At 53.9% G+C, this 63695-nt stretch overlaps 1 protein-coding gene across 2 annotated transcripts; it reads left to right on the top strand.

Annotated features, from left to right (window-relative positions):
- The first annotated feature begins 6614 nt into the window (after positions 1-6614).
- Positions 6615-32335, top strand: TRMT44 (tRNA methyltransferase 44 homolog). 2 transcript variants are annotated; one of them, XM_065914506.1, is made up of 11 exons: positions 6615-7284; positions 9370-9484; positions 11981-12200; positions 15151-15219; positions 16311-16418; positions 17424-17495; positions 21354-21460; positions 22559-22742; positions 24806-25223; positions 27366-27482; positions 31711-32335. In XM_065914506.1, exons 1-11 carry the CDS (start codon positions 6636-6638, stop codon positions 31941-31943), a joined length of 2292 nt encoding a protein of 763 aa, XP_065770578.1. In that variant the 5' UTR covers positions 6615-6635; the 3' UTR covers positions 31944-32335. The 2 variants fall into 2 exon arrangements, with proteins under 2 accessions (XP_065770578.1, XP_065770577.1); XM_065914505.1 differs by having other exon boundaries at positions 22559-22814.
- The last annotated feature ends 31360 nt before the right edge of the window (positions 32336-63695 follow it).

Below are 63695 nucleotides of genomic sequence, written 5' to 3'. Positions count from 1 at the left end.
GTAAGGCTTCGTTCTGCCCCCTTTTACATTTCACATATCAGATTTCATTCTAATTTGCCCGAACCATTGGCAAAGGGCAATGATTCCATCGACTCTTTGTTAATTGCTTTTCTTACTCCTTGTGAATTTCATCAACTCACACATATAAATACACGTGGCTTGATGAATAAATTTCAGCTGTTCAGACAAGAAGCCCGAGATACTGTTTCTGCCTTTCCTACATGTACCCTTACTCACCACATTCCTACTGCTACAGGGTTTAATCCCAGAGGTCTTTATCCCAACGGTATTTGACAGACTGATGTTACTCATGTCCCTTCTTTTGGACGTTTGGGAGCTATTCATGTTTCTGTGGATACTTATTCGGGCATGATTTATGCTTCTGCACATTCTGGAGAAACATCTGCTCATGTTATCTCACATTTTTTGCAAGCCTTTTCTTACACTGGCTTACCAAAACATGTTAAAACTGATAATGGCCCTGCATATGTGAGTCATGGTTTTGCAAAATTCTTATCTGATTGGAATATTTCTCATTCTACAGGTATTCCATATAATTCTCAAGGCCAGGCTATTATTGAACGCGCTCCTCATACTCTAAAAAATATGTTATTTAAACAGAAAAGGGGAGAAAAGTATGGCATATTGATGACACCAAAAGAGAAATGAGCCCAAACTTTAAATTTTTTGGATTTATGATTGGCTCATTCAAAGCCAGCAGCAACACTGTATTTTCAGAACACGGTTCTTAGTGAAAATTACACTCCTGGTCAAATGATTGTGGATAATACTCTGGTATGGTGGGAAAATGCTACGAACAATTGGTGTAAGGGCCTTAGACTTAAGAAAGGATGAGGTTATGCTCTTGTCATTTCAGATGATGGACACCACCACGGGGTACCAGAAAGGCCTGTCAAAGGAAGGAAAGGAGAGGACATGGTTTGACATCAACGCTCATGGAGAGCCGCCAGTGATGGGGAAACAAGACTGATGGTCATCAGCCACCCACTTGAGGTCAACTGAAGAAATTGACCATTGGAGGGAAAAACTGGTCAAAGGACAGGGACAGTCTTTGACCTCACTACCTTGTTTTTGGCTATATTATCTCTGGTAACTACCACGTCTGGCAGCGAATCACCAAGAAAGTCGATGGAAAACAACAGCAATTAGCGACTATTGCTTTAGCTTCTATGATCAACAATAATCACCAAAAACAAGCTTCAAAAAATAAAAAAGGGGGGATATGTAGGTAATATGCTATGCACAGGCCTGTACTATAATTAACAGGGCCTCTTGAAAAATAAGAATGACTTTCTCATCACCCCCAGGCAAAGGGCTGGGAGCAAGTAAAAAGTACATCGTGGAAAAACATCTTGCAAACAAGATGCTGAAGTACTGATGTGACGATGGAAAACCATTAGTGACTGTTGTCATAACCAAAGACTTGGGGGGAGTTGCTGAGAAAGGTCGTCACTAGCTGACGGCCTGAAGGTTTGACATTGTGGACTGTGCATTGTATATCTTTATCCCTGATCTGAGATTCTAAAAAACAGATATCTCTAGAGCATGTAGAAGGAAGGAGATGTTAGCAATAAAAGGCATGCAAGGATTAGGACCTGGGCTTTTGCCTGCGAATGGCATCAGCCGCCTGGTCCCCACCTTATTTCTGAGTCTTGTTTTTCCTTTTTCTTTGGCGGCACTGCTCCCCAGGTTGGTTCGTCCCTGGGCTGGCCCCGACCCTGGAGAATTCCACGGACTGTGCAGGCCACGGTGTTGCAAAGGGCAGCGCTGCATGACTGAGTGACTTTCACTTCACACTGTCTGCTCAGTGGGGTCCTGATTGTTTCAGGTACAGCTCCTCTTCAGTTCCAAGGTTGGTTTGTTCCCGTTTCCTTGAGCCCAGTTCTCAGAATTGTGGCAGCTTATGTTATGGCTACAGTCCGGTCATCGTGTAGCTTAACTTCTTCCACTTGATGGTGGTGGGGCGTTCACTCTCTGCAAAACAGCTCAGAGGATAAAGCTCAGAATATTATCTACAGCGTTTGAGGAGGCAGCAAAGGTCCTTGACTTTGTTTAATGACTAAACTATTATTATTTGGTATTTTAAAAGTTTTTTGTTTTATGTTTTTTTGGTCATGCCATCCATCTTGCACCATTTTAGTTCCTCATCCAGGGTTTGAACCCAGGCCATGGCAGTGAGAATTCTGAGTCCTATCCACTTGACCGCCAGGGAACTCCCTTATTATTTGGTCTTGCTTGGCTGCTTTCCTTTGCTTCTGTGTTTTCTTATTTCTCTGGTTAATTTATTCTTTGGCTAAAGTCTTTCTACAGACAAAAGGCAGGCAGAGGACACAGAGGGGAAAGACTTAAGGGTCCTGCCCTGTTTCACTCTTATCCGAAGGCCTTGACCTCCAGGTTTCTGCTCAGCGATCACTCTCTCGTCTGAGCGTGTGACATGCGCCAGGACTGCAGGGACCAAATCAGTCAGGACCAGCAAGGGGACAGCCTCAGGGCCCAGAAGCTTAAGAGCACAGAGGCTGAGAAACAGGCATTTTGTTTTGTTTTTGTTTCTGAAGAACTGAGCCCACATTTAAATCAAACAACATGCTTGTTATATGCGAGAAGCCAAGTAGACACCTTGCCTCAATGCTGTTTTGATTATGGACATTACATAACAAGTTGAGTGAGAAAACAAAGGCACTTTCCATCCTGAGCCTCACTAATATGATTCAGGCCAAGTTCCTAATGAAAACGTTGCTCTTGGCTTTGGTGAAACCAATGTTTGCAGATAGGCAGTGATCTTTGCAGAGCTGAGAAACATGGGAGAAGGCTGCCCTCCCTCCCCACCCCACAGTGAACAAAACTGTGCCCCTGTGAACTTTTCTGTTTTGTTCTGTTTTCTATATTTGGACAGCCAGTTCTTCTGAAGTCAGGACTCCCTTGAAGAATTTTTCCCCCCACCACAATTGGTTCTATTTAACTCAGCTATCACTGAGTCCTCCTTTCACAACACCTTTCCTTCAAGGTTAGAGGCGTTTTATAGTGTGAAACAAACAAACGAAACAAAAACTTCCTCCTTCTGCACCCTCTGCACCCTGTGTGTCTTGACTGTTGCACATTTCATATTCCATGATCATTGTCTTACCTCTCTGCCTCTCATCGGCCTGAAGATTCCTCAAGGGTGGGATCTTATTTAGCTCTGCATCCTCAGTGCTAAGTCCAGGTCCCTTCACATATGAGCAACTAGTAAGGTTTGCAATGATTCATCTTTTGGCTCCCCCACAGGCTAAACATATTTGGACAGCATTGGAGATTAAATTATTCCTCCCCCCAAAGACACACCAAAGTCCTAACCCACTGTACCTGTGACCTTACTTGGAAGTCGGGTCTTTGCCAGAGAAGAGACAAAAGGAAACACAAGAAGGCCAAGTGATCATGGAGGAAGAGATTAGAATTATATGGCCACAGGCCCAGGAACACTTACAGTTGCTGGCAATCACCAAAAGCTGAGAGGCAACAAATAGATTCTCCCGCTAAGCCTTCAGATCTGTGAGAGCAAATCTCTACAGTTTTAAACCACCCAGTTTGTGTTAATTTGTTATGACAACCCTAGGAAACCAAGACAGCATGAAAATCAAGTACATGGTCAAAGATTATGAGGTTTAGCAATCATTTATCTCTTACTTAATTCCATAGACATTGGTCTTTGCTCTTTTCTCTGATAAACTACATGGAACAACAGACTGGTTCCAAATAGGAAAAGGAGTACATCAAGGCTGTATATTGTCACCCTGTTTATTTAACTTATATGCAGAGTACATCATGAGAAACACTGGGTTGGAGGAAGCACAAGCTGGAATCAAGATTGCTAGGAGAAATATCAATAACCTCAGATATGCAGATGACACCACCCTTATGGCAGAGAGTGAAGAACTACTAAAGGACCTCTTGATGAAAGTGAAAGAGGAGAGTGAAAAAGTTGGCTTAAAGCTCAACATTTAGAAAACTAAGATCATGGCATCCGCTCCCATCACTTCATGGCAAATTGATGGGGAAACAGTGGAAACAGTGGCTGACTTTATTTTGGAGGACTCCAAAATCACTGCAGATGGTGACTGCAGCCATGAAATTAAAAGATGCTTACTCCTTGGAAGGAAAGTTATGATCAATCTAGACAGCATATTAAAAAGCAGAGACATTACTTTGCCAACAAAGGTCCATCTAGTTAAGGCTATGGTTTTTCCAGTGGTCATGTATGGATGTGAGAGTTGGACTGAAGAAAGCTGAGTGCCAAAGAATTGATGCTCTTGAACTGTGGTGTTGGAGAAGACTCTTGAGAGTCCCTTGGACTGCAAGGAGATCCAACCAGTTCATCCTAAAAGAGATCAGTCCTGGGTGTTCATTGCAAGGACTGATGTTGAAGCTAAAACTCCAATACTTTGGCCACCTGACGCAAAGAGCTGACTCATTGGAAAAGATCCTGATGCTGGGAAAGATTGAGGGCAGGAGGAGAAGGGGACAACAGAGGATGAGATGGTTGGATGGCATCACTGACTCGATGGACATGGGTTTGGGTGGACTCTGGGAGTTGGTGATGGACAGGGAGGCCTGGCATGCTGCAGTTCATGGGATCGCAAAGAGTCAGACACGAGTGAGCATCTGAACTCAACTGAACTGATAAACTACATGACTTGAGTTAGTTTTCAATCCTTGATTCTGATAGAGACCTTTTAGAAAAAAATACCAACTGAGGGATTAATGTTCAAAAAGATGGAAGAATCTTCGAGGGTTTTTTGGAGTATTGTAACAAGAGGGAAAGGGCCAAGGCACAACTTCTGAAAGAATGACATGGCCCAAGGATACAACACAAGCTGATTAAAATCTAATGGGGCCAAGATGGCAGACAAGACTAGACCTTGATCCTGAATCAGCAAGTGTAATGACTGTTAAAAGACCAAGGAGTGGGTGGTGGCCCAAATCCAGGAAATTTCTGCCCCCTTCCCCAAAATAGTTGGAATAGTCCTCCAACTCATTAGCATATAAAAATACCCAGCTTATAAAAACTGACCAGGCCACGTTTCACGGCCGCCTTTGCCCTCTGCGATGGCCCACACTCTGTCTGTGGAGTGTGCTTCTCTCTGTATCTGAGTAAATCCACTTCTTACCTATCACTTTGTCTCTCATTAAATTCATCCTGTGATGAGACATCAAGAACCTGAGCTTCATTAGGTCCTGAAACCATGTACTGTGGGTTTTGGCTGGGTTTGAGTCCCAGACATGTGGGTTCAAGGCCCAAGCAGGGGTTTGGCTGGGTTTGAGTCTCAGCCATGTGGGTTCAAGTCCCAGTCTGAGGTAAATGGTTTCAGTATCACTAGATTCTACAGACTGTGAAGGTGATGTTCACCTACACTGGCAGTAGCTGCCCTTTTCTCCTCCTCCTTGGACACAGGGTCTCCCCCGTGGCTCAGACAGTAAGAATCTGCTTGCAACATAGGAGACCAGAGTTCGATCTCTGGGTGGAGATCCTCTGCAGAAGGGAATCGCTACCCACTCCAGTATTCTTGCCTGGAGAATTCCAAGACAGAGAAGCCTAGAGGGCCACAGTCCATGGGGGTCTCAGTCAGATGCAACTGAATGACTAACACTTTCACTTGGTGACAGGCAGGTGACAACTGGCCACCTGTCCTAATACACCCCACAGGGCAGCACTCAGATGCAGGAATGCATTGGCTGCAACTTTCTCACACAAGACAGCAAGGCCAGAGTGAAATACAGATGCAGGAGCTGTCATAAGAGGACTAACCCTAAACATTCACAAACATGGGCTCCTTGACATTGATCAGGAACCAATATGGAGACAACCAGATTCCAGGCACAGGAATGATTTTAATGATTCCATAAATACACTACAGCCAGAATTCTCCAAAAGTCCACTCAGGTGATGTTACTGTCCACACCGACACCCTTGAATGTACTCCCAGTTCAGTTCAGTCGCTCAGCTGTGTCGTACTCTTTGCGACCCCATGGACTGCAGCATGCCAGGCCTCCCTGTCCCATCACCAACTCCTGGAGTTTACTCAAACTCATGTGCGTGAGTCAGTGATGCCACCCAAACATCTCATCCTCTCTCGTCCCCTTCTCCTCCCGCCGTCAATCGTTCCCAGCATCAAGGTCTTTTCAAATGATTCAGCTTTTCACATCAGGTGGCCAAAGGATTGGAGCTTCAGCTTCAGCATCAGTCCTTCCAATGAACACCCAGGACTGATCTTCTGATGGACTGGTTGGATCTCCTTGCAGTCCAAGGGACTCTCAAGAGTGTCCTCCAACACCACAGTTCAAAAGCACTAATTCTTTGCCACTCAGCTTTCTTTATGGTCCGACTCTCACATCCCTACATGGCTACTGGGAAAACCACAGCTTTGACTAGGAGGACCTTTGAGCAAACGTTATACTCCTCAGCTCAGAAGTCTCCACCGGAACCACGCGCCAAAGAACTCAAAACAAGGGAAGCGATAGGTCCGCCATCTTCCCTTTCACTTCCGGTTCCAGCGTCCCGCCCCGTGACGCAAACGGTCCGCGCCAGGCCGCGAGCGTCATCGCCGCGCGCCCCTTGAGCCGGGGGCCTAGGGCTAGTCATGGCTGAGGTGGGCAGAGCTGTGGTGAGCGACCCGGGTTCGCGGATGCTCCCGGGCGGCTTCTGGGCGGCGGTAGCCGTGTGGGTGGAGAAGCCGCAGGTGGCCAACAAGCGGCTGTGTGGCGTCCGTCTGGAGGCCCGGCGGAGCGTCTCCTTGCCCCAGACCGGGCACACCCACCCCAGACCCAGTACAGGCCCAGAGTCGGAGAGTCTTGCGGAGGCGGGAGGATGTGGGCCCGACTCGGGGCCGGGACCCACCCGGCGTTCCTTCGACTGGGGCCCGGGCCCTGGACCGAGCGCGGGCCCCGAGCAGGGCTGCCAGGAGGCCCAGGGCCGGCGCCAGCCAGAGGAGAAGCCCGGGGAAGTAGCCGCCGCCGCCACGCCTCAGCTCTCAGGGACCCCTGGGCAACCCGGCAAGGCTGCAGCCCGGGAGGGCGACCTCCCCGCCGCCGACCTGGGTTCTCTGTGGGACGCCTTCGCTCGGAGCCTCGCCGGCGACAATCGAGAGGCGCTAGCCTTCCTCACCCGCCCCGGGGCAGGATCGCCTCCAGAGGGTCGGCGCGAGCTCGACTTGGTGCTCAGAACCGTCATCCCCAAAACGAACCCGCATTGCCCGCTTCGTGGTCCGAGGAGAGAAATGGTCGTGCAAGGTATAAAGAGTGTGTTTCTGATAGTGGCAGTTTGTCAAGAGATTCCCCACAGAGCCACGCACCAGTTACAGTGGCAGGGATGGGTTTTAATTGGTGATAGCCTTTCACGGCGCTGGAGTGGGAAATGGCAACCCCTTTTCCAGGATCCTTGCCTGGGAATCCCCGTGGACAGAGGAGCCTGGCGGGCTATACAGTCCATGGGGATCTCAAAGAGTCGGACACCGTCTTGAGCGGTAACTACTCTGCTTTGTGCCAGAAGAGACTGGGTGTTTTACAGGGAGAGTGAAAGAAGAGACCGCGGCAGTGTTGTGAGGGAGGTGAAAGAGTAACAAAAAGCAGGAAAGCTGGGGTGATAGGTCGTGCAGAGCCCAGCCGGGGTTTGCTAACTGGTGCCTTCGGAAGTTAGGTCCTCCTCTCCGATAGAAGCTGGGGTCATAGCAACCCCATCTTCAGGTATGGGCTGGAACAGTCTGTTCTAATGTAGCCTTGAGTTTTCCCAAGTGGGCACTTCAGGGGGGCCCAGAGTCCTGCTCGGAATGTGGTCTTGAGTTCTTGGGAACAGTGACAGTGTTTGTTCCAGTCTTAATGGGCCACGGCTGAACCCTAACAGAGACAGGGCCCAGAGGAGCTTGCCTAGAGTTTGGTCCAGGAGGGCGTCTTTGGCAGGGGATACAGTTAGGTTAAAAAGCGGGCAGTAAGTGCAAAGAACTTAAGGCGCCTGGCCTGCCTCTTTCCTCCTGATGGCCTTGTTCAGTGACCAAATTTTGTCTGATTCTTTGTCACCCCATGGACTGCGGCACGCCAGTCTCCTCTGTCCTCCACCATCTCCCGGAGTTTGCTCAAATTCATGATGCCTTCAGGAGGCTGTAGATTGTTTATGGAGGGGAAGTGTAGAAATGTGGATCCTTAATACAGAGGATGGGGTTGTTGACTGGAGTGTGGTCTGGAAGGCCTGGGGGAGAAGGTGAGGGAGGGCAGGACGATGAGTAGTTGGGAGGACTTCAGTAGGTAAAGGGGTGAGGAAAACGGCCTCCCAGCACGTCAGAGCCGGCAGCTGTGCTGGATCCTTCTTGCGCCTGGAGCCTCGTTGACCTCTCCTGCTGCCGCATCTCTTCTGCCTCTAGCTGGACACACGGCTCAGCCTTCTGGTGCCCTCGTGGATAGACTGGCACCCCCCATCCCCGCATCATCCAGGGTACCCTCTTTCTCTCCTAAGGCCTGTACTGTAACCCTGTCACATGTGTAGAGTCCCTTTTTACTGTGTAACACCGTGAGGTCACAGGTTCTGGGTGTTAGGGTGTGGGCTGCTCTGGAAGCGGCTCTGTGCGGAAGCAGTGATGCTGAGTCGCTGGTGGGTATGTACCTCCACCCCCGCCCCCCAGTACTGCTGGCCTCTGTGCCTCTTCCCAGGGGTTTCCTCCTCCTGGAGGAGAGACCTGATCTTGATGGCTGAACTAGTCTAGGAGCCCTTGGCTTTCAACACCTCTTACAGTTCTGGTTTTGAACTGTGGTGTTGGAGAAGACTCTTGAGAGTCCCTTGGACAGCAAGGAGATGCAACCAGTCCATCCTAAAGGAGATCAGTCCTGGGTATTCATTGGAAGGACTGATGTTGAAGCTGAAACTCCAATACTTGGGCCAACTGACGTGAAGAACTGACTTATTTGAAAAGACCCTGGTGCTCAGAAAAATTGAAGGCGGGAGGAGAAGGGAATAACAGAGGATGAGATGGTTGGATGGCATGATCAACACAATGGGCATGAGTTTGAGTAAACTCTGGGAGTTGGTGATGGACAGGGAGGCCTGGCGTGCTGCAGTCCATGGGGTTGCAGAGTCGGACACAACTGAGAGACTGAACTGAGCTCTCTCGGCCTGCGGGGATGAGCGCATCCATGCTTACAAGACCTTCAGACGTGGATGTCTGTGTGCGCACATGGGTCTCAGTGAAGAGCGGGGCGGGCTAGGCTTGGAGATACAGCTGTGACCAGGACAGTCACTGTGGTCAGTGCTGTGTGTTTAAGACCACTTCCAATTAGCCTCTGATCTGAGCAGTTTTAATTGATCATCCCTATCTTCTGTCTCCCCAGATGTCCTCAATGGAGCTGTAACTTTTTTACCTTTGGAAGAGGATGATGAAGGGAATTTAAAGGTTAAGATGAGCAACGTGTATCAAATCCAGCTCAGTCACAGCGAAGGAGAATGGTAAGTACTGGATAACTGATTCCTCTTTCTCATGATCTCTGGTTTCAAGCAGTGATTTCTTTGGGCAGCTGTAAGATTCTGGGTCCCCAGGGAGCTACAGGGACTCGCCCTCAGGCAGATCAGGTTTGTGGGCTGTGCTTTCTGGTCGATGTTTTAGCCTGATACATCCTTGTTCCTTTTGGCACCTGGATGGTCACAGCCTGGCTGGAGTCTTTGGCCCCTGCTATCCATGTAGCCTTGATGGTTCACCTGGTTTTAGTACCGAATTCAAATAAACACAGTCCTTCTGTTGTTTTGTAATTTCTTACACCTTGGTAACAGGGGTAGGCGGAAGCCTCCTTTTGTATTTCCTGCTGAGGCTCACGTGGTCTTAGATGTAGTGTGTATTCAGTGATGTTTTATTCTAAATGTACCAGTTTAATCTGTTCCCTTAAATCCACATGGTGTTTGGCCCTGTCCGGGAAGTGTGAAATTTGGTTTACTTCCATTTGGTACTTTTTAAATGGAAAAGTCAGAGGAGAGGGAGATCACGCGTTACTCTTCTGCTCTTTTCCTGGAGATCTGTATGGGTCTCTTTTTCCCTGACAGCCCTTGGGTTGTGTCTGTTTGACCGCCGTGAGCTGTGCGCGTGGTTTCACAGAGAGCCAGGGGCACAGTGGGAGAGCTTGGGTTGGCAGCCTCATCAAGTGGGTCCTGCCAGCAGTGCAACCTTGGGAGTGTTGCCTCTGCCCCTTGCTCTTCTCACCGCTGAAACAGGTTTAATCCTTTTGAGTCCCTGAGGTGGGGGCTGGGCCAGGCTTCTCAGGGCCCTGTCAGACGTCAGACAGTGGGTGGGATGGCCAGGGTCTGCCCTGGTGGGGAGCCTCCCTCGAGGGCCCCTACCTGTCTGCTGGGGAGTGTGGGCAGACACGCGGGGAAAGCCGTGTGTGCCCCTGGGGGCTGCCCAGCGAGTGCTGATGCGGGAGCTTGGGGGTGAGCCCTGGAGCCCGCTGTCCGCCAGCTCTGGTGGGGAAGCCCGGCCCGGGGCCTGGCCGTGGCAGGCGCTCAGCGTGGTTGACGTGGTGAAACCCGCCCCCGTCCTCCACCAGCTCTGAGCGCTCTGCGGGCCGCTCCGCATCCTGACTGGGTGATGTCTCCTGCTGTTGCCCCGCTGAGCACGGGTCTCACTGGGGCTGGAGCACGAGTCAGTGGACTTTTGTGGTGCTCCTGGTCAGCACCTCGTTTCAGCAGGATCTGTGGCCTCCCCACCATGTGGTCGCACTGGGTACCCGGAGTCAGCATGGCTCAGAGAGAAGGCAGGTGAATGCTCTAAGGCCGGTGCTACCACGCGCAGGGCTAGAGGAGTCCCCTCGTTGACCAGGGCAGGGCTGCGCCCATTGTACCAGCGTGGGCGGGGGAGGACCCCGAGGCCTGAGCAGGGGAGGGGTAGTGTGGGGGCCAGGAAGAGCAGGGGAAGGGCCTGCGTGAGTCCAGCAGGATCGCTGTCGAAGGGCAGGGAAGGAGAGGCGAGCAGCCAGTGCTTCCCGGAGCCCCGCCCCTCCCCTCCCTGCCTGTCGCCCACCTGGTGACAGGCACCTGGTTGCAGCTCTCGGTGGAGACTCCTGTTTCTTATGAGAGCGACCTGTGTCCTCTGACGTGCTGGTGGCAAAAACCTGACAGTACAGTTCACCAGACGGGACCCCTTGACAGCACAGCTCTCCCCAGCCGGGGACTCCTTGCCGGCCCTCCCCTCCCGCCGGCCTACCCCGTGCCCCGCCCCACCCAGCTGCCTGTGCTGTGCTTCTTAGGGGCCCCCGTTGAACGCCACCTCCTTTTCTGTAGCCCGACAAACTTGACACTTCCCTGCATTGCGCTGCCTGGATTGCAGCCCTAGAGAGTATGTTGCCCTGACCTGGGTCCTCGGGAGCGAGCATCTGCCGTGACCAGGTGCTGCGGGGGCCGGGTCACGCAGCGAGCTGGACAGACCGGGGCGGTGGCCGCCCTGCACTCCGCTGGCAGAGGACGCACGGTGGTCAGCATGGACTGGGGGCCCAGCGACTGCCTGTGTGTCCTCAGTTTGCTGACTGAGCATCACCTCTCTGGCCAGGGAATACGTGGTGAACCAGCGCTGTGTATCTGGGAGGCACATGTGAAATGTATAAAACCTGGAAAAATTAAAGAAACAGTGGATGCTTTAGAATCTGGCTGGTTACCATGTGAGCGGGATGTGAGAGGAACCCTGTTGTTTGTCCCTCCTACTGGGCTTTGTTAAGATGTGTAAATGCATGTTTAACAACATTTGCAAGGGAGGAGGAATTCTTTTTGCTCTTTAAATGTGTTTTTCTCTACAGGATGAAATTCTGTAACTAGTTGCAGATTGTTTTGTGTGTTGGGTACAATATTTGGAAATCATAGATAGTTCCCTTAACTTCTCTCTTCTTTTGGTAAATAAATGTAGAGTTTAAAAATAAGACTTGAAACCAGCTCTGCTTATTCATATTTCTCTTATTTTCAAAGGTTCATATCTGTTTTAATTTTCTGTCCAGAACGATGGCATTCAGATGGCACTGTGTATCCCAAACCCACCTGGCTTGGAGAAGAGTTGCTGGCCAAGTTGGCCAGGTGGTGTGTGGAGAGCAGGCAGAGTGGGTTCAAAAGCACCCTGTCCCTCATCTCCATCATGAAGTACAGTAAGGCTTACCAGGCACTTAAAGAGAAGTACAAGGACATGGTCAAGGTAATTCTGGGGAAAGACGTCTGGGACCCCCCACCCCCATTTAAAAGAGGTGATGTGCCAGACTACTCCAGCCTATATCGTTTTTCCTGTGTGCCTTTTAGTTTCATAGAGACACAGATATTAAGTCAAAATAGACCCACCTGTGGCCCCCATTACAGCCCGTACTTTGACATATTTAGGGTTGTAAACCATAAAAACATTGGCAATTATGTTATGGAAAAAGATTTTTTTTTTGGCACGTTACTAATTTTTTTTCCCAAGAGAATAAAAAGGAAGTATTTTTAGCTAAAAATAATTGAATATTAAATTAATTACTAAATTGCCATAATTCTTGAGTATAACCAAAAACTCATCTGGAGAAAACATATGAAAAGTTAAAGTACAAAAGCATATACTTCCAAAAAAGAGATCAATTTTCTAAAATGTCCTTAACTTTGTATCTAAAATGTGGGGAGTGGGGAGAGATAACAGTAAACATCTGTGTATTCACACCCAGCTTAAGAAAGAAAGCATTACAAGCATATCTCGGCACGCTGTGCTTTGCAGATATTGTATTTTTCACAAATTGAAGATTCGTGACAGCCCCTTGTGAAGAAGGTCTGTTGGCACTGGTTTCCAAAAGCATTGGCTCAGTTCGTATGTCTGGATCTGTTTTTGGTAATTTGCCCAGTATTTCTAACTTGTTCACTATGATATATTTGCCGTGATGACCTGTGATCATGGTGACCTTTTGAAGTTAGTACTACAGTTCATTGAAGACTTAGATGAGGGTTGGCATTTTTTAGGAATAAAGTTTTTTTTTTGCTGCACCATGCTGCTTGTGGGATCTTAGTTCCCCAACCAGGGATTGAACCTGTGTCCTCAGCAGTGAAAGCATGGGGTCCCAACCACTGGACTGCCAACAAACCCCAACAGTAAAGTATTTTTAAATTAAAGTACCTCCTTTTTTTTTTTTTTTTTTTTGCATAATGATTTTCAGTTCAGGTCAGTCATTCGGTCCTGTCCAACTCTTTGCGACCCCATGAACCGCAGCACGCCAGGCCTCCTTGTCCGTCACCAATTCCCGGAGTCCACCCAAACCCATGTCCATTGAGTTGATGATACCATCCAACCATCTCATCCTCTGTTGTCCCCTATTCCTCCTGCCCTCAATCTTTCCCAGCATCAGGATCTTTTCAAATGAGTCACCTCTTCACATCAGGTGGCCAAAGTATTGGAGTTTCAGCTTTAACATCAGTCCTTCCAGTGAACACCCAGGACTGATCGCCTTTAGGATAGACTGGTTGGATCTCCTTGCAGTCCAAGGGACTCTCAAGAGTCTTCTTCAGCACCACAGTTGAAAAGCATCAATTGTTCTGCACTCAGCTTTCTTTATACTCCAACCCTGACATCCATACATGACCACTGGAAAAACCATAGCCTTGACTAGACGGACCTTTGTTGACAAAGTAATGTCTCTGCTTTTTAATATGCTGTCTAGGTTGGTCATAACTTTCCTTCCAAGGAGTAAGCGTTGTTTAATTTCATGACTGCAGTCACCATCTGCAGTGATTTTGGAGCCCCCAAAAATAAAGTCTGTCACTGTTTCCACTGTTTCCCCATTCATTTGCCATGAAGTGATCAGACTGGATGCCATGATCTTAGTTTCCTGAATGTTGAGCTTTAAGCCAACTTTTTCACTCTCCTGTTTAACTTTCATCAAGAGGCTCTTTAGTTCTTCACTTTCTGCCATAAGGGTGGTGTCATCGTGTCTGCATATCTGAGGTTATTGTCATTTCTGTCGGCAATCTTGATTCCAGCTTGTGCTTCTTCCAGCCCACACTCTCAGTAAGCTACAGTAGAGTTTAAAGGTAACTTTCATATGCACTTGGAAACCAAAAAGTCTGTTTGGCTCACCTTACTTCCCCTGGAGTAGGAAATGGCAACCCACTCTAGTTCTCTGGCCTGGAGAGTTCCATGGACAGAGGCGCCTGGCGGGCTGCAGTCCGTGGGGTCGCAGCGTTGGGCACGACCGAACACACACGCCCAGAGCACCTTCCTGCAGCGTTCGAGTTGCTGGGCGTCTGGAACCGAGGCGCCTGCGCTGACGGAGCTGACCCTCCCTTGTCTTCTTCCTGGTGTGTCTCCCTGCCTTCTCTGGAAGTGACCACGGTTTATCACTGCAGCGTTTTGTTTTGTTTTGTTTAATCTGCTGTTGCTGCGTAACAAAGCATCTCCAAGTCTCAGGCCTGAACAGTACCTGCTCATTCCTCGGAGACCACGCGTTGGTCCCGGGGTGGCTGACGTCACTGCGCCCCACCTTCCTTCCCAGCTCCTGGCCTAGTGGTCCTTCTATCCTACTATTCAGAAGCTTCATGGAAGCACTCCTTTCTTCTTCAGCTTTTGAAATTGTCCTTGGTGAGATGGTTCATGTGAACTGCCTACCCTAGACTGGAAACAGGAATCTGAACTTTTAACATTGGCCGTTGGTTTTTTCTCATCTGCAAGACACCTGTTGTGCACATTACTGGTATAAACAGTGAGGCCTCACACTTGCACAGCCAGCGTTTTCTAGGTTCAAGGGACCTGACGGTCATCCTGCTTGGTCGTTAAATCGTAATCTTTACAAATAGCGAGATATGGGGATGAAACAGCTGACTGACACTCCTGGTGAATGAGAGCAAGACACCAACAGACCACCGGGTGGAGCACTGACCCCTGACCCCATGACCCCTGCCCCTTGGTTTCCTTGACACCCCGACTGCTCGATTCCTTGTTCATCAGACTCAGTCTTGGGCGGGGGGCGGGGGGGGACGTGCACGTAGCATAGCTGAGCCTTTTCCTCTAGTGTCCAGTGGCCTCATCTAAGTGTCTTTATTCTGAAATCTTGCTTTGGACCCCATTACTCTCCATGTGTCCCATTACATGCAGGTACAGTGAAAATTTACAAATATTCTCGATAATTTTGTAGGTGTGGCCTGAAGTCACTGACCCTGAGAAGTTTGTATATGAAGATGTGGCCATTGCCGCCTACCTGCTGGTAAGACAGTGTGTGCCCTGAGCGGCTGGAGGGTGGAAGGCTGCCTGCAGCAGCTCAAGGTTTCTGTAGTTCTGTTTGTCAGGGCTGGGCTTCCCTGATAGTTCGGTTGGTAAAGAATCCACCTGCAATGCAGAACACCCTGGTTCGATCCCTGGGTCAGGATGATACTCTGGAGAAGGGAAAGACTACCCACTCCAGTATTCTTGGGTTTCCCTGGTGGCTCAGCTGTTAAAGAATCCACCTGCAATGCATGAGACCTGGGTTTGATCCTGGGTTGGGAAGAACCCCTGGAGAAGCGAAGGCTACCCACTCCAGTATTCTGTCCTGGGCAATTCCATGGACTGTATAGTCCATGGGGTCACAAAGGGTTGAACATGACTGAGTGACTTTCACTTTTCAGGGTTGGTTACACGTGTAATTTTTTTTTTTTTTAAGTTTTCCATGGTGCTTTTGTGTGAATGTAGAACAAGTTTGGCTGGTGAACCAACAGGAATTCGATTTTTTCCAAATTACTACTCAACACTGAGACGTCGGCTGGTGCTGGGGAGCCCCTAGGGGCCCCCAAGGCCAGGTTGAGCACCTGCCTCCCGCCCTCACATTTGGTGATTCAGGTTTGGGGCCTTCCTGGCCAGCTTGCTGACTGCCTGGACTTGGGCACACCCTTTAGCTTTAGAGTCTAGGTTTCCTTATCTGTGAAGTGTCTAGAGGAGATAAGCTATGATTCCTTTCAACTGTAATTCTCTCAGTCATAGAAGTAATCAGGCCTCTCAAAGTATACAAAACCTGAAGAACTTGGAGAAGGCCGGGAGGAACTAACAGTGATCTGTAGAACTCCTGCCCAGAGCTGAGCATGTGAGCATGGGCTCTGGGTGGGAAAGGAGGAGGTCTGGTACCTGCGCTGCCTCGGGTGTGAGCAGGGAGCCGTCCCCGCCTCCCTCTGCTCACCTGGGCATCGTCTGTGTGGAGGCCCCGGGCCCCAGAGGCCTATCCGCCTCTCCTGGGAGAGAACTGCAGCCCCACGTGGCATTGCGTCTGAATACTCCAGGGCAGAGTGCATCACCGACTGACCTTGTTTTTCCTGTTGACTTTAGATCCTCTGGGAGGAAGAGAGAGCCGAACGGGGAGAGACCACCCGGCAGTCCTTCGTGGACCTCGGCTGTGGGAATGGCCTCCTGGTCCACATCCTGAGCAACGAGGGGGTAAAGCGTGCTGGGGGCAGTTTCTAGACCTTTCTAGGGTGTCTTCACATCCAGTATAAGGCCTTTCTCTGCTGGTGCGACCTGGGTTCGGAGGCGGCCGGGCTGTTGGTGCATGGCTGGTGGTGACACCATCGAGCAGGCAGCCTGTCCCCAGGAAGGTGAGGCAGCCGCCTCGCTGGACGAGAAGAGGGTCCTCGGGGACAGACGGCCTGCGAATGACACCCTTTCAGCAGCCTGGGTGTTCTTGTTGGTACTTTGTTTGGAAAACCCACCATTTCAAGGCGCGGGGAGGGGAAAGGAATGAGGGAAGCTTCTAGGAGCTTGGAGTCTAGCTCGGAGGCCTGGCTGGCGCCCACATGCTGAGCACAAGTGTGAGACTGTGACGCTCAGATCTGCCACCGTTTTCTTGGCTGTGGAGCGGAGGCCGTGAGAGCCGGGAGCGGTTCCGGGCATGCGGGTAGCAGTGCCCCCGCCCTCCAGGGCTACACCGCCCTGCCTTGCGGACGAGCGCGTGTCCTCCCTGCGGGGCTTTGGGGTGAGGTTGTTGGGCTGCCTTCTGGGGTGCTTGATAGAGTGTGCGGGCCCTGGGGCAGCTTGTCTGCGGGTGTTAGCACGTTGCACAGTGACTGGGAGCCGGGGGTGGGGCCCAGGGAGAGCTGCGGGTGGTCAGGGTGCGCTGGGTGCTCAGAACCCCGGAGCAGGGCTCGTCTGGGCTGGACGAGCAGGCGGGCCCGGAGCTGAGCTTGCTGAGCGCAGAGGCGGCCCCCTTTAAGGGAGGGGTGTCCCCCGGGGCCTTGTGTGAGCCTGGCAGCGTCTCCAGGCCTCGCCCCATGAAGGCGCCGCAGCCCACGTTGTGTGTGGGCCCCAGGCCAAGAGCATCTGTTCTCAGCTGCCCAGGGTCCCTGCGCTTCCCAGACAGTGCTCCCTGCAGTATCTGATTCGTTCTTGCTCGTTTATGATGACATAGCCACGTTAACCTTCGGTTCCTGAAATTCATCGTTTCAGCATCCAGGCCGAGGCATAGACGTGCGGAGAAGAAAAATCTGGGACATGTACGGACCCCAGACCCGCCTGGAGGTACTGGCTCTGTCCCTCCCCTGACCTCAGCAGAGTGTCCCCAGTGCAGCTGTTTCCAGGACAGAGTCTGGGGGGGGGGGGGGCCTGTCAGAGGTGCCGGTGACCGCAGCAGTCCACGCTCGGCTCCCTGCTCTGAGGCTTGAACTGAGGACGCCCCCTTACACCTTCCCTGCCTCCCATTATGCTGAAGGGAGGACGCCCCCTTAGACTTTCCCCGCCTCCGGTTATGCTGAAGGGAGGACGCTGACCTCCGGAGCGGAGGTGCTGTCTTGACCCCGGGTCTGCACCCCAGGGGTGCTTTGGGGGCATCCCCTCTGGAGCCTGCCGCAGGCTGCAGTTGAAACATTCCTTTGGCAGTGGGTGCCCTCCCTGCGGGGACCGGGTCGGGGCTGGGGGCAGGGTGGCAGGAGAGGCCTCCAGCCAGGGACCGAGTTGGCGGTGAGTCCGAGGAAGGGGAGCACGGGGCGTGGGCAGAGCTGGGCTGTGGGCGTGCGGATGTCTCGTGGAGATGGCATGGTGGCTTCCGGCTCCCTGGCGGCTGGATCTCACTTGGGCCACAGGGCTGCCGTCAGCCCCGCTGAGGTCCGGAGCAGCTCCACGCTGTCAGAGAGGGAGGGGTCTTGGGGGCACGCAGGCGGGCAGCTCCCCCACAGCACCCGCCCGGCAGGTCTGGGCTGCAGTGCTTCCCAGCCTTGGGCTCTCATCCAGACCCAGGTCTGCAGGGGAGTGCGTGGCTCTGGGGCTCCGTCCTTGGCTCTGGAGTGCCGTGGGGGCTTCTGCTGCCCCGGCCGTCCACATCGCCTCCAGACCCTCGTCCCTGAGCTGATAAGATGCGTGGGTGTGGCTCGGACACCACCTCTCATCCGAACGAGGGCAGGACGCTGACGGACAAGTAGGAGAACCATTTCTTTTTGTGGAGGACGTCAGGAGCCTGCAGAAGTAGAGTGGAGCTTGTAGTAAATCCCAGAAACTCAGGGGCCAGCTCAGCATTGTTCTTCTGTCTCATCCCCTCCCCCAGAACACCAGCATTAGCCTGTGTTTGAAACAAATCTCCAATATATTGTTTCATCTGTGAATAGAAAAAAAAGTTTTCAAGGCTATATTTTCTCTTCACCTTTTTTTTAAAGTTGAGAGTAGTGTTGCCAAAAATTAAAACAATTGGAGGCAGGGACGTTCATTGCAGATGCCCGACACCTCTTTACTTGCTCATGTTTTATTATGTATTTATACTCTGCTTTGTGCCATGAGAGTTTGCACTTGCTTATATAGTCAAACAGGGCTTCCCTGATGGCTCAGTGGGTAAAGAATCTCCCTGCTCTGCAAGAGACACAGGTTCAACCCCAAGGTCAGGAAGATCCCCTGGAGGAGGGCATGGCAACCCACTCTAGGATTCTTGCCTGGAGAATCTCATGGACAGAGGAATCTGGCAGGCTGCAGTCCATGGGGTCGCAAAGAATGAGACATGACTTAGCAACAGGGATGTGTTCATACATTACAACACATGAGAACATCTAAAAAGCCTCAGGTTTGAAGAACTCTGGTACTAGGGGATGGACTCCTGCTAGGGTGGCCCTGCAGATACATACGTGGACCATGTGTTCTTACATAGGTAATACAGTTGGGCTCTGAATTGCGATACGAGGCTGATGATCAAAGCTAAGGGAGTAACGTGGTTAATTTCACAATCCCATGTGCCCCAGGTGAAGAAGCAAGAGGACTTCTTCAGGTGAAAAGTTCAGACAGCAGTTGAGTAGGCTCTCTGTTCAAGTCCTGGCTCTATGGAAGCTGGCTGGCATGCTGTGCCCCTTGCAGGACAGGTAGAAGATTCTACTTCTTTCTTGACTTTGGGGGCCTTTTTTTTTTGAAGTTGAAGTATGTGAAAGTGTTAGTTGCTCAGTCATGTCCGACTATTTGCAGCGCGTGGAGTGTAGCCCCCCAGGCTCCTCTGTCCATGGAATTCTCCAGGCAAGAACACTGGAGTGGGTAGCCACGCCCTTCTCCAGGGGATCTTCCCGACGCAGGGACTGGACTGGGTCTCCTGCGTCGCAGGCGGATTCTTTACCGTCTGAGGCACCAGGGGAGTGGTAATGCTGGGTTAGCTTTTTAGTACAGCAAAGGGATTCAGTTATTCATGTGTATATTTTGCACAGCCTTTTCCGTTACGGTTTATTACAGGATATTGAACGTAGGTGCTCTGCGGCAGGACCTTGTCCGTCTGTGGTATGCACGGTGGTCTGTACCTGCTGATCCCAGACTCGTAACGCCCCCCTCCCCTCCCTCCCCTTTGGTAGCCGTGGGTTTGTTTTCTGTGTCCGTGAGTCTGTCTCAGTTCTGGAAATAAGCTCATTTACGTTGTATTTTAGGTACTACATGTAAGTGATCCTACCTGATGTTTGTTTTTATCTGGCTTGCTTCACTGAATATGGTAGTTCCTAGTTCCATCCATGTTGCTGTAAATGGCATTATTTCAGTCTTTTTAATCACTAATACTTCACTGTGTGTGTGTGTGTGTGTGTGTATGTGTGTACACAAGTGCTCAGTGCTTCTCTGTTTCCTGGTAAACAAGTGATCTCCATGAACAGGTGCGGTCTGAACATTCAGAGGCCAAGTCTGTGATACAGCTCCTTTTTCTCCGATGCCTCATTTGATCGTAAGCAAGAGATGGTTAAGGAAAAAACACGTGCTTTTGATAACAACACTGTGATGATCACAAAATGTCTTAATTTTGTTCGTAAAACTCTGTATCAAAAGAATTACTGCAGTTTGCTGTATTCAAATTTTCAATTAAAGTTTTTTTCTGAAACAGGTGGGGCTTTGCTTGCTTGCCTTGGAGGCTGTTTTCTTCAGTTTTAAAATTAGGAGGATTATGAGTGGCTGTATAGACTCTTGTCTCTCCAGTTCTTGCTGACAGATTAACTATTGAGACTGTTGACTTTAGTAAATAATGAAGGCCTGCTAATTAACTAGCAGAAGGGATAGGTGTTTACTGAAAGTTCTTCAATCATAAAAACAAGCTGTTCCCAGCTTCACCACAGAAATCATCACAGCGGTAGGCATGCCTGCTCCGTGGGTAACAGCTTGCTGTCCGAGTGTTCACACGAGATCTTATCTTAGTAGCAAAGGCCGGTGCACACCGTGTCTGTAAATTCTTGCTGCGCTTTCTCTTTCCCTCGATGCGGTTCAGACTGTGGGCTGACGGGCTGTGCAGGCTGTGTAAATGCACCGGGCTGCGCGTCGGGTCAGCCTCAGACCTCCCTGCTTCCCACTCTTTAGGCCGTTTCCTGCTCCCAGGTGTGCACGCCTGCTGAGTTGCTTCAGTCGTGTCCGACTCTTGCAGCCCTGTGGGCTGTCGCTCTCCAGACTGCTCTGTCCTTGGGATTCTGCAGGCGAGAATGCTGGAGTGGGGTGCCGTTTCCTCCGCCAGGGGCTCTTTCCGACCCAGGGATCAAACCCGCGTGTCGTCCATCTCTTGCGTTTGCAGGCAGGTTCGGGAAGCCTTGCCTGCTCCCATCTTCTGCCAAAAGTAAAGCGGTTCACATGTCCCTCATCTCCTTCACGTAAAAAGGGTGTTTTTAATTATGAGAGGCTGATGAGCACTCAGAAGGGTGTTGTTCGCTCCTCGGGTGATGATGCTCGAAGTTGCCATTTCCCATGCCCTCAGGCGGGCCTGGGCTGGGCACACGCGTTCCTCACTCCTGGCCCAGCTTCTTACCTTCTGCAGGTGAAGACCCACAGCCCCGGGGCGCTGAGACCTGCCCCGGGCAGCCATGGTTCTGCAGGGGGCTGCGCTCTGTGTCTCCTCCCCTGCTCTGCTTTCACGGACTAGACGTTCAGTCTTGTTCTGCGTCTTTCTTTTAGGAAAGTGCGATCACACCAAATGATAAGACCCTTTTCCCTGACGTCGACTGGCTAATTGGTAATCATTCCGATGAACTGACGCCATGGATACCAGTCATTGCGGCCAGGTGAGTCGCTGGACGTGTTGGCACCGTGGTGACTGGGGATGTTCTGCTGCCTCAGTCTCGCTGTCCAGACCCATAGCTCCTGGCTGCTCATGGCCGTGGAGCACTTAAACGTGGCTGGTTCACCTTGTTGAGATGGTGGCATGTTGTCTATGTTGAATTAAATTTAAAAATATAAAGTAACATAAGTGGTTCACACGTTCACATTGTATTTTTGTTGTGATTCATTCTATTGTGTTTGCATCCAGTGTTGAAATGTGTTTTTCCTGGGACGTTTTCTCATAGCAGGAGGGATTGCCTGTCAGTATAAAGATGCTTTGTTGGTTCAGTTCATTTACAGTGTTAGTTTCAGGTATACAACATAGTGATTAAAAATTTTCATTGGTTGTACCCTGTTTGTAGTTAGCATAAAATATATGACATAAAGTATATAAATATAAAATATTTTATATAATAAAATATCATAAAATGCTGTGCCGCTCAGCACCTCCTGTCTCTTGTTTAACTTGCACACAGGACTCTGTGTCTCTCTTCTCCCCCACCCCTACCCTGCTTTCCGCCCAGCAGCCCCTGCTCTCTCCCTAGTGGTGACCACTGCTTCATTCCATGTATCTGTGAGTCTGCTTTTTTTGTTGTTATTTTCATTCTTTTCTTTTTGATTCAGCATACAAGTGATAGCACACAGTATTTGTCTTTCTCTGTCCGACTTTATTTCACAAAGCATAATACGAACTTTTTAAGAATAACATGGGTCAAGCAGCAACCCGTAATCTTGTGGTGCCTAACTCTGAGATTTCGTATCCACAGCTGCAGTCTCCAAGTGCATCAGGAAGTTTTAGGTTCAGCTGATGAGCACAAGTGCAGTAGAAAAAATATTTTTTATAAAAGTAATTACACTCATATTTTTTTGAAAAAGTACTGTGGTACCTTGTGTCTAGAATTTAAGCTGGGGAAGAGGCTGTAGTTCATTTTTTCACATGAAGAACATCGTTACCCAGGAGCACATCACTTGGTTTTGCCCCATACACCTTGCCGTGCGGCTTTCCGCGGCCTTTTGCTCACTGAGCCTCTTCAGGACTTGCACTTTCTGTGTCTCTGAAGGTCTTCCTATGGCTGCCGCTTCTTCGTCCTGCCCTGCTGCTTCTTTGACTTCGTCGGAAAGTTCCAGCGGACGCAGAGCAGCAAGACGCAGTACCGCGGGTACCTGGACTTCATCACGGAGGTGGGCTCGGCCTGTGGCTTCCACGTGGAGGAGGACTGCCTTCGGATTCCTTCCACCAAGCGGGTGTGTGCTGCTCACCGGGGCCGTCCTTGTCACAGAACCGTAGATGATTCGCTGATGCCCGTCACCCCAGAGGTGTGGTTCTGACCCGGCGGCCCCCAGTGCCGGCGGTTTCCGGGGCCCACTCCGTGCCTGCGGTCCCTCCCGCGCAGGCGCTCAGGACCCCCGTCTCCAGGCCGGTGGCCCCTGCAGGAGCCCTCACCTGACCCCCGTCTCCTCCCCAGAGGCGGCGACTGGCCCTCGGGCGCCTCCCAGAGTCGGCATCAGCTTAGCTTTGGTTTCTGGCCTTGGTGCTGCCGGAGGCTGAACGCTTTAAGTTCTGACTTCAGTTCAGTTCAGTTGCTCAATCATGTCCAACTCTGCGACACCATGGACTTAGACTCCCAAATAATGGGCTAAAATTGCTTCTGAACTTCAGAATGATTTCAGATTTTCTCTTTAAAAGCCTCATTAATTCAGATTTACTTGAAAGGAATTTGTCCAGGGAGAAATTGACCCTTGCACTGCCTGTCACCCTGCCAGACAGTCGGGGCTGACCTGCTCACCACTCAGGGGGCTTGAACCTCTGGGAGTCAGGGCAAGTGTTGACATCGGTTTTATGGTAACCTCTGATCACTTTCTTCCATGAGACTCTAGGCTGTCGGTGCTTTTAGAAAAACACACACACAAAAGCCCGTCATCCAGATCTCAGCTTCACGGCCTGACAGCAGTGAAACGGTAGAGACGGAGCTTAACTCTGGGCCCCGGCGCTCGCTGGCAGCGCATTCAGGCCCAGCGCAGGCACTGCCCGGTGGGACGAGCGGCTGCCCCGGGGGTGCTGGGCCCCTCAGTCGGCTTCAGGCGCACCGTGCTGTCTCGGCTCCGAATCCTTTCAGAGACGTCCTCTAGGACTCACCTGAGAGCCTGCATGTCATCCTCTCAAATGCCCTCTTTCTTGACAAGTCACAGCCTTCTGAGGTGGGAGTTGAATTTGGCTAGAGTTTGGGCTTTCCAGGTGGCGCCAGAGGTAAAAGAACCCTCCTGGCAACGCAGGAGACATGAGAGACCCAGGTTCGATCCCCGGGTCGGAAAGATCCCCTGGAGAAGGCAGTGGCCACCCGGTAATGGCCACCCAGTAATGGCCACCCAGTCTGGCGTTCTTGGCTGGAGAATTCCACGGGTAGAGCCTGGTGGGCTACAGTCCACGGGGTCACAAAAGACTCGGACATGACTGAAGCAACATGGCACGCACGTGTGCAGAGTTTGGGTCGTGTGTGTCTGGAGATCCTGTTTTGGTGTTTGCCTTTGCTGTTAGTGCCAGCTGGAGACCAGAGACCCTCACTCAACTGCTTCGAGCCTCAGTTTCTACATAGATTGTGTGGTTCGGGGTTGGATGCACGCATGGGTGTCCACACTCAGCAGCCGTTAATCAAGGACTGACCGCGTGTCCGGTGCACTCACTCCACGCACAGAGGTCGTCACCTGCCCAGGGCGGCACAGTTAGCGGGTGGCGCGGCTGCAGAGCAGTGAGGGGGCTCCGACATGACTGGAGGCTCTTCCATCAGGGTCAGGCCCGCGGCGGACGTCCAGAGATGCTGTCCCCGCGGCGGCATCTGCAGACCGGGCCTCTCGCTCCAGGGCAGCCCGTGTCTGGACGCGTGGGGCGGGACGTGCAGCGTGAACAGGCCATCCACGCGGTGCCCGGTGCTCTGCTGGGGGCACACATGCTCCCTGCGCCCCCCGGCGAGGCTGCCTCTCACGAGCTCTGGGGGTTCCCGTCAGGGTCTGTGTGTGGGGCGAGGGGCAAAGTGTTTAAGATGGGGCGTGGCTGGTCGACTCAGCAAAGGCGACCTTGGTCTGTGTGTGTTTGTTGGGCTCCATGGGAGTCTGGGTGGTGAGCTTTTCTGTGGGCTTTTGCGTTTAGTTGTTTATTTTGAGGTCACTGATGCTGGTATTCATTTATAAAATAAGGACCCCTGTCAAGATAGGTCCCTGAGACTTGAGGAGTTTGCTCTCCAGGACGAAAGGATTCCATGGGGAAGCACCGCTGGGACCTGTTACAGCACTTCCCTGCCCTCCACCTGCAGGTCTGTCTCATCGGGAAGTCCAGGACATACCCGCCCACCAGAGAGGCTTCCATGGACGAGGAGAGGACCCGCTACATTAACAGTAGGCGGGGCCGCCCCGGGAGCCCCTGCAGCGGGGGTCCTGCCCCCCCGCCCCCCCGGGCTGCTCCTGGCAGTGCCCCTGGCCCTGAGGGACCTGGAGCCCTGGACGCCCGGCCCAGGCACGTCGCGGAGGCTGGTGCCGGTCAGCAAGGGCCCAGAGCCCTGGCGGAAGGACTCTGGCTGTCTGGATTTCACCCCAGGGAAAAAGCCGAGCGCCTGAGGAACTGTGCTGCCCTTCCTCGAGAGTTTGTTGACCGAGTGGTTTTGCAAGTGGCGCACTTGCTGTTGGGAAGGAGAAGTCCTGCAGGCGGGAGTGCACAGGCCTGGAATCGAGGAGGTAAGCACCAGCCCAGGCTTCCTGCTGGGTGCCAGGCAGGAGCTTCTTAACTTGTTCTCTTCTGCAGACCAAGTTTGAAACCATGCGTACGTGGCTTAGTCGCTCAGTTGTGTCTGGCGCAGGGATTGAACCCCTGTGTCCTGCAGCTCCTGCATTGCAGGCAGATTCTTTATCATCTGGGTCACCTTGAAACTGTATGGTCAGTTTTAATTAAGTACATCTTAAGGAAACAGGGAAGCTTCTTACAAGCTCATTCGAAAACCCTCTTCCTTGTAGTTCCTATTAACACACAGAACTTCGTACCTCAGAGGAGGAAGCTGAGGTCATGGGGACGTCTCAGGGTCCAGAGGTCCTCATTTTTCTGTCTACCAAAATGATTCAAACAGAAAGCCAGGTTGCTGGCTGTCAGAGAAGTGCCCTGACCCCAGGAATATTCGGGAAGATTTGGGAGATGTTTTGCTCTGATAATTGACTTGTCTCTGAAATCCAAAAACGCAAAAGTCAGTCATGATGAAAGGGAGACATTTGTATCTGATTGCTCTCATAGGGTGAGTAGCAGGCTGGAATCTGTGACTCTCAAAAGGGCCAGGGGGCTCCTCTGGTAGCTCAGTCAGTAAAGAATCTGCCTGCAGTGCAGGAGACCCGGGTTCGGTCGCAAGGGGTCGGGCACGACTGAGCAACTAGCACTTCCTTACTTAGAGAGCGAGGGATCAGGTTATCAGGAGTGTTCAGACGGGCTGATGGAAGGTGCCTGTTGCCCCTGGAGAGCTCTGTGAGGTTGCCGGGGAGGAGACTGAGGCCCCGCCGTCAGTCGGGGGTGCTGCCCACCAGCCCCGTGGTTGGGTCAGACCAGCGGTGGTGAACAGCGGGTCTCCCCCGACCCCCCGCATGGAGGAGTTGCACTGAGTTTCTTCCTTCATCCCCACAACCCTCCCATCCCCCATGTCCGTGCGTCGTGGCAGTACCATCGAGCCTGTCCTCTCCAGGGATCCCCGACCCTGTGGCTGTCTGGCTGGGAGAGCCTCTTAGGGGGCCCAGTTCAGGTGGCTGACCGTCATGTAACTACAGACGAGGCCCAGGGGCTCTGAGGAGTTCGGGGGTTAGCACCCCCTTCCTGAGGGCACCCTGCTGAGGCGGACCAGGCTGGAGAGGGAGGAAGCGGAGGGTGGGCTCCATGTGGGGCCTTGGAGGGCCCAGAGCCTCCAGGCCTGCGGGCCATGCTGAATGTAAGGCCTTTGGCCCTTAGTTCCCAGGATGGCCCGTTGCTCTGGGGGGCCCTTTTATGTGATTGCGCCCGGGAGGTGCTGGCCTCTGCCTGGGTGGGACGCCCTCTGAGTGAGCAGGGACGGGGTCTCTTCCAGGCTCAGGCGGGGGTATGGGGTGGTGGTGGCTCCAAGGATGGGGTCTCAGGCCTGCCCGCATGCTGGAGATGGCAGCAAGCCAGGCGGCCACCCTCCCCACATGGGTCTCCGAGGGTCGGCCCACCCTGAGGCGCTCTGGCTGCCTGGCCAGCAGCGAGAAGTCTGCCTGGTGCCGGCAGGGGCACCCGTAGCCCCGTAGCTGCAGGCTCCCCGCCTTAGTCATGGGAGCTGGTGACCCGGGCCCAGGACCCCGTGTGTGAGCCCTGGGTGCCCAGTGAGTAGGTCTGTCCCCAGGGCTCGTTGACCCAGGGCCTGGTGTCTGCCGTCTGCAGCCTGGCCAAGGGGACACGGGGTGGAAGGGGGTGGGCCTGCCCCGAGGTGGGGTCGGGACACGCACACGGAAGGGCCAGCCAGAGGCGGTGTGCAGGACCGCCTGTGTGAGCCTGCATCAGGGAGCCCCTGAGGGGCAGCCCCGGGGGCAGCAAGGGCCTTCTGGGCCTGTGTTTAATTTCCCCCGACCCTCTCAGCGGGGCCTGGGGGGCGCTGGCGGATGGACCTGCCCTCCGCACCCTGAGCGGCAGCCTGTGCCGGAGCCGCGCTCCACGGCAGGCCGACTGGCCGTGCCCGGGGGCCGGGCGGTCCTGCCCGGGGGCCGGGCGGTCCTGCTGGGTCAGACTCGGGGCGCACAGGCTGGCAGGAGGAGTTCTGACAGCTCTGCCCGCGGAGCAGCTGTGGGCTCAGTTACAGCTCTCGCGTTTGGGGGCAACCCCGTCTCCCACAGGGAGCCTGTCCTTGGCGGAGGTGGCCGGGGAGCTGGACCGGGAGACGCTGCAGAGGCTGAAGCGGGAGTGCGGCGGCCTGCAGACGCTGCTGAGGAGCAGCCCGCAGGTGTTCCAAGGTGAGGCGCGCCGTGCACCCTGGCGCCAGCCCTGGGGGGGAGCTGGGGCACCTGCTCTGCTTTGGCCTCTGGCTGCCTCTAGCCTGGAAGCACCCCGAGCTCCCAGCCAGGCCTGGGCCTAGCAGAGGGCCCCCCACCCACCGTGCCCAAGTCCCCAGCCCTGCACTGCCGTCCGGGTTCCAGGCGAGCAGGGGACGGGGGCCTGGGCCCGCGTGCTCCACGCCGGCTGCAGGCTCTGCAGGGTGGGGAGCCAGCCCCGCCCTCCCTGCGGTCTGCTGGGGGGAGCGTCACAGATGTGTACTCAGGCACGGGGTTTCAGAGGAGGCCTGTTCACCTTCAGCCACACGACGGAGATTCTGCGGACTCCTCAGCCAGGGCGTCCGTGGTTAGTTGTGTGTGCTTTCTTTCTTTCTGGACGTATTTTAAAGCATACCCTAGCTGGCATACCCCCCACCCCTAAATGCTTCGTGTGCAGCCTTAAAGACAGTGGGCGGCCCCTTGCACCGCCCTGTGTTGTGGGAGACATCCCCGCCCAGGGAGGCCTGTCAGGGAGGCTTCAGCTTGGGAAGCGGCGTCTGAGCCGATCGTGGTGAACGGGACAAGGAGGAGCATCTCGGGCAGAGGGTCGGGGGAGCACCGCGTGGGAAGGGGCAGGGGATGGGTGTGTGGGAAGGGGCAGGGTGAGCCGCGCGTGGGAAGGGGCAGAAGGTGGGTGTGGGAAGGGGCGGGGGGAGCCGCATGTGGGAAGGGGCAGGGGGTGGGCGTGGGTGGGGCTGGTGGGCCTCTGCCCCCTCAGCTCCGGCCTGCAGATCCCGGGTGGGGACATGGGCAGCCATCCAAGCCCCAGGTAGGGCGAGTGCCCCTCCCAGCCCGCCTTTGTCGCCCTCCCATGAAGGGGGTCTCACAGGGTGGGAGTGGGCGGGTGGGTCCCACAGGGTTGGAGCAAGACCTCCGGCCCCTCCCGCAGCCTGTAAGCCCCTCCAGGAGGAGCGCTGGGGTGTTGACGCCGGTGGTGCCTCTGGGTGACCTGGCTGGCCTTCCGGGGCTGTTTTCATCTCCACTTGGACTAAGCGCTCCTGCTGCGACGTTGGGGGCCCTGCGGTGGAGCTGCGGCTCAGAGGGCTTGTGGCGGGCAGCCCACTGGTGAGTGGAGACGCGGGAGGCGTCCCCGCTGGCTGGGCTCCACTGCACGGAGCTTCGGCAGCTGAGAACTCACCGTGCCGGGCGCTGCTCTGCCCTCTGCTCTTCCAGGCGTGTTTTTGGTTTGATTTCATGAAATAGTGTCCTTTGTCCCCCGTCATAAATACTCGTATGCGTGATTGCTTTCTGTGTGGTTGGCATTGAGGGGCATGTTCATTTATTTTTGGAAACACTTCTGATTCAGAGGCCTGGGGGTTGAGCCCCAGTAAACATGCTTCTCCTGGTCACGCAAAAAATATGCCCTGAGCTCATGCTTTTCTCGGTAGGAGATTTTTTTTTTTTTTAAACTAACATGGCTGGTTTTCCAGTCACAATTAACACGAGTGAGGAGGTGAAGACAGTCTCGGATCCTTCGGTCCTGCCTGCGCTGAGCCTCTCGCGGGCTGGGCTGGAGTCCTCGCCCAGCCTTGAGGATGCGGACCCAGCTGGGGAGAGCAGTCCTCAGCCCAGGGTGTCCGACAAGTGGGGGGGCTGGTCCCCCGGGTGAGACAGACCCCAGAACCAGTGCTGCTCTGCGCACCCCAGCACACAGTAAAGTTACCTCCGCAGAGAGTTTCTGGGGCTTCCCTGACAGCTCAGCTGGTAAAGAATCTGCATGCCATGCAAGAGACCCCAGTTCGATTCCTGGGTTGGGAAGATCTGCTGGAGAAGGGATAGGCTGCCCACTGCAGTGTTCTTGGGCTTCCATCATAGCTCAGTCGGTAAAGATTATCCACCTGCAATGCAGGAGACTCCGGTTCGATTCCTGGGTCCAGAAGATCTGCTGGAGAAGGAAACAGCAACCCACTCCAATATTCTTGCCTGGAGAATCCCATGGACAGAGGAGCCTGGCGGGCTACAGTCCATGGGGTCACAAAGAGTCGGACACGACTGAGGGACTAAAGCACCGCAGAGTTTCTGGGAGACTCTTGTGCCGCTTCCTCAGGACACTTTGGTTCAGGCAACGTCTGTGGTCAGAAACGGCGGAGGGGCGGAGTGGTGGGTTCGTGAGTCCTCAGGGCTCAGGGTGGGTGCAGAGTGAGTTGGCAGGGCGCGTTTCCTGCCTGTGACGCCCTGAAAATCAGGACCGTGTTTCCACCCGGGGACGGGCTGCTGGTCTGGCCCCAGAGCTGCTGGCGGGGCGCACACACGGGGCCCAGACCCGCCCAGGCAGGGGGCGGGAGGTCACAGAGGCGGTCGCGTCCTGGGGGCGAAGGGGCCACCAGCCATCCCGGCCCCTGGGCGCCCTGGCCTCTGCCGTCTCCGGGGCCGCCCCTCGTCCTGAGCGCCCACTCTCCCGGCCTTACAAGTCCTGGCTGGGCCCCTTCTCCCGACCCTGCAGGGACTGCTTCAGAAACATGGCCAGTGGAGGGCCTGCCTCGAGCTGGCCGGCCCTAAGCGGCAGGGACCAGCCACCCTCTGGACGGCGGGGGTCTCTCCCCAGCTCTGGTCCCAGCAAACCCCTCACTGTCTTCCCCCAGATTTCTCTCGAGCCTGTCCAGGGAGTGGGGGGGGACCCCGTCTCTCAGATGCACACTGCTGGGGTTTGGGGGTGTTTTGCACCCCATCCAGGCAGTGAGGGGCACCCCCCCGTCTCTCGGATGCACACTGCTGGGGTTTGGGGGCATTTTGCACCCCGTCCAGGCAGTGAGGGCCCCCCCCGTCTCTCGGGTGCACACTGCTGGGGTTTGGGGGTGTTTTGCACCCTGTCCAAGCAGTAAGGGGCACCCCCCCGCCTCTCGGGTGCACACTGCTGGGGTTTGGGGGTGTTTGCACCCCATCCAGGCAGTGAGGGCCCCCCCCCCCGTCTCTCGGGTGCACACTGTTGGGGTTTGGGGGCGCCCTAGGCGCCCTGCTCCGGCCGGGCCGTGTCATTCCCAGCTGCACCAGGAGGGGCTGCTGTGGGCACACCGGGAAGGCCGTGGTTTCCTGCCTGGCTCTCAGGCCGGGGAGCCAAGCTCTCCGTCTGCCTCCCAAGAGCGGGGCCCGCCTGGCCCTTCAGAGGTGCTTGTCTGCCACGCCGGAGGCTGAATCCCCTCGTTGTGTCCTCCACACACACAGGCGCCTCTGTGCTTCCTTCCTCTGGCTTCGAGGGACAGTTTTAGTAAATCGTCAATCTCCAGAGATAGGCAGTCCCATCATCGCCATAACACGAGGCAATCTGCAGGGGAAATTCAAGCTTTCATTTCCACTTTGAAGTTTTCCTTAGAGGTCGGGGAGCCAGATTTATTCAATGAGTGTCCTTTATTTCTCCCAGAGCGGTTGCATCTCCACGTGGTTTTAGCGCTTCCAGGGGAAACCACCAGGGCTTGGCTGCTTCACTTCATTTCCATGGGGATGTTGGCTTCTCGGGACAGGGCGACAGCCGGGGAAGCTCCTGGGGCAGCTTCAGCCAGTCAGGGGCACCAGCTCAGGAGCCCGCTAGGCGGGCGGTCAGCTGACAGGCGCACCCCTCCCCGGGCTCCTCCAGCCGCCCAGCTCTGCGGCCACCCGGCGCCCGTCACCGCGTCGCAGCCTGCTGCCCCCGCCCCTGCCGCCGCGGCTGCCGGGGGCCCCCACTTCCTCTGGTTGTAAGCCCCACCCCTGGCCTTCACCTGCTGGAAGGGACCCTGCCCCGTCTCACTCTGCCTCCTGATTGTGATGAGGCCGCGGGTCCTCAGGGGCCAGCACCGCCTGGCAGATGTCCCGACGTCCTGCCTGCATCAGGACCACGCTCGTGGCCGCCCCGTCCCTCAAGCGGTGCCATTGCTGGTCACCCAGCGGGTCAGCCCTCGTGGTCACGCTGGCCTCGTCAGCACCAGGGCCTCAGGCTCAGGCTTCTCACCCCTCGCCATGGCGTCCAGCAGCTCCTCCTGCCCACCCCCCGCCCTCGCTCCCCCTCACCCCTGCCTCTGGCCCCGCTTTAGGGGAGACTGCAGGCCTCGGCGGTAAGGGGCTGATCTCCCTCCCCCTGCCACGCCTCCTGGGACGCCTGCGTCCACCCCATCCCCCAGGGAGCCCACGGGCCCGCAGCTAACGGGGCGCGTCTCTTCTCTTTGCTCCACCCCAGTTCTGAACGGGCGCGTGCACATCCGCGACTGGAGGGAGGAGAGGCCGCGGAAGCAGGAGGAACCAGAGGCGAAGCGGAGGCCGTCCCCCGACACCTTCAAAACCCGCATCTGCTGGTTCTTTGCTCATCACCCCGACGGCTGCGTACTGCCGGCGGACTGCTGCCCGTTCGCCCATGGGCCGGGGGAGCTGCGGCCGGCTCCCCGCACCAGGAAGAAAAAGCCGGCTCTGTGAGCGGCTCCACCCTTCAAGGGGCAAGCTCCCAACTCCCCTGAGTCCTGGCCGTGGTCGAGGTCGTGGGCCCCTCCTTCCTCCAGGTTCTCACGGGGCGCGACCACGCCCTACCGATGCTGGGATCCTCCCGGCCCTCCGCCCCGAGTGCTGGGTTCGCTCTTAGGCGCTCTCTCCATCTTTATAGCAGATAGCCACGGCCTCAGGTGCGGGAAGGACTTCAGCTGGGCCTTCTTGGCTCCTCAAGCCCCCACGACTAGCCGCTCTGGGGTCGGCCTCCTCCTGCTCTAGGTCTTCTCCCCACAGATACTGTTGACTTTTGATTCCAGGGGAAAAAAAAACCCTGATGATGCACTTCTGTTGTAAAGTGTGTTTACAGTTTTACACAAAAAGATCGTGTTGGTAACACTGCTGTGCCCCCTGATTTTCATGGACCGTGTCCATCGGCCTTTCCCTGTGGAGGGTTCCTCATGCAGGACTCTGGGTTCATTCACAAGGGATGAGAAGGAACCCACTGCTTTCCGCTCTGGGCAGCCTCGGGGGGCTGCTGAGAGGTGTGAGGGCCGGCTATCAGGAATCCCCTGACCAACTAGGAGCCCCCCGCCACTGCCATGGGGTCAAGCACAGGCCAGCCAGCAGGTGCCTGGCCAGGCTCCAGGAATGGGCAGAGCTGGCTTGCTGGGGGCAGGGGCAGCTGGGAGGAGCCCAGGTCCTCAGTCTCTGAGCCCTGCTCCACCTCTGAGCTGTTGTTCCCAGAGACGGGTGTCCATCCTCGAGGCCGCAGAGCTGAAGTTCCTGCCGCTGCCGCCTGGCGCATCCGGGCAGCTTTGCCCGGGTATGGGCTGCTGGGCGTTTGCCCCGGGCGCGGGGCCTTTCTGCTGCTTACCCTGCACCTGGGCATCGTTGGCCGGGTGTACCGTCCACCAGAGAGGCAGGCCACAGGCTCGGCGCACAAAGGCTGCCAACTCAGTGCTGAGAAAGCAAGACCAGCCCAAGCTGACCTTCGTCTGAGTGTGGGCCCCTCTCTTAGCTCTCTGCCTCGGGCAGGCTAGGGAGCCTCAGTTTCCCTGTCTGTGAGGTGGGAGTGTGAACGCCAGCCGTGTGAAGGTGGGAGGCTCGCGTGGTCCACCCAGCACAGGCCCAGCCTCCAGCCACCCGAGACCCAGTACCCCCCTCCTGGTGGAGGTGCACCTGATGTTCATTCATGTCCACCTCTGCGAGCCCATGGGCTGCAGCACACCAGGCCCCCTGCCCTCACCGTCCCCCGGAGCTTGCCCAGGTTCATGTTCATTGCGTCGGTGATGCTGTCCAGCTGTCTCCTCCTCTGACTCCCTCTTCTCCTGCCCTCGATCTTTCCCAGCATCAGGGACTTCTCCAGTGAGTCATCTGTTCACATCAGATGACCAAAATATCGGGGCTTCAGCATCAGTCCTTCCAGGGAGTATTCAGGGTTGATCTATAAGATTGGCTGGATTGATCTCCTTGCTATCCAGGGGACTTTCAGGAGTCTTCTCCTGCACTGCAGTCTGAAGGCGTGAATTCTTTGGCATTCTGCCTTCTTTATGCTCCAGTTCTCACAACCGTACATGACCACTGGGAAGACCATAGCCTTGACTATACAGACCTTTGTTGTCAGAATAATGTCTCTGCTTTTCAACACACTGTCTAGGTTTGTCATAGCGTTCCTGCCAAGAAGCAGTCTTCTGATTTCATGGCTGCCGTCACCATCCACAGTGATTTTAGAGCCCAAGAAGAGGATATCTGTCACTACTTCCACAGCTTCCCCTTCTATTTGCCATGCGGTAAGGGGGCTAGATGCCATGATCTTAGTTTATTTTTTTTAATGTTTAGTCTTAAGCTGGCTCTTTCACTGTCCTCCTTCACCCTCATCAAGTGGCGCTTTAGTTCCTCCTCACTGTCTGCCGTTGGAGCAGTATCACCCACATATCTGAGGCGGTTGATGTTTCTCCGACCTACCTTGGTCTCCCACACTACAGTCACGTTCTTGCCTGTCTGAGCCAGCAGGGAAGCGCTGATACAGTCCTTACTATGAGTCCCAACCTCACACCTCCCTGGCCCACAGCCGATGGGACCAGGCCTGAGGATCTGAGCCCAGGGAACCAGCTTGAAGCAACAGATTCACCATGTGGGACTCTGAGCAAGAGATGTGGGGTGCGGGGTCCCCGGGCAGAAAGGCTGGCGGCGTCCCGTGCCCCCTGGCCAGGGGCAGGGCCCGCCTCCCCTGCCCAGGAAGACGGATCGTGGGCACGTGTCCTGCGTGGGGGTTAGCCAGCAGTGCTGCGGGCTCGGCTCGTCCAGTGTGGGATGGGCGGAGACCCCCCGGGGCTCCTCCGTGGCCCTGGAGAGGCAGCAGTGTAGACGTCAGAGACAGGGTGAGACACTTGCCTAAGGCCGCACAGTAAAAGGCCGCACCAAGGCTGGCTGGCTGGAGTGCACACAGGTCAGGAAGAGAGAGAGGGCTCGCTGCCCTCACGGGTCCTTCCCAAGGAGAGGGGCGCCCGGAGGGACATCCAGGAGTCATGGGGGGCAGTGGGGGTGGTCACAGAGCCAGACAGCCTGTTCCTGACTTGAGCAGCAGGGGGTTGGAAGGATTTCTCTAGAACCTTAGTGCCCCAGGAGGCGGCTTTTACTGAAACTCCCTGTTTCTTAAATGGTCTGTTTAAACCACGAGGACTCGACGCCACTAAAAACAAAGCAGAGCCCGGCTCTCAGCCCGCGGCTGCTTGGGGGCGGGGAGGACCGTGGTCAGAGCCAGCCATCCTTGGCCAGCGCCCCAGGGCGCTCAGCACTCCCTTAGCCTGGTTTAACCTCAGGTCCCTCCCCCTGCTGGGGTCCCTGCAAGCAGAGCGCCGGGGGGGAGTGGGGGGGTGTGGGACCGTGCCCGGGGAAGCGGGCCAGGCGCTTCCTCTCTGAGCCCCACCTCAGCGCCTGCCCGCCTCCTCCCGCTCCCCAGGCGCCGGCAGGGGCCCAGCTGGGGGTGTTGGGAGCCCTTCCCTGGCACAAGTGAAAACCCCAGCTCAAGGGCTTGCTGAGGGCCTGGCTGCAGCCTGAGGCCGGAGGGGGGGAGCCTTGGCGCCGGCTGGCTTCCCCTTACAGCGGCCGGTGGAGCTGCCCTCGGAGCCCACCCGGCGCCCAGTCAAGGGGTCAGCCTGCGGCCCGGCAGGACTGGAGCTATGACCTCACTGCTTCCTGGGACAGCGCACCCCTCACACCTCCCGCCTGCCTCCAGCACCAAATCCCCGCAGTGGAGCTGCACGGGGCTGGGAGAGGCAGGAAGGCGACGCTGCTGACCTGCATCTGGGGGCTGAGGGGGTGGGAGGCGCTGCGGGCTCTGCCGGTGGCCTCGGGTTGGCACTGGGCGGGTGAAGGCAGCAGGAACCCTGGAGCCCCCTCCCCAGCCAGGGGCGAGGCCTCCCATGCACTGGAAGGTGGCTCCGGTCAGCGGCGTGCAGGTGGACGCTCGGGCCCAGGGCCCAGCAGGTGGAGGGGAGGCCTGTCTCAACCCCTCCAGCCCCGAGCGAGGTCACATGGTTTCGGTAAGATGGACAACCACAGTGACGTGACTTCCAACAATGTGCCCACAGCACAGGCTTCCCCGGGGCCCTGAGGCCAGCCTGCCAGGCCTGGGGCAGGTTTCCCTTCCCCTCTCCGAGCCTCCATTTGCTCACCTGTAAAGTGGGGGGAAGAGCCCCCCTCCAGGCCAGTCACTTCCAGGGCCTTGGGCTGCCCAGGTCCTCTGGGGCCCTAGCCCCTTCCCAGCCCAGGCGCCGGCCCACCAGCCTCACACCCCATCCTGCGATGCCCTCAAGGGCTGGCAGCTGGCCGGCTCAGAGGGGGCCCAGACAGCTACTTCTGTCCGTAGCACCTGACCCAGAGCCTTTGGAGTTTCCACGGAAACCAGAAAGCAGATAAGCCTGAGGTTTTTGTGAACGCACCTCTCCTGGCGTTAACCAAAGGAGCACCGAGCAATCATAAATCTGAACTCGAGCCTTCGCAGCGGGGCTTCTGCACCGCCCTGAGGACCAGCACCACCCGTGAAGGGAACCCAAGGAGGGGAGGCGGGAGGGGCGCCCGCGGCTTCAGCTTGTGCTGCTCAGTAGATGTTGCCCCCCAGCCCCGGGTGCCCCGGAGGGCACGACAGCCGAGGGCCGCAGCCGCTGACCTCTGGGCCACCCAGTGCAAGGGGCACGCAATAAACACCAGGCAGGCGCTGGTGACCTCCACACCCAGCCTGGGCTTGAGGGATCGTGGTGACGTCAGGACTGGGCAGGGCCAGGGGTCAGGCAAGAAGGGGGTCTCGGGTGGGCTCACACGGGAGCCCCGATCCCTCGGGAGCTGTGAGAGCAGTGCCGGCCAGCCCAGCAAGGGCCCCTTTCGTACCCCTGGAGCCCTGGGCTGGACGGGGGGACGGGCTCCCCAGGGGAGGCCCCAAAGAGGGCGATTCCCTCTGAAGGAGGCGGAACGGGCCCTGCCCAGCCCTGCCGTGAGCAGGGGCCTCGGCGCCCTGAGCCCTGCGCAGGCTCTGCAGTCGCAGAGTCCGCCTAGACTTCACCACTGAGCGACAACAACTCGGAACGCCTCCTCCGGGCGGGGTCCTCTTCTAGGCTCCGAACCAGGAACCCACAAGCCAAAGATGGAGATGTTACAAAAAAAAAAAAAAAAAAAAAATCTGAATCTAGAATAAAGAACTGTGAATCATGAAGGAAAAAGGGCAGATAAAGCAGACACACAAGACACTTCAGTGAAGAGGATATTCAGATGATCGATGAATGTGAAGAGGTGCTCAGCTTTTTCATCCTTGGGGAAGTATAGATCAAACCACCCTGAGGGTCAGTAACCGCCCGCTGGAATGAAGACCTGAGATGTACAGATGGGTGGTCACCGCTGGGGGAAGCTGGTTCCGGCGCTTTGAGCCAAAGTTCGGGTCGCCCCATCTGGCAGCATCTGCGGGGCTGTGACTCAGCACGTCCACTCCTGTTGTGGACGCCCAGCAGAAGCACGCACAGCGGCCGCCCACCGGAAGCCCCTAGAGTGGCTTCCCACCGGAAGCTTCCCACTGGAAGCTCCCAACGGCGAGCAGCTGACACGCCTGCGACAGGACCGCAGAGGAGGAGGAGTGCGACGGCCTGGCACCCCGCACCGCCTGGGTGGGTCCTGGGCGCAGGGCTGCGTGGGCAGCCGGATGGAGACTCGTGTCGCATGCTGCCTTTGCGAGGGTCCCACCCAGGCAAGGCCGCCTGCGGCGGGAAGGACGCGCTTACTCTCGGGGGGCCGTGGTACCTGCGGGAGGCGGGCGGAGGCCTCAGAGCACGGGTGCCCGTCTGCAATTTCTGATCTGGATGGTGGCTTCAGGCGTGTGGCCTTTTCATGAGACCTCATCCAGCTGTTCAGTCAGGAAGGGTAAGCCATCTATCTACTTAAGAAATAGGTCCACAAAGGTCTGTCTAGTCAAGGCTATGGTTTTTCCAGTGGTCATGTATGGATGTGAGAGTTGGACTGTGAAGAAAGCTGAGCGCTCAAGAATTGATGCTCTCTTCTGTGGTGTTGGAGAAGACACTTGAGAGTTCCTTGGACTACAAGGAGATCCAACCAGTCCATCCTAAAGGAGATCAGTCCTGGGTGTTCATTGGAAGGACTGATGCTGAAGCTGAAACTCCAATACTTTGGCCACCTCAAGGGAAGAGTTGACTCATCAGAAAAGACCCTGATGCTGGGAGGGATTGGGGGGCAGGAGGAGAAGGGGACAACAGAGGATGAGATGGCTGGATGGCATCACCGACTCGATGGACATGAGTTTGGGTGGACTCCGGAAGTTGGTGATGGACAGGGAGGCCTGGGGTGCTGCGGTTCATGGGGTCGCAAAGAGTTGGACACGACTGAGCGACTGAACTGAACTGAACTTAAGAAATGTACCAACCACACCCCCTAGCTCAGCCCACACCGTGAGACAGTTACAAGACCCTCCAGCACACGGGTGTCTCGAAGACCGCGTGAGATGCCTGTCCACAGGCACCGGGAGTTCCAAGTTCATTTCTTCAACAAATGCAGAACTCTTGAATATTAATGGGAAGGACTGAAGCTGAAGCTGAAGCTCCAGTACTTTGGCCACCTGATGTGAAGAGCCAACTCATTGGAAAAGACTCTGATGCTGGGAAAGATTGAGAGCAGGAGGAGGTGGTTGGATGGCATCACAAACTCCGGGAGATGGTGAAGGACAGGGAAGCCTGGCATGCTGCAGTCCATGGGGTCACACAGAGTCAGACACGACTTAGCAACCGAACAACAACTCGGAACGCCTGCCCTGGGCTGGCTCCCATTCTAGGCTCGGAGGAAGCGATCTTGAAGAATCCGAGCTGAGCCCTGCCAAGCTGACCATTAGGAGCTCACCGACCAGTGAGGGGTGCCTGGTGACTGGCAGCCTGGGTTCTCACTCAGCACCGGGCTCTGAAACAGTACTGCAGACAAACCCCTGTCCCCAAGCTGCTCCCAGGCTGGTGGGGACTCAGAGAGACCATAACACAATAACACAGAGCTGTGGGAACCGGAGGAGTGCCTGACCCAGGCTGGGGAGGGACGGATCAGGGAAGGCTTCCAGGAGGAGGTGACCCTGGAATGAACCTCAAGCTGGGGCTGGGAGTTGGCACTGCCGCTTTCGTCCTCCCAAAGTACTCAGGCTGCTCACTCTCTGCTCCCCTCAGCCTTGGCTCAAATATCCCCTCCCTGGGGGGGGGTTGGTCTGAGCTGGTTCACTTTTGGTCCTGGAAGCAGGATGGTGTGTTCCGCCTGCCTGTACCCCCGGGGTCCAGCCCAGGGCCTGGTATGTCCTGGCGGCTCAAGAAATATTTGGCTGGCTGATGCTTGATAGACTGGCTGACGTCGCAGCCAGGACCCCCACGCTCTGGGCCGGCTTTACTGTGCTTGTGAGATGGGCCTTTTGGCTAAAAACACGCAAGATTTTGCAACCAGCACTGCGAGTCCCAGTCTCAGCACTAAGGCTTGTTAAGTGCTCTGTGAGTTGGGTAAAAACACGTCTCTTCTCTGAGCCTCGGTTCCCCTGTGTCTCCAGGGCGCTACACCTGCTCCGCACCCTTGATCAGAGCCCGGCGCACGGCAGGAGCTCAGAGCGGGCAGAAGGCACTGTTGTTTTGCTTTGTTCAGTCGCTGGATCGTGTCCGACTCTGCAGCCCCATGGACTGCAGCATGCCAGGCTTGTTTTGCACGAGACCGTTTATTGAAAGGATCGGGCTGTCTCGAATCTCAGAGACCTACAGGCAGGACCACGGCCACCGCCTGCAGGGGACCACAGCGCCCCTGGGGGCTGACACGCTGACCGGCACGGCCGCTTGTTTGGACTCGGGCCTCGTGACCAGGAATACATTGCAGGCTGCCCGTGTCTCCCCACCCCTGCTCCACTCGGGGGCCGCCATCTGCACCAACATTATCTTCTATTTGTAAATAGTCTGCTTTTCTTCTACTGAAGTCAAGCGAGTGGTGGAGAGGCCGGCTCCTCCTCTGCAGAGAGAAGGGACAGGCCCTGCCCCCCAGCCTCTGCTGCTGACCGCCTGGCCTCCACGCCCTTCTGACGACCTCTTGCACGGTCATCATGAAGGTTTGCTGGGGCTTCTGAGGTTACAGGGAGCAGCTATTAAGGAGGACTGTTGATATTAAGCTGATTTTTATTCCCAGTAGGTCCTGGAGCTGGGGAGCTTGGGAGTGGGGGCAGGGTGGGCCGATAGGAAGGAACCTGTCTCTGTTTGAAAAGGAGAGACCCTGAGTCCGCACGTGGTGGCCGGGAGGAAAATAGACCCTCAGGAAAACCCTTTGGAAAATAGACTCTCTTTCCCCTATACGTTCTGATCAGCCCTTCTCAAATGATCTGTAGGGAAGAACCATTTTTAAAAAATTCCCAATCTGTCAGACCAGTACTTTAAAATATAATAAACTGTTAGAAAATGAAATAAAAAGAGAGTCATTCAAAAGGCAGGCCCATTTAAAAATCATCATTTAAAAAAAATTAGCAACAGGGCTTCCCTGGTGGCTCCAGAGTAAGGGGTCCACCTTCCAGTGTAGGGGGGTCATAGGTTCCATCCCTGATCCCGGAAGATCCCACACACCACGGAGCAACTAAACCCGGGCACCACGCTGCTGAGTCTGCACGCCAGAGCCGGGAGCCGCGACTACCAAAGGCCACGTGCCCAGGGTCCACTACTCCACAACGAGAGAAGCCGCCTTGATGAGAGGCCCCCGAACCCCCGCTCCAGAGCAGCCCTTGCTTGCTGCAATGAAAAGCTCTTGCCACAACGAAGACCCAGCACTGTCAGAAGCAGATAAAATTGTTTGAAAATAAAATTTACACAGACATAAAGTCACTTTGTCAAATAGTCACAAACGTTTCTGTCGACTCTTGATTTCTGCGTCTTTTTTCCCGACCAGCAGCAACGGTTTGCACCTCTGGGCCAGGGCCAACTCGGGGTCACACTGGCCCCGTGGGGTCAGCCTCAGGAAGATGGCTCGTCCTTGGCCGAGGACGGCGAATTGCCTGGAGTTGAGAGGCCTGAGTGTCCCAGAGGCTGGGGGCCCTGCAGAGCTGCAGGCCTGGTGCAGCTAAGGTCACTGAGCTCCCGGGAGAGGGCCGGGGCCGTGTCTGGTGTTACCCTGAGAGGTGGTGGGGACGTGGGCAGAGGTGTGCAGGCGGAGAGGCTGCCTCCAAAGATAAAACGGTAGGAAGGAGGCCTTAACTTTGGGAGGCGGCTCCCCTTGGACCGTGTGATATCAGCCTGATCGGACAAGTTTCAATTCTTTCCCTTTGACCCTGTCGTGACTTTTAGTTTCTTAGTCTTCTGAGGGAGTTTCACGATTCTTTACAACTTGGGCAGGAGGGCCGACGAGAGAAATGAGGGGTGGGGAGGAAAGGGGGAGTAGGGCTTGCTCCTTGCCACTCCCATAGCCCAGGGCAGCCCAGCAGCATGAAAAACAGCAAATTGTAAGCGATTGGATGGTTGCCGGGGTGGGGGACGGGGAGGGGGGCCTTGAACGGAAAGTCTGTGAGCTGCCGGCGGGCAGGGGGTTTCATGACAGCCCTGCAAATGGGGACAGTTACTTCTATGGGCTTCCCTGGTAGCTCAGCTGGTAAAGAATCCACCCGCAATGCGGGAGACCTGGGTTTGATCCCTGGGTTGGGAAGATCCCCTGGAGAAGGGAAAGGCTACACACTCCAGTATTCTTGGGCTTCCCTGGTGGCTTAGCTGGTGAAGAATCCACCTGCAATGCGGGAGACTCAGGTTCAATTCCTGGGTCGGGAAAATCCACTGGAGAAGGGAAAGCTACCCACTCCAGTATTCTGGCCTGGAGAATTCCATGGACTGTGTAGCCCATGGAGTCACAAAGAGTCGGACACGACTGAGCGACTTTCACTTTCACTTTCGTGGTGTCCGTGAAGAAATTGAGACCAAGAAAAATGAACTGAGCTGCCCATGCTACACAGCAGGCGAGTGCCAAAATGTTGATTTAACCTGATCATCAAAGCACTGATTTAACCCAGTCAGACCCCAGAGCGCTGGCTCCTTCCATTGCACCACGCTGCCTTTTGTTACGACTGAGTTCATAACACAAATGTTGATATATTCAGTCAAGGTTGGACTTCACTGACTTATGTAAATGGGAAAACTGCCTTTTGCATTTCTTCTGTGGAAATGGAGCCTGACTTCTTGCTCCCCTTTTGGCTCCAGGCTGTGAATTCCAGAAAGATAGACACGGTTTCTGTCTTTCCTGATTACCCCTGCATCAGCAGTGTTTAGAATGGATTCGGTGCTTAATAGGTGCTCAGTAAATGTTCGTATTAATGGGATGAATGCCTGAATGAACAAATGCATGTGTTGTGGGGACACAGGATCTATCCTCACAGTTATCCATCTTTCCAGCCACCCATTCATCCATCTATATCCATCCACTCATCTACCTGTTTAGCCATTCACCCACTCATCCACCCACCCACCCACTCATCCACCATCCACCCACTCATCCATCCACCCACCCACTCATCCATCCATACATACATACACCCAGCCATCCACTCATCCACCCATCCACCCACCCACTCATCCATCCACCCACCTACTCATCCATCCACCCTCTCACCCATCCATCCACCCACCCACTCATCCATCCACCCACCCACTCATCGGTTCATCTTTTTATCCACCCATCAGCATCCGTCCATCCATTCACGCTCCCTCCCTCCATCTTTCCTTCCTTCCTTCCTCTTTGCCACCCTCCCTGCTTCCTTCCTTCAGTTCAGCAAGAGGGAGAGAGTGGGACAGACAGAGAAAGTAGCACTGACATATCCATGCCGTGTACACACCAGCAGATACGTCAGGCGTAAGCTGGGCCGCTGGCGAGGAGTTGGTATGCAGCCCAGGGAGTCCAGTCTGATGCCCTGTGATGACCCGGGGGCATGGGGTGTGGGGAGGGGAGGCAGGCGGGGGAGGGAGGGGACATATGTATAATTATGGGTGGCTTGCATTGTTGTATGGCAGAAACCCACACAATGTTGTAAAATTGTTTTTGTAATATTTAAATTAAAAAAAAATTTTCTTTTTAAAGGTATTGAGCCAGGAACATCTCATGTACCGTGCACCGTGTTATCCTGTGTGGGGTCCCTAGTGACATTTGCAATAATGTAACCTCGCAACTTCTCAAGAAATTGCTCAGTAGTGCTGGTTACTGAGGTTGAGATGGTTGGGTGGCGTCACCGATTCAACGGACATGCACTTGGGCAAAGCTCCCGCAGACGGTGAGGGACAGGGAAGCCTGGCGTGCTGCGGTCCCTGGGGCCGTGAAGAGTCTGACATCACTTGGCGACTGACGGACAACAAACCTTGCAAGGGTGTAACAAGCACGCTGAGCGATTCCTTGAGAAGCTCTGCCTCCCTCTCCTGGCAGGTGTTAAACGTTTCACGAGCCGGTTGGTGTGAGAACGGAGCCTCTCCTTGACGGCAAGGCCCTGTCGTCACCCGGCCCGTTACTGTCTGGGAAGAGAACGGACTTGAACAGCAACCGCGGAAGGTGCTGAGTCCTGGGGGCTTGGCCATCGTTACCGGGCAGCCCTCTGTGCGGCTCCACGGGTGGGGTGGCCCCAGCGTCGTAGCCACAGAGCGTTTGTTCCACATGGACCATTAGCAGAGTTCTTTCCAGGATTTCATAAAGGAGACAGCAGGACAGAGCCTGCAGCAGACGGGCAGTTTTCGAGGTTTCCTGGTGCAATGATTCATCCACAAATGTACTTTGAAATTCATTTCTCTCCAGCGGTGATCAGGGACAGGCCCTGGAGAAGTTGTCTCCCTTCCCCCAGCGCCAGGGAGCAGAGGGAGGGGCCGGCCAAGTGCAGGGTCTCCTGGGTTCCGGAGTCAATGGCAGGCGAGCCCCAGCCCTGCCACCAACCTGCCGTGAGAGGGCCTCCGAGTCCTCTCCTGAGGACCACGCGGGCAGGGGGCTCTCTGGTCCTTCCAGCTCAGGTATCCTCCGATGTGGACACTCTTCTGGGACACTCTCCTTCAGAGTCTGTTTTCAGCCCCCAAAAGCCCATGGCTGGAGAGGATGCAGGCCCTGGGATCAGACACCTGGCCTTGCCACGCGGTCTGAGCAACCTGGGTCAGACCCTCTGCCCACACCTGCACAGGTGGGTACCGGGGCAGCGTGTCCCATCCGCAGGGAGGGCGGGGGGCAGGCAGACCTGCTGGGGGCGGGCTCTGGGGTGGAAGCCCTGCAGGCTCTGTGCACCCCTGAGGCCAGACAACAGAGGGGAGCCCCAGCTGCCACCGAGGGGGTCTGCCCTGCTCCATCTCCAGCGCCCCGGCCCAGAAAACTCCCAAAGACATGCCCGCTGGAGGCTGGGCCCGGGCAATTCAGCTGCCCCCCTGCATGGGCTCTCTCGCCCTCCTGGTAGTGGCCAGGCTCAGGGGCCACGTCAACAGCAGGCCCGTGTTGGGAGGCGGCTCCATGGCCCAGGGTTTACATGAGGCACAGACGTTTGGCAGGATGTGAAGAGGGCGGGTGCCTGGGGAGAGGGAAGGAAAAAGTGACTTCCAAGAACTGAGCCGCATTCAGGAATCTCTTCGCCTCGACAGCGCCCTTTTCCTGTGCTGGCCTCGCTGGCCTGACTCTGTCCATCCAGGCTGCAGCTGGGTGTTAGGGCAGAACAGGGGCAGGAAGCCTGTCAAGGTCCTCCCGACTCGGGGGGCGGCAGGGGGCACGCGGGTGGAGAGTGAGGGTTCTGGGCGGGACAGAAGCGCCTTCGAGCAATTTAACAAGTTCTCACCTGCAGAGCGAGGAAGGGCCTTCCCGGGCAGGGAGGCCTGGAGGCGATCAGGGGCACAGAGGAGCCTTCGGTGTGGATGCCCCTCTGCTCGCAGAGAGGCCTGTGGCCACATCAGCCTGGACAGGCCATTTCTGGGACCCTCAGTCTTGTCACCTGTGATCAGGGGGTTGGGGGTGGTGGGAGAAGGCAGGGGGCCACTGTAGCATCATCGAGGACTTCCTCTGGGTCTTTCCCGCCTGGCGATCCGAGGGTAGGACGGGATGGTGCTCATGCTCTGGGTCATTTGTCCCGGGGTGCCCTCAGCCCAGGAGATGAGCAGGGTCAAGGGTCAGCGGTGCCCGTCCTCCGGGAGGTGGGGACAAGGAAACTGCACTGGGGACTAAAGCACTGTTCTCGGCAGACAGAAGGACACTTTGCTGAATCCCCATGCTCGGCGCCATGTCTGGCCTCTCCTGGGGACGTGGTTGAGAGAACCCCCACCGGCAGCAGGGCCCAGGAGCGCCTGGCACCCTCCTGTGGGATGACTCATCCAGCTGCTTACTGGGTGGCCCTGGACCCTGCAACCAGTCTCTTGGAATGTCATCTTCAGAGAGCCAGGTGGACGGGGTCAGCTAGAGGTCTGGGTGGGAATAGTGGCTGGGGAGGTCACCCTGCTGGGGCACCAACTTTGGGAGACCCTGGGTGGACCCCTTTTCTTGGGGCCTGTAGAGTGATGGGGAGTGAGGATAGTCCTCTGAGCCTCTGATGGGAAGGAGATGGGGTGCAGAAGTCTGGTGTGGAGTTGAGCTGAGGAATGAGTGAGCTTGGTGGGACCCCAGGAGACAGGCTGAAGGGAGAAGCAGGTGAAATTGGAGCTGCAGGTGTGGCCATGAAGTGGAACGGAGGTACCCAAGTAGAACTTAAGGAATGTTCTTTAAAGGGGAACAGACAGCATGTGCTCATCCCTTAACCTCTGCTCTTCCCTTCCTCTTGGCTGGGATGCAGATGTGCCAGTTGGAGCTGCAGCAGCCAGATTGTGACTCTGAAGACAGACACTGCACACTGAGCATGTTGAAGCAGAAAGAGAGCGGGCTCTGGGGTCTCTGCTGACCTCATGCCTCCCGACATCTTCTACCTGAGAAAGTAAACTGCTGATTTGCTTAAGCCATTTAATTTCGTCTTTTGGTTTTTCTAGTAGTCATGTATGCATGTGAGAGTTGGACTGTAAAGAAAGCTGAACACTGAAGAATTGATGCTTTTGAACTTGGTGTTGGAGGAGATTCTTGAGAGTCCTTTGGACTGCAAGGAGATCCAACCAGTCCCTCCCAAAGGAAATCAGTCCTGAATATTCATTGGAAGGACTGATGCTGAAGCTGAAGCTCCAATCCTTTGGCCACCTAATGTGAAGAACTGACTCACTGGAAAAGACCCTGAGGCTGGGAAAGATTGAGGGCAGGAGGAGAAGGGGACAACAGGGGATGAGATGGTTGGATGGCATCACCGACTCGATGGACATGAGTTTGAGTAAGCTCCGGGAGTTGATGATGGACAGGGAGGCCTGGCGTGCTGCAGTCCATGGCGTCGCAAAGAGTCAGACATGACTGAGTGACTGAACTGGACTGAGCTTCGTTGACTGCAGCCACCCCTGGCCCTACCTTGCTCAGCCGTCCTAGGGGCCCAACTGGGTGCAGAACCGGATGGTACGAGCAGAAGGGAAGGAGGGCGGGAGATGTGGGGGTTCCAGAGAGAATGTGAAGTAGCTACTGAAGTTGACTCAGCACATCTTTACTATTTTGTAGGAGATAATGTTTGGGCAGAGCCGGTCAGTACTACCAATATCAGGAATGAGAGAGATGACACCACTCTAGATTCCACAGATACTAAAAGGAAAACAGGAAACGGTCTGGATAACTTCATGTCAACAAGCTCAGCAACCCAGCTACAAAGGACAAATTCCTTGAAAGACATGAAATACCAAAGCTCAAGATGAAAAAGATTCTCTTTTCTGAGCAATACCCTATATCTAGTAGAGAAACTGAACTGAAACCTCTTCAAACAGAAAATTCAGGCCCAGGTGACTTCACTGGAAAATTCTACCAAAAATCTAAGGAAGGAATAATACCAATTATACCCAGACTCCTCTGGAAAATAGAAGAGGAAGGAATATTTTTCAACTCATTCTAGCCAGCATTATCCTGATACCAAAACCAGACACAGACATCACAGAAAGGAAATACAGATTAACCTCTCTTATGAATAGGTGAAAACATTTTAAACAAGAGTTTAGGAAACTGCATCCAATAATACATACATAGGATCATATATTACGACCAAGGCAAATTTATCCCAGGAATGCAAAGGTGGTTAACATTTTAAAAGGAATCGATGTAATTTATCATATTAATAAGCTAAAAGTGAAAAATCACATGATCATGTCAATAGAGACCATAAAAGCTTTGATAGAACCCAGCATGTATTTTTATTCAGTTCAGTTCAGTCGCTCAGTCGTGTCCAGCTCTTTGTGACCCCATGGACTGCAGCACGCCAGCCTCCCTGTCCATCAGCAACTCCCAGAGTTTACTCAAACTCATGTCCATTGAATCAGGGATACCATCCAACCATCTCATCCTCTGTCGTCCACTTCTCCTCCTGCCTTCCATCTTTCCCAGCATCAGGGTCTTTTCTAATGAGTCAGCTCTTTGCATCAGGAGGCCAAGTATTATTTATATTACACACTTGGAATAGAAGGTGACTTCCTTCAGCTGATTAAGGACACATAGAAAACACCCCCTGGTGGGAGAAGACTGGCTGCCTCTGAGAACAGGGACGTGGGAATACGCTGCCCACTCCGGGTCAGCGTTGTACTGCGGAGCCGGCCGGCGAGAGGAGGCATCAAAAAGAAACGAAAGGCATGCATAGCGGAAATGAAGTAAGACTGTCTTTTTCATGTTTGCCGTGGCCATCCATCTATATAAAAAATCTGATGGAATCTGATAGAATCTACAAAAAAAGCTAACAAGACAGATAAGTGAGCTTAACAAGGTTGTAGCATACAAGTTCATATAAAACCATTTTTAGTACACTAGCAATGAGTGACTGGAAACTGGAATTGAAAACAATCAGTTACGGGAACATTAAAAAGAATGAAATAGTGAAAAAGTGGAAGTATTAGTCATTGAAGTCATGTCCAACTCTTTTCGACCCCACTGACTGTAGCCCTCCAGGATCCTCTGTCCATGGGATTCTCCAGACAAGGATACTGGAGTGGGTGCATTCCCTTCTCCAGGGGATCTTCCCAACCCAGGGACTGAACCTGGGTCTCCTGCATTGCGGGTGGATTGTTTACCATCTGAGCCACCAAGACTAAATCTACGAAAGACGTGCAAGGCTGGTCCAGTGAAAATGGCCAAAGATTGCTAAAAGAAAGTAAAGACGTAAAGACATGAAACAGTGGAGATGCCTCTTCTCCTCAAATTTAACTAAGATTCACCATAATCCCAGGCGAATTCTCAGTGGACTTTTTGGTAGAAACCAAGAAACCAATTATAAGATTCATATGGAAGTGCAAAGGGCCAAAAGTATTCAAAACAAGTTGAAAATAACAAAGCAGAAGTATCCACTATTTGAAGGAGGATACATACAACACGGGGCTTCCCAGGTAGCACTGCGGTAAAGAACCTGCCTGCCCGAGCAGGAGACGCAAGAGACACAGGTTTGAACCCTGGGTCGGGAAGATCCCAAGAAGGAGGAAATGGCAACCCACTCCAGTATTCCTGCCAGGATAACCCCCTGGACAGAGGAGCCTGGCAGGCCCTAGTCCTTGGAGTCACAAGAGTCAGACATGACTGAGCAACTGAGCCATGTGTGTGCGCGCGCACACACACACACACGCACACACACACACACGCACGCACATACAACACGGTTTCTTACGGCAGCCTTTCAACAAGCCCCAGAAGCAGCAGGTACAGGCGAGTCGTTGCCTCACCCAGACCCCATGGCTCACGAGGCTGCGCTGGAGGCTCGGGTGGGCAGGACCATGCCCTGCTCACGTCTGCATCCTCAGCATCCGGCCTGGGCCTGGCACATCGCAGCGGCTCGGCAAATAGTAGCCATAAGACTCCTAACAGCCAGGGGTCACCGCGCACCTTCTCCACACCTGGCGCTGACCAACCACTTTGTGTCAACATCAGCCCTGTTTGGATGGAGTGCGGGTGGCCGAACGCAATTTCCCAAAATGGCAACCCACTCCAGTATTCTTACCTGGAGAATCCCACGGACAGAGGAGCCTGGCAGGCTACAGTCTACGGGGTCGCAAGAGTCAGACATGATTGAGCAACTAGGCATGCAGTCTCCTTAAGGAGGGTTTTTCCTAAACCTTTCTGGAAGAGGGAGCTCTGTCCCTGCTGGGGGAGCAGGCTGGGTATGAGCGCCTTCACCCACGGTCCCCTCCGAGCCTGTGGCGTGGTCAGACGTGTCGGCTCCAAGTTTGCGGCATGATCGGAGCCTCCCTGTGGCCAGGTTTGGGGGCAGCCCTGCAGGCAGGCCTGCAGAGGTCATTGCTGCCCATGGCCTGGTGATGACCTAGCGGTGGTGGCCAGCATTAGGAAGCCCCTCTTGCTGCTCATCCCAGCTGTGTTCTTCTGAATCCAGCTTTGTTTGTTTAAGTGATCAGTTCAGTTCAGTCACTCGGTCATGTCTGACTCTGCAACCCCATGGACCTCAGCACACCAGGCTTCCCTATGCATCACCAACTCCCGGGGCTTACTCAAACTCATGTCCATCGAGTTGGTGATGCCATCCAACCACCTTATCCTCTGTCGTCCCCTTCTCCCCCTGCCTTCAATCTTTCCCAGCATCAAAGTCTTTTGCAATGAGTCAGTTCTTCGCATCAGGTGGCCAAAGTATTGGAGCTTCAGCTTCAGCATCAGTCCTTCCAATGAATGTTCAGGACTGATTTCCTTTAGAATGGACTGGTTGGATCTCATTGCAGTCCAAGGGACTCTCCAGAGTCTTCTCCAACACCACAGTTCAAAAGCATCAATTCTTCAGCACTCAGCTTTCTTCACAGTCCAACTCTCACATCCATACATGACTACTGGAAAAACCATAGCTTTGACTAGACGGACCTTTGTTGGCAAAGTAATCTCTCTGCTTTTTACTATGAAGCGATGAAGCTGATACTTTATTCCCAGCCTCATCTGCCAGATTTCTTTGTCCCCCGTTGGCTCTGGTCTTAGGCAGAGCAGATGAGCACAACTGTGAAGACCTCCTTTCTCCTGGAGGTAATCCAGACGCCGTCCCTGTGGGGCAGGCACGATCACTGTCCTCATTTTTCAGGTGAAGAAATGGAGGCACAGAGAGATGAATGAATGAACAGATGGAGGAATGGATGAAAGGACACTTTCGCACCCGGGCTCTGCTGGGAACCACCCTTTGACATGAAGAGCCGGGTTTGCTTGAAGGCAGGTGGAGGTGGGTAGCTCGGTGTGGACACGCTGAGTGGAGAGGACAGACCCTCTGGGGCTGGACAGCGGCTGCCCCGTGCCGTGTTGCTGTGAGCGTCTGGGTCTGGCCCCCCTGTCAGCTCCTCTGTCAGCAGTGGGGTCTTGGCCCAGGACGCGGGGGGCTCTGACACATGGAGGGTGGGGGCCAGCCCCTGTCCTCTCTCACCCCGCTCCTATCACCGGCTGGACACAGAGAGGCCAGGGAGGTCTTGCTGAAAGCACCGGTGGGTTTGAAACTCCTCCGCTTTCCTGTTATGCCCTTTAGTGGCGAGGAAGTCAGCGTCCTGGGTCCCCATGCTGACCCCGTGTCCCCAGGGGGCCGACGGGCATGGTGGGGGCAGGAGGCGGGAAACAAGGGGGCAGCGGGCAGCCCACCCTCTGCGCCGGGCTCAGGGGAGCCGCCGTGGGCGGAGAGCGGTCTCGGCAGGAATGCAGCAGCAGTGCCTGCGGGCCATCTGGAGAAGTCTCTCTAGGGCCCTCCAGGGCCGTGCCTCCAGTGGGGAGGGTGCCAGGGCGAGTTTCCACTGTGAAGAGGCTCTCTGGAAGGAGCCGGGTGGCCACGTGGACTGGAGCCCCGTTCCCAGCCAAGCCCAGGCCACTCGTCCGTTTAACCATCTCCTCCCCGCCGGGATGGCCAAGGCCGCGTCCCCTCATTTGTCCCGGGATGCCAGGCTGTGTTCTGTTCAGCAAACACAAACCACACCCTTTATGGGGCAGATCCAGTTCCTACCCCCAGGAGACATCCTGGGAGAGAGAGACAAGGAAAGAGATGGGTACAGCATCCACAGTCAGCACCACAGCCATAAAGATCATTTATGCGGCTTTTCTAATATTCCTGGAAGCTTATAGAGATGACCTTATTTAAGACTTGCAACAAACTTCAAGGCATATATTATTACCCTTGTTTTAAGGACTTCCCTAGTGGCTCAGAAGGTAAAGAATCCACCTGCATTGCAGGACGCAAGGCAGGAGACCCGAGTTCGACCCCTGGGTTGGGAAGATCCCCTGCAAAAGGGAGTAGCAACCCTCTCCAGTATTCTTGCCTGGAGACTCCCACGGACAGAGGAACCTGGTGGGCTAGAGTCCATGGGATCAAAAAGAGTTGGACATGCCTAAGTGACTTTCACTCACTCACTCACTCACTCACTCACTCACTCACTCACTCCAGACAAAGAAACTGAGATAAGAGAGGCTAGGAAACTTGCCCAAAGTCACACAGCTAAAAGAGGAGCAGGAATTCAACCTTTTATAACCAATCCCAGGTGGTCAGACTGCATTTCCCAGTGTTTTCTGCCCTGGCAGATGGAAGCAGAGAGGTTTCGGGAGCCTGGAAAGAGGCATCAAAACTAAGGTGGCATCAGAAAAGTCTGCCTGGGAGCAGAGGGCACACAGCTGGGTGTTGAGGGATGAATAGGAGTTGGTTGGGGGAAGGGGGTGAGGGAGGGCACTCTAGACCCCAAGTCAGAGAGCTGGTATTGGCTTCCTTTTGTCATACAGGGGTGGAAAGGGCAGGCACTTTGGCAGACGGGGCCCAAATGATCACTATCTGAGTGAGCAGTCAAGACTGTAAAGCCCCATCTCACAGCAGGCACAGAAACCCATTCTGGGTGCATTCAAGGCCGGCATGGGAAAAGCCAGACTCCAAGACACGGAGAAGAACATCCAGGGGATCTCGGGTGAGAGCAGGATTTCTTCATCAGGACGGGGACGCCCAGGCCGTAAGGCAGCACAGTGACGCACCTGCCGCGTGGCAGGCTGCAGACACGCGCGGGGGGCGGTCACACCACACGTGACCGGCGCCTTCTGGAAGCAGAGCGCCGCCCCCCTCTCCCACGCTGGCTCCTTCTCCCGCTTCTTGGCTCACGTGCACTCATGTGTTCTTTTTTTGTTTTTTTTGCTTATCTATTTTTTTAATTTGTTTTTTTTAATTGAAGGATAATTGCTTTCCAGAATTTTGCTGTTTTCTATCAAACCTCAACATGAATCAGCCATAGGGATACATACAGCTCCTCTCTTCTGAACCTCCCTCCCATCTCCCTCCGCATCAATGCGGCCGCGGCGCCCACGCTCCCTGGGGTGTGTCATGCTGGGATCAGGACACAGCAGAGCCGAGAGCCCCCAAGGGGTGATTCTGCACAATCCACGCCAGGGGCTGTGAACGCCTGTCCCGTGTGCCCGGCAAGTACTGGGAGCCTTTATCACAGTTTGCCCTGCAGCACGTGCCCATCGCATGGCAACCTGATGCAGACACGCCGGTTCCTGGGCAGAGACCAGAGGCGTGGCTCCACGCGCACGTGCAGTAGGACCTATAGGGTCCAGCTTGGGATGGTGTGGTTCTTCCCCACAGACAGCTCGCTTGGGTGCTGCCCCGGGGGCTGGAGTGCTGGTCAGGTGGGCTTCCTGGGGGAGCTGTTCCCAAAGGGACACAAGGTTCAGGCTTGTGGGACCACGGAGGTTGAAAACTCATGGCCTCTCAAATCAGGCCCTTCCAGGGAACCCCGCTCAAAAGGACGCAGGCCTTCCCGTGAACCAGAGAAGTTTCTGGGCCAGGGGAGAGGCAAAGGGCGGCAGAGAAAGCAGGACAGACGGAAAATGCATTTCAAAAGAGGCTCAAGAATTTGCTGCTCAGGAAATAATTTCTGGAAAAGTTCAATGGGGCATTGTGTGGAATCTCAAATATTCCCAGTTTAAGAGGAAGGAAGGATTGTGTTCCCGGGGTGTGAGGGCTGGGGAGGCCTCCGGGGCTGGCTGGGGAGGGTCTCGGGCAGGGCGGGTGTCTGGGGAGGCCGGAGGTCAGGCTGGGGTTGAGCTCAAAGTGCGGACCCTCACTCACTCTGCTTGTGTGGAACTGCAGGGTCCGCGGCCCTGGGCCGGGACTTTGGTCTTCGGTGAACCCCCCACCCCCACCCCCACCGCGGGCTTACTGGGGGACACCCAGCAGGCTCGCTGCCCATGTCAGCCTCAGGAGTAAACGACCAGCACATCCCACTGAGACTTGGACACGACCGCTGCGGGACGCGTCCGCTTTCACCCGCTGCTGAGAGAGGAAGAACACTGTCCGGGAGACCAGACGCAGCACTCTCATCTCAGCGCCAAACACCTCCTTTTTGAAGACACGTTTAGCGACCACACGCTGAGACGTGAGCTGAGGGGTCCGGGTGGCCGCCTGGCTGAGCTCGAGGGGAGGGGGTGCAGGCGGAGACGGCCAAGTGGGGACAGGCAGTGAGGGTGACGGGCTCCTTCCCCAGGCACTGGGACTGTTATGCCCGATGTCCGAATCCCCGAGCGGGAAGAGAGAAGGCTTCCAAGACAATGCAACTCGCAGGAAGGGAAGTTTATTACTGACTCGAGTCAGGACTCCCTGCCGCAACCAACGCAGTGGTGCGGGTCAGAGAGCCCCGAGCCCAAGCTGTTACACAAATTTATAGAGTGAGAAGCGGATTGTTTACACGTTTGCAAAACAATTTCATTGGTGAATACTTTCGCGTGGGCGGGACTTTCCTGGGGGTTTCCGCCCCGTTCCTAATTTCCTAATTGGCAAACATGGGTGAAAGCTAATTGGTCCTAATTGGCAAACAGTGGTCATTGTTAAGCGAAAGCTACCTGATAGTAGGAAGGCCTACTCCTAATCTAAGTTGCGTTACTGCTGCTCGCCTCACAGGGATTATCTGACGAAGGCCTCCAAGCAGCAGCTATGAAAGAAAGGGGCCCAGGAGACCTGGAGGATCTCCTTCCTCGGCGCCATGCCCTGGAGACCAGACAGGGAGTTGCCTGTGCTGGCGGCAAGTCCCTTCCTGTGCTGGGTGGTGGTCCCTCATGCAGATGCAGCCTCGCTCTTCATCTCTTTACCCCTGGAGGACATTTGGGTTGTCTCAAGCTTGTGTCTTTTGCCAAATTTGGGGAGTTTTCAGCAATTATTTCTTGAGATTTTTTTTCTTCTGCACTTTCCCCTTCCTCCTCTCCTCCTAGGCCTCTGATGATACAAGCATTTCACCTTACTTTATTTCCTCATAGGTCTGTGAAGCTTTGTGCATCCCCCCCCCCCTTTTTTTTAAATTGAATTTTTAAATTGAGATGTAATTCACATAACATAGAAGTCACCAGGTTAGCCATTTTCAAGTGCGTAGTTAGGTGGTTTTGAGTATATTCACAATGTTGTGCAATCGCCACCGCGATCTAATTCCAGAGCATTTCTATGATCCCCAAAGGAAACCCCACACCTGCCAGTGGTCATGCCCCCTCTTCCTCATCCCGTAGCACTCCCAGTCTGCCTTCTATCTCTATGGATTTCCTCTTACGGAGGTTTATAAGTGAAATCACACAAGGTAAGGCTTTTGTGCCTGAATTCTTTCACTTCGCTGCTGTTCAGTTGCTAAGTTTTGTCCAACTCCTTGCAACCCCGTGGGCTGCGGCACACAAGGCTCTGAGCATCATGTTTCAAAGATTCACCCATTTTGTAGCCTGTGTGAGTGCATCATTCCTTTTAATGGCTGGATAGTCTTGCCTTGTAGTATAAATAGACCACACTTAAACATCTAAATATGCGTGCACCCAGCAAAAGAGCACTTCAATATATAAGGCGAATGCTAGTAGCCATAAAAGGGGAAATCAGCAGTAACAGTGATCAACAATGATAGTGGGGGGCTTTAACACCCACAGATCATTCAGACAGAAAATTAATAAGGCAGCATAGCATCAAGTGACACATTAGACCATGTAGACTTAATGGATAATCATAGGACAATCCATCCAAAAATAGGAGAATATACTTTCTTCTAAAGTGCACAGGGAATATTCTCCAGAATGGATCACATGCTAGGCCACAAAACAAGTCTTGGAAAATTTAAGAAAATTGAAATCATGGCAAGCATCTTTTCTGACCACAATGCTGTGAGATTAGAAATCAAATACAGGAAGAAAGATGTAAGAAACACAAACACATGGAGGCTAAGCAATATTTTACTAAACAACCAATGCATCAGTGACGAAATCAAAGGAGATTAAAAAAATTACCTAGAGACTAATGACCTGAAAACACAATGACCCAAAACCTATAGAACACAGCAAAAGCAATTTCAAGAGGGAAGTTTATAGCAATACAATCTTACCTCAGGAAACAACAAAAGTCTCATATAAACAACTCAACCTTATACCCAAAGCAACTAGGGAAAGAGGAACAAGTAAAACTCAAAGCTAGTAGAAAGGAAGAAATAATAAACATCAAAGCAGAGATCAATGAAACAATAGTAAAGGTCAATGAAATTAAAAGCTGGTTCTTTGAGAAGGTTAAAAAAAAAGTGATAAACTTCTAGCCAAACTCATCAAGAAAAAAAAAAGAGAGAGTTCAAATCAATAAAACTAGAAATGAAAAAGGTGAAGTTGCAGCTGATACCACAGGAGTACAAAGAATCATGAGCGACCACTGCAAGCAAACTGTACGCCGATAAAATGAGAGCCCAGAGGAAAGAGACACATTCCCAGGAAAGTACAAGCTTCCGAGGCTGAACCAGGAAGGAATAAGTACAAACAGGCCCATCACAAGTCCCGGAATTGAAATTTTGATTTTAAAAGGTGTCATTAGTTGATGGGCATGTGAGCAGTTTCCACTGTTTGGCTGTTGTGACTGATGCTGCTATTCCTCCACTGTCTGCTAAGAACACTGGTCTTTCCCCACACAGAATGGTCTCAGTGTCCTAGTAGAAAATCAATTGGCTGTAACTGTACAGGTTATTTCTGGTTTATCAATTTTACTCCAGTGATCTGTGTCTTTACCTTCAAGCCAATACCACACTGTGTCAATGGCACTAGCTTGGTTGTAAGTTTTGAAGTTGGGAAGTGTGCATCCCTCAACTTTTAAATTTTTTTTAAAGGTTGTTTTGGCTATTTGGCCTCCCTTTCAATGAATTTCAGTATTAGAGTGTCCATTTCTGCAAAACAGACAATTGGAATTTTGGTGGCGACTGCGCTGAATCTGTAGATCATTTGGGGGAGTATTGCCTAAGGTGTTAAGCCTTCCAATCTACGAACACAAGATGTCTTCACATTTATGCAGGTCTTTAATGTCTTTCAACACTGTTTAGGGGTTTGGTTAAATTTATTCTTAAGTATTTTATTGTTTTTGATGCTATTGAAGAAATTATTTTTTTGGATTGTCTGTGGCTAGCGTATAAGAATGCAACTGATTTTTGTATGTTGATGGCATATCCTACAACCTTGCTCAGCTTTCTACTTACTCTAATAGACGTTTTTGTGGATTCTTGGGTTTTTCTGTATATAAGATCTTGTCATACATGAATGGAGATAGTTTTACTTCTTCTTTTACAATCTGGATGCCTTTTATATCTTTCTTGCCTGATTACCCTGGCTAGAACCACTAGGATGATGTTCAGTAAAGGTGATGATCTCGCTTTGTTGCTGATCTGAGGGGAAAGCATTCAGTCTTCACCACTGAGCATGATGATAGCCATGCTTGTCTCGGACAAGCTCGGACAAGGTTCTGTCCCAGCTCGTGAAGTGATTTCATCATGGAAGAGAATCGGATTTTATGGTCATTTTAAAATCTCTTTCATCTCTTTTGTCCATATTGGATAATTTTTATTGCTCTATCATCAGGCTCACTTGCGCATTCTCCCATCAAGTCCGTTCTGCTACTGAGCACATGCAATGAGTGTTTTATTTTGCAAATTTTTCTTTCAGTTCTAATATTTTCATCTAGTTCTTCTTTATATCTTCTATTTTTTTGTCTAGATTTGTTTTCTTTCCTTTCACTTCAGTAGTGTTCATCTTTTCTTCTTGAGTTATTTTTTGCAATACTTGGTTGGAAGTTTTAATCAGACAGTTATGACATCTTGGAGTCTTCATGATCTGTTGGTGATCTCTTCCTGCTGCTGCTAAGTCACTTCAGTCATGTCCAACTCTGTGCGACCCCATAGACGGCAGCCCACTAGGTTCCCCCATCCCTGGGATTCTCCAGGCAAGAACACTGGAGTGGTTGCCATTTCCTTCTCCAATGCATGAAAGTGAAAAGGGAAAGTGAAGTCGCTCAGTCGTGTCTTAACGACCCCATGGACTGCAGCCCACCAGGCTCCTCCATCCTTGGGATTTTCCAGGCAAGAGTACTGGAGTGGGGTGCCATGGCCTTCTCCGAGTGTCTTCCTACGCAAGCTGAAATTTTCCTGGTTCTTCATATGCCAAGTAATTCTGGATTGTATCCTGGACATTTAGAACACTATGTTATGAGGCTCTGGGTCTTGCTTAAGTCCTGTACAGAATGTCGATAATTTCGTTATAGCAGGCAATGGGTGCAGCTGGGTCCAGCTCACAAGAATCCACCCGCTTTCTGTAGGTCTTCGTTTTACTATCAGTTCTGTTTTCAGTCTTTGCAGTGACTTATCCTGTGTGTGCACCACCCAGTGGCCAATCCAGGACCTGAGAGGCAGTCAGTCAGTTCAGTCGCTCGGTCGTGTCCAACTCTTTGCGACCCCATGGACTGCAGCACGCCAGGCTTCCCTGTCCATCACCTGCTCCTGCAGTTTGCTCAAACTTATGTCCGTTGAGTCGGTGATGCCATCCAGCCAACTCATCCTCTGTCATCCCCTTCTCCTCCTGCCTGCAATCTTTCCCAGCATCAGGGTCTTTTCCAATGAGTCCATTCTTCACATCAGGTGGCCAAAGTACTGGAGTTTCAGCTTCAGCATCAGTCCTTCCAATGAATATTCAGGACTGATTTCCTTTAGGATTGACTGGTTTGATCTCCTTGCTGTCCAAGGAACTCTCAAGAGTCTTCAACACCACAGTTCACAAGCATCAATTCTTCGGTGCTCAGCTTTCTTTGTGGTCCAACTCTCACATCGATACAAACTGGAAAAACCATAGCTTTCACTATATAGATCTTTGTCAGCAAAGTAACAGGTCTGCTTTTGAATATGCTAAGTTTGTCATAGCTTTCCTTCCAAGGAGCAGGTGTCTTTTAATTTCATGGCTGTGGTCACTGTCCACAGTGATTTTGGAGCCCAAGAAAATAAAGTCTGTCACTGTTTCCATTGTTTCCCTATCTATTTGCCATGAAGTGATGGGACCAGATGCCATGATCTTTGTTTTTTGAGTGTTGAGTTTTAAGTCAACTTTTTCACTGTCCATCTCAGCTACCACCATTACCATTCTCTGCTGCCCACCACTTGATGTAGATCAGCTCCACATACATGCAGTCCAAGGGTGAGCCGGGGGTTCAGAAACAGTGTCGTGGTGTCAGGATCTAAGTTCCTTCCTCTTCATGATGTCTCTGGGCTTTCCTGGTTCCCTGAGGTCCCAGGCATGGGGAAACACTTGGAGCTTTCTAATTTCATTGTGAGCCTTTGTTTGTTGCTGTCTGCACCTAAAACCACCTCAGCTGTCATGAGAAGTTGATTTTCAATTCCCTGGTCTGGGAAACAGAAGCCCATCAGGTATTCAAACAGAAGCAATTGAATGCAAGGTGCTGGTCAGAGTGTTGGAAGGGTTATAGGAGCTGGAAGAAGGAGATGATGCCTGGGATGAGAGGCTGGACTGAGTCCCGAGTCTGTGCACACAGTGGAGACGCCGTCACAACCACCTCTGGGTCCACCAAAGAAGCGCTGACTTGACGTGTGCAAACCACTGTGAGGCTGTCACTGCCGTCACCTCGGGTGCCCAGAGACGCTGAGTGAAACCAGGATAGCAGAGAGTTTGCTTCTCCACCTCCCCCTCCCCCTCCACATCTCCCACTTCTGGAGCCTACATGGAGGCCTCCTGGCTTGGGAACCTGAGACATGTCCCCATCACACAAAGCAGGAGTGAGACTGGGAGCGAAACAGCAAGCGCCCAGCACAGTGGTAATACACTATCAAAACACTCCATTTCCTAGCTTCCACATGTTTTGGAGCAACAAAGCCAGGTGCCACAGCTACTGAGCCTGTGCTCTAGAGCCCAGTTTTGGCAACTCCTGAGCCCACGTGCCACAACTACTGAAAGCCTCACACCCTAGAACCCATGCTCTGCACAAGAGAAGCCACCCAACGGGAAGCCTGCTCTCTGCAACTAGAGAAAAGTCTGCACAGCAATAAGGACCCAGCACAGACAAAAATAAATAAATTTTAAAACAGTACAGGCTGTCTGTCTATATCCGCTTTCCTTCCTTTCCTCTTCTTTCTGCTTTCTGCCTGGAATCAGAATGTGATGGCTGGAGCTCCAGCAGTCATTTTGGGCCAGGAGGAGATCCTGAAGATGTAAGTCATTCTCTAAGGATAGTGAAACAAAGGATGGTGCTTGGGCCCCTGATGACCGTGAAGCTGCCTACTGCCCCTGATTTTTCTTCCCTCTGGACTTTCATATGGGAGAGATGAAACCTGCCTCTTGTTGAGCTACTGACGCGGGTTTCTCTCTTATGCAGCTAAGCAAAATCCTAATTGGTGTCTTGACTTTCATTATCAAGTAAAAAACTGAGACACAACTGCCCTGTCGATAAAATGGGGGCAGCGTATGCCCACTTAGTTTTTTTATTGGGAAGATGGCATTGCTGGTGGCCAGCCATGCTTTGTTCCTGGCTTGTGAATGCCAGTTCCTCTGGGAAGGGGAGGGGTGTGCATGCAGGACAGCTGGCTATTTTCTGCTTGAGAATCAAAACTTGAGACTTTCTGTGTGGCTGTCACAGGGAGAATGTGAATTAATGATTGGTGTTTCAGGGGGTGCAGCTTGGAGCCTTGCATGGGGCATGGTGCTGTTAAGATAGGAAAACTGTGCCCAGAGTTTAGTGGGAAGTCTCGTGTGAACAGGCAATTACCTAGCAGTGACAGGATACAGAGTGGGGTGCATGGAATTGTTGGCCCATGTCCTCAAGGCTGAGGAAGGGTCTGTGACTTCCTGGAGGTGAGACCTGAAGAAGGTCAGAGCCAGCCTGAACAGCAGAACCTGGAATGGACTGGCAGAGGGCCTGGCATGTGCAAAGACTTGAGGATAAGAGGAAGAAGTTCTAAAACATTCAAATTAGGGGTTGAACTCCCTTATACATGAGTGAGTTCCCCATGCTTGGAGGCATTCAAGTGAAAGCTGATATCCAAGGAGAAGGGAGTGGGAGGAGTCAGGTGCTCTGAGAATTTGGGGGTGGTGGGAGGACGGAGCTGCCCTGGATGGGAGGGACTCAGGGGTGCCTCAGGGGGAGCCTCAGTGCCGGCCACTGGGAAGGAGCCATGCAGGGGAGGAGGTGGGCTGAGGGTCAGGGCTCAGCTGAGAAGTGCTGCCCATCAAGTCCACTCCTGGCAGGGCCCAAGCCAGCGGGAAGTGGGCAGAGGCAGATTTCTGGGGGTCTCCACTCCTAGAGGTGGGGTGATCTCCAGCAAACGCAGAGGACGAGGTCTATCTGGCCTGCAGGGATCTGTCAAGCTGGGGTGCCTTTTACCTCCAAGTGATGTACAGAGAGGTCCCCAAGTGGCCAGTGAAGTCTGGGGCTGCTCGTCCACAAACCTGCTGCTGGTGAGGGGGCCCTGGCCCCCAGCTCCCCAGCTGCACCAGCATTTCTGCTGTCAGCACCTGAAGGTGGGAGCCATGGTGGGTCTACTCTCTGCCTTGGGCCCAGCCGTGGCCAGCCTGGGGGCAGTGCCTGACCGCAAGTGAGACCCCGATACTCACCAGTAATCCGCCCGAGGCCTCCACTCTCCCCATCGCTCCCAGGGGATCTTCTTTCTGGGTCCTGAAAGGGGGACAAGCCCCTTCTTCCAGGGTGGTGGTAAGGATTGAATGAGAAGTGCATGTAAGGAAAAGACCCTCAGGCCCCCGTGTCCTGCCCATAAAACGAGGACGGGATCGTTTTATGGGCCAAGGCCAAGGGCATGCCGTAACATCCAAAACCACAGAACTGGGGCCTGGCCCAGATTCCAGGGCAGCTGGGCTGGAGTGAGCCCCAGGGAGCCAGGCCAGGCTGCCACCTCAGCTGTCCAGCGGGGCCAAGCCTCCAGACCAGCTGTTTCCTGCATTAGCCGCCCCTTCCAGGAGGACCTCCGGCTCTTGAAAAATGAGAGAGGAGGGGTTCTGGGAGCCTTCCAGGCACTCGATGTGGTCTCAGGGGTGCAGGTGCCCCGCAGTGAGGATCTTGGACCACGTCCTCCTCAGCCAGGGCCCAGGGCCCAGGTTCCTGCAATTACATTGCCTTCTGACCTCCTGGCCCTGACCTCCTTGCCTGGCCAGGCCAGGTTGGCACTGGAGGCAGCTGCGTGGAGGCAGGGAAGCAGCCAGTGCCTCAGGGCCAGGCTAAAGATGAGCACTGGTCACAGCCCTGCTGCTCGTGCCTGAGTGGCTGAGAACCTGGGCAGGTTCCTCCGGGGGTGGTGGGCCATGCCTAGAGCTCGGGGTGAGAACGAGGCTGCATGCAGGAGCGGTGGGGGCGGAAGGCAGCATCCTGAGCGGCCCCAAGGTCCCAACCCTCGTGTGCACGCCGAGATCATCAACTCCCCTGGAATGTGGGCCGGGCCCATGAATCTGATGGGATTTCATGCCTGACTTCAAGAAATGGGGTGCACCTAGCTGGGCTTGATTTCATGAGGGCTCCTCCTGAAGAGAGGGCGTCTACGGGAGGGATGTTCTGTGTAACTGGCTCTGGAGGTGGAGGACCACGTGGCCAGGATGGAGAGTGAGCTACAACCCGTGAGCTCAGAAGAGGACCCTGCATTCCAGGGGGACCACATTCTGGCTGCCTGAGACGCTGAGTGTGGACTTCTCATCACTGAGATGGAGACGATGAAGATATGCGCTGTGGTTTTCCCAGTAGTCATGCATGAATATGAGAGTTGGACCACATAGAAAGCTGAGTGCCAAAGAATTGATGGTTTCAAACTGTGTGGCTGGAGGAGACTCTTGAGAATCCCTTGGACTGCAAGGAGATCAAACCAGTCCATCCTAAAGGAAATCAGCCCTGAATATTCATGGAAAGGACTGATGCTGAAGTTCCAGTACTTTGATTCACCTGATGCAAAGAGCTGACTCACTGGAAAAGACCCTGATGTTGGGAAAGGTTGAAGGCAGGAGGAGAAGGGGACGACAGAGGATGATGGTTGGATGGCATCACTGACTGAATGGACATCAGTTTGAGCAAGCTCTGGGAGATGGTGAAGGACAGGGAAGCTTGGTGTGCTTCAGTCCATGGGGTCACGAAGAGTCAGACACGACTTAGCACCAACAACATTTTGTGAGGCAGTGCAGGCAACAAAGACGTAACTAAACAGGAGTTGGAAGCCCTTGTTTACAGGAAGCCCCACTCACCCATCTCCGCAGGAGTCACCCCAGGGCCCTGCTCATTTCCAGGCCACCCCAACCCCCACCCAGCCCAAGCTCTGTGGACTGAATTTTCAGAACTGCCCAATTCTTGGAGCCCCCTCCCACCTCCAGGGCAGGCCTGCACCGGGAGGAGACTGCTGGGAGAAGCATCCTTCGGCAGGGGCGTCTGGCCACCCATCACCCGGGCTGCAGAGCAAGTGACCTTAAGCTGGGCTTCAATGCAGGTGGTAAAAGAATGGATGCATTTTTCCCAAGGCTTCTCTGTGGGTGACTTTGTAGAGAACTGTTTTGAAAAGAGCATTTTTGTTTTTGTTTTTAAATAGAATTTTTAAAAAATAAAAAGTAAAAAGAAATGTATAGGAGATTAGAAAGAATTTTTAAAAATCGGACCACATCCGATTCCTAGAGAAATCACTGTGGAAACTTAAGGTGAACCTCATGCCAGTATTTTCTGGGTTCACACAAATCACCCCCACATGCGCCTCCACGTACACCCGCTCACACGGACCTAGGTTCACAGTGAGATCCACCACAGTGTGTGATACGCGACCCCGTATCTTCTCTTCCTGTGAACGCAGAGAGGAGCCTGGACAGATTCCCAGAGCCCTCAGTGTCAACACACACCGTGGTTTTCTGGCTTCTGGCCTCTGCTTATGTGGGAAGGAGCATCTCCAAGTCTGTGTGGTGAACGGCCCCAGACCTCTGCGCGTCCACACCTCCGAAGCCACCCCACCGTCTCCTGGAGCTAAAAGCCTGCATTTCTGTGCCAAGGACAAAGCCTCTTCTTAACCTCTGATGGGATGGTTTCCTCATTCCTCTGGGAAGCAATTTTCCCAACCAATGACGAGGAAGCAGTCTTTCCTTTTTCCTTGTGTAACTTGGTTCAGTAGGAAGTTGGGACAATGTTTCCTAGAGTTACATTGCTGGCCTCTGTATGTTTGTATCTTCTCTCTGTCTCATTCCACTTTGCTTACTGCCAGATTTTCTGAGTATTTTTCATCCCTTTCAAACTTTCTGAGCGTTCCTGCCTGCTAGGCTGGGCATCAGGGTCAGGAGGCAGGAGCGATGGGAGCCCTTTGCTGTTGGGCAGAGTCCTGGCATCGCTTCTCCTCACCTCGGGACAGGGGTGGCCGCTGCGTTCGGCGAGGAGGCAGAAAGCAGGTTCCAAAAAGGAGCGTCAAGTCTCCAGAAGGTTTTCAGACAGCCAGACCTCCTTGATGTGTTCAGTTCAGTTCAGTTCAGCCGCTCTGTCATGTCCAGCTCTTTGTGACCCCATGGACTGCAGCATGCCAGGCTTCCCTGTCCATCACCAACTCCCGGAGCCTGCTCAAAGTCATGTCCATCGAGTCGATGCTGCCATCCAACCGTATCATCCTCTGTCGTCCCCTTCTCCTCCCGCCTTCAATCTTTCCCAGCATCAGGGTCTTTTCAAATGAGTCATTTCTTCACATCAGGTGGCCAAAGTACTGGAGTTTCAGCTTCAGCATCAGTCCTTCCAATGAATATTTAGGACTGATTTCCTTTAGGATGAACTGGCTGGATCTCCTTGCAGTCCAAGGGACTCTCAACAGTCTTCTCCAACACCACATCTCTCTCGATGTGTAGAGAGAGAAGTGACATGTCCCAGAGCCGATATGATGGAACAGAAGC

This window comes from Muntiacus reevesi, chromosome 22 (genome assembly GCF_963930625.1).
Source record: "Muntiacus reevesi chromosome 22, mMunRee1.1, whole genome shotgun sequence".
NCBI classification, from domain to species: Eukaryota; Metazoa; Chordata; class Mammalia; order Artiodactyla; family Cervidae; genus Muntiacus; species Muntiacus reevesi.
The sequence above is the reverse complement of the archived record's forward strand: the minus strand, read 5'-3'. Positions and strand labels throughout refer to the sequence as shown.

Bases quoted from the DNA above. Each gene is read 5' to 3' on its own strand.
- TRMT44 (XM_065914505.1), top strand. From the start codon at position 6,636: ATGGCTGAGGTGGGCAGAGCTGTGGTGAGCGACCCGGGTTCGCGGATG. The intron at 9,485-11,980 runs GTAAGTACTGGA...TTATTTTCAAAG, and splicing joins AGTCACAGCGAAGGAGAATG to GTTCATATCTGTTTTAATTT. The intron at 17,496-21,353 runs GTACTGGCTCTG...TCTTTCTTTTAG, and splicing joins GACCCCAGACCCGCCTGGAG to GAAAGTGCGATCACACCAAA.